The sequence below is a fragment of the Bidens hawaiensis genome, unplaced genomic scaffold, assembly GCF_021521415.1.
Source record: "Bidens hawaiensis isolate Kalapana, Puna unplaced genomic scaffold, B.hawaiensis_p1.1 tig00014356_1, whole genome shotgun sequence".
NCBI classification, from domain to species: Eukaryota; Viridiplantae; Streptophyta; class Magnoliopsida; order Asterales; family Asteraceae; genus Bidens; species Bidens hawaiensis.
The window spans coordinates 311186-383274 of record NW_027492241.1 but is presented as its reverse complement, the minus strand read 5'-3'; the positions used below and the strand labels follow the sequence as shown (position 1 = coordinate 383274).

General features: G+C 35.2%; 1 protein-coding gene and 1 pseudogene across 2 annotated transcripts; one reads left to right on the top strand and one right to left on the bottom strand.

Annotated features, from left to right (window-relative positions):
• Positions 1-35386: 35386 nt before the first annotated feature.
• On the top strand, positions 35387-37670 carry LOC143546505 (trihelix transcription factor DF1-like; annotated as a pseudogene). The gene is made up of 2 exons (XR_013137598.1): positions 35387-35848; positions 36046-37670. The product of XR_013137598.1 is annotated as a trihelix transcription factor DF1-like (transcript).
• A 6458-nt stretch (positions 37671-44128) lies between these two features.
• On the bottom strand, positions 44129-48239 carry LOC143546490 (WAT1-related protein At1g43650-like). The gene is made up of 7 exons (XM_077038153.1): positions 47868-48239; positions 47737-47799; positions 47546-47662; positions 47141-47384; positions 46893-47051; positions 45723-45874; positions 44129-44350 (listed from the first exon to the last, which is right to left on the bottom strand). Exons 1-7 carry the CDS (start codon positions 48068-48070, stop codon positions 44212-44214), a joined length of 1077 nt encoding a protein of 358 aa, XP_076894268.1. The 5' UTR covers positions 48071-48239; the 3' UTR covers positions 44129-44211.
• Positions 48240-72089: the final 23850 nt, after the last annotated feature.

Below are 72089 nucleotides of genomic sequence, written 5' to 3'. Positions count from 1 at the left end.
ATGGGTCTTACCAAACCCAGATATTCCTTAAACGGATTATAACATCTCATTAAATTAAAAAATATTTTCACCAAATTATTGATGTAAAAATCTTATAAAATAGGATATACTAAAAATTAATATCTTTTTTATTTTAAAATTAGATATATATATATATATATATATATATATATATATATTATTTAAATTAAAAAACCAAATTTATAGTCTAAAAAATAAACGTGTCTTGGGTCTCATCAAACCATAAGTATATTATTAACTTTCATAAATTTTATTTATAATTAAAAAAACCAATTTTATAGTAAAAAAAATAAACGTGTCTTGGGTCTCATAAAACCATATAGCTTTTAAATCGGGTTATAACATCTCATTTATATGTGAAACAATTTATCATCAAATCATAAGTATATTATTAACTTTCATACAATAAAAAAATATAAATTCAAAAAATAAATAAATATTAGAACAAACAATATAAAATAACCCCTGTAATACGGGGGATAAAAACTAGTATATATATATATATATATATATATATATATCAATTATCCATAATCCAATCTTATAATTATTGGGTCCAAATATTTATATATATATATACATGTTTTTTAATTATAACGTGAATCGCCGTTTAAAACATTAATATATTTAATTCATATGGTCTAAGGGCCTTTTTCTTCCAGTTCGATCGAGTCATTTAAATCCTTGGGATTGACCCTACACTTGTGCACTTTCAACTCCTTTTTACTTTGTTATTAACTATGATATTTTTACAGTGTCAGTTTAATAACTAACTAGCTGGTGTGATCTATGTAGGGGTGAGCAAAAAACGGTTTGGAACCGTCAGAACCGAGGAACTGGAAACGAACCGGTGCCTCAGATGCGCTAATGTGTATACCGGTACGGTTCTCGGTTCTCAGAATTTGCATTAAACGGTTCCCGGTTCGGTTCCGGGTAAAACCGGCGGTTCTAGACTTGGAACCGAAGAATCGGAATATTCAAAACGTTTTATATAAATTTACCAATCCCCATTTTTTATAGAGTAACTTATTAACCGACATCCATTCAATCATATTTTTTTTCAAATCTTATTTCTTTACGTTCAACAACTAGCAACCATGATCAATTTTGATTTAAGTTATCAAGGTAATATAATATAAAATGATATGATCTTCCATTAATCTGTCGTTGCTAATGATTTATTTAACTTCAACACTTAGGTTTTAATAAAAAATATAATGGATCTTCATGTTGTAATCTAAATTAGTTTTACCGTGAAAGAAGACAAACAATTGTATAAACCTGTTTTGCAATTTGCAAAGTTTGCCTAACTCATTTGATAAATAAATGATCGAAACGTTTCTAGCCAGAACCGATTAGCGAGAACCGGCTTTAGCGGTTCTGGAACCGAACCGGTTTACTATAATAGGTTCCGGTTCCGGTTCTATTTTTCACTCATTTTCGGTTCCGGTTCGGTTCTCGCGGTTCTGAACCGTTGCAGAGCCCTAGATCAATGATCCAAACACAGCTTACATACATGGAAATTCCAATTTTATTATTGTGTGGTCCTCCTAATTTTTTTTGAACCGCGAAGATATTGTTATAAACAAAAGAGAAACCGTACGAGCAAAGTAGCAAGTAGCTACTAGTTAGCAACAAAGAACAAACCCCGCAATGTGAATTATGTTTAATTGATTCCCTAACTTTGATAACTATTTTAGAATTTGTATATGGGTACCATTAAACATGGGCATGTTGCAGCCTAACTAGATTTGTCACTATTTACTCTTATCTTCATTCTTCAATAAGGGTTTGCCTAATAACATGACATTGCCTTCCATATAAGTTTTGTCTATTTTAACTATTTAACCCGGATTCCATTCCCATCGTAGTCCCTCTCCCTTTTATTTCAATGCTTGTAAAGTTTATAGTTTATACCTCACATAGATGCAACCATATATAGAGGGAGAGTTTTATATATTCATTTATAATTTACCATGTTAGAAATATATGTATTACATATTTACGGGTTGACTAACTTTAATATGTTGTATATCATCAGTTTCTGTACAGATTTATAAAGTATATGTAATCAACCATTCATTAGTAGGTTTTAATAAACTAGTAGAATAAATAGTTTTAGATATTGAATTTGTTTATTCAAAATCATTATTATTTAGCATGAGAAAGATATGGAAAATAAATCTAGACATTATAAGGAGTCCATGTGACAACCTTATTTGTTACCAAATTATATTTTGGTTCTTATTCTTAAATTATCTTCCAAATTATGTTTTGGTTCGTTATTTTCCTAATTATACGAATTGCTCATGTACTTAGCGTGGTAGCACGTGGAAGTGTCGTTATTGTGGGACTGACTCACATGATAGAGGTACAAGCCTTTTAGAGAGGAGGTCTTGCGTTCAATCCCAAGCAATGAGAAATTTGATGTAATTATGAGAAAGAGCAGTGATAACATTTTTCGTTTAAAAAAAAGGTGCGTAGAAGTCTAAAAAAATTGACCATTGACAACACATTTTGTAATAGTGTAAATATATACTTTATTCTCATATTTGAATAGTTCATAAAAAATAATATATCTAAGCATTCATGATGTATACAATCTAAAATAAAGGCATGATAACTTCACTTGCAAACCGCATTTTGCAACATGCGTTTGCATGTATCGTATAAAAAGATCGTGAAAACTAATTTGGTAATCTCTTTGTGGGATTAGGATGAGAATGAGCATATATTATACAAATGCACTATTATAATTTGATATTGTCTCTTGCGGGATTAGGCTCATGCGAAGTTCCTACCGGGAAGCTTCCCGGGCTGTTGGGGGGGGGGGGCGCTCAGTTAAAAAATAAATACAAATTAAGTGTTATTTGTATATGAAAATCCCAATCACCTTCATCACATAATATATTAACTATAACATTTTAAATATTGTAAACAAAATAATATTTTAAAATAATAACAATAATAATCTAAAAAACAAGAACTACTACCATGTATGCGTGGCATTATACTTTTACAACTTAATTTTTCTAAAATAAATTGTCAAAAAGAAGACGGTCGCCATCTATCATCTATGTAGGACCAATTCCGTTACGTGGATTCCCAAGCACCACACTCCCCGTTGCCAAGTTGTTACCATGAAATCTATAATAAAGTCATTAATGTCTTTAGACCATCCGTAGCTCGCTCGTGTGGAGGGGTTAGTTTTTGAGAATCGTTAAAAAAATATTTTGGATTTAAGGTGAAATAAAGAGCTTTTTTGGTTAGCTTTAAATGTTGTAATTTTAAATTGTCTTATTTGGTTATGATTTAAATTTTGAAATTTTTTTTTAAAAAAAATATGCTTAAACTGTTGGAAGTAATTTCAGACTTTAAGTCACAAGTCGGTGAACTTGTGGGACTAATATTGATAAGCTGGTCATAATTGGTTGTGTTTTCTAATTACGTTATGTTTTCTAATTGTATTGTAATTATAATAGGTAATGTCTTTGATAACAAGTTAGGTTAGTCCTATATAAACATGTCATGGTTAGACATTATAGATTGTGTTGTGTGAGATGTAACCAAGTAGGGTTCATCTGGAGACACACACGAGATGTAACCGAGTTAGGGTTCATTAAGAGATGTAACCGAGTTAGGGTTCATCTAGTGTGAGTTTGGTGTAACCGTGTTAGGGTTCATCAAGGGTCAAACCGAGTTAGGGTTTGATAGAGTTTGTAATCAGTTTTTTGAGCCATATTTTCTGATTGATATAAACGAGGGTTATTCGTTTAATTTGTGTGTTGATTATCGATACGGGATTTGATAAACATTTCTCAAGTAAGACTATAACTGACAACCTTTTAGTTGAGAGCTATCCGTCTTTGCCACTAGACGTCTAGACCAACTGACCAAGCTAGTGATTATTTAATTGAGTTTAAACATTAAATATACCTATTGTTTTTCATAAAAATATATAATTTTTTTATTTTTTTTAAAAAAATTCCAGGCCTAAGAGGGTGTCGGGTTGAGGGCCGTCGACCACCTTGCCCTCCTTGATGACCCTTGCCTGAATTGCGCATCCTGTGGAAGGGCCAATACAGTTAACCGTTGTGCCCATGGAGGCGTCGTCCTTATGAAGAACCGTGAATCCGTGATCAGATGAGTAGAGTGTAAGAGTGTAACTACACATAAGTTTTTATTAATTGTATATTTGTTTGACAGATATTAATAACGTATACAAATAAAAAAGTGAAATAAATTTCTTATTTAAAATTGGATTTCTTAAAAGTTTCCTCACATATTTTAAGTTTTCTCATATCATTTATTTATTTTAAAATCCCGAATGACTTTTTTTAGTTAGTTTTGTTTTTCATCTTTCACACTACTTTTTCCAATTTCTTTATAGTTTATATATTCTAAATTCTCTACAACCATGAATTCAAAGCAACCCTATTATTTTTTACATAATTGCTAAATGACGACACCCCTAAAGAAAATGTATTTGCATGTGGATTATTCCAGTGCTGATTTATCGGCTTGAACTTACGGTCTCATTGGCACTTAATCAAATGATAGTTTAATATATTAAGTGAACACTACACATGCTTAATAGACACAAAAGAAATGGTTGGTTTGATGACAACATATGACATCGATTCAAGCGTCGTACATCAACAACGATCCCAATATGCTAATGGACTATTTGTGTATGAATACATGCACGTGGAACGTTGTAAAATAATAACTTAAGCGGGAGAGAACAACCCGCATCTACAATACCTAAGAACCTAAGTATCAACCTTCATATACCATTTCGCCCAACATGAAGGAGTAAGATTACTTTAATTGAATGTTTATGTTAAATAGAGTGAACTGGGGTTTTCGCCTTTGTTGTTTGATTAAATATGTGGTTTTAGTCAAGTAGTTTCAAATTTGTAGTTTTCATCCAATAGTATTGTTTTCACTTGCAATTAAACCCGACCTAACTAACCTCGTTAACTCTCGTCATTAAACTCATCAGTGTGCCCCTCACATGAGGGGTAATTCTTCCTTTTTCTCCCCAAATAAACCCCAGCCCTAATTCCCAAATTTCATTTTCATCTTCGTCATTCTTTCTTTCGTGTTCCACAAACCCTATACGAACAAGCGAGGAATACAATTCATCTCTGGTGGCTTTGATCATGACACATTTTGTGGATAAACGGGCCAAATGATTACACAACCAATTATTGACAAAGTTGCCCCTCACGTGAGGGCACACTGATGGATTTAACGACCAGATTTAACGTGGTTAGTTGGTCGGGATTTAATTGCAAGTGAAAACAAAACTATTGAACGAAAACAACAAATTTGAAACCATTGGACTTAAACCGTATATTTGGTCAAACCCCAAGAACGAAAACCGCAGTTCTCTCTATTGAATATATTATATTTAGTGTTTGAAACTTGATTGTTTAGATTAGTCGATTTACTTAATATTTAGGTTAGTCAATTGATTTGGATAATCCTTGGACCTTCCGAACGGAAACCAAAATACGAGTATTTGGAAACCTTTTTTTATTGCGTATAAACTTTGATGAAACCAAAATATGTGCATCTTGCAAACGACGAGATAAGCATCAAGAAAATCAAAATGAGGAATTGTAAGACGCAATTGTCGTATAGCAAATATCACTATATATAGTTTACATCAAGAAATTTTTCTTTCAAGTTTAAGATAAGATAAACACGGTAAAATTTTTACTATGAAACACCCTTAACTCATTTGTTCAGGTTATATTCATTTTTTTGAAGTGCTTGAATATTTTGAAAAATGAGGTAGCATTACTGCTAGTAAAAAAAAAATAAACATGACTTTTTGGGGGATTTGTAAACATTTGATTTTGTGTTTCATATACACTTGATGATGCCTATTATACATAATACACTCCTACCTAATGTCTTCAACTGAAAGATCAAATTTTGTTAAATGTTTTTGGACTGGTTAATTCAACCAAGGTACAACCCAAAATGTTTATACTAGAGTAGAGGGGTTCATTCATTTTATAAGATAGCAACTCCTTTTGTGAATAACATAACATTCAAATGTTCAATACCATCCACAATTACATTGAAACCAGAAAGCACCATGCTGAAATAATCACACTTAAGGGTGGTAAAACAAACCTACATGAGTTGTTTTTGGTCAATATGGATAACTTTTAAAATTGAAATTAGTCACGATGGATCAAAAAATTTTGCAAGAATGTTAAGATGAGTTGGAAAAATGCTAGTGACTTTTGGTTATAGGTTATAATGGGTTTGTTTGTGAGTTAGAATGGACTAAAACAAACTCTATCCAATTTTATTTCAAACAAAACCCACAAAACCGAATAGAAACCGAGAAATCGAAACCGAACATATACCGAAACCGACCGAAATGAAAAAAGCAAAATCGAACCGGAAAAAAAGTCGAAAAAATCAGACCTGGTGCAACACAAAACGGGGGTTTTTTTTAATAAACGAGGATGACGGGGGAAACATTTTATTTATTTTACATTTTGCGTTTTTGATTTATATTTTGAGTAATTATTTTGAATTTTTTTGGAGGATGAAACCCTTTGTACATTAACTTTATTTGGGTCAAGATGAGTTAACTTTACCCATCTTGACCTATATCTATCGTAACCATCTATTTCAAAAATCCATCATGACTCATACCTATCTTAACCTAAACTCATTCTAACTCATCACCCAAATCTAACCCAACCCAACTCGTCCATATTGTGACCTCTAATCACGCTCACAGTACTAATGATATGTCATGTTTGTTAATATGCAAGTCCAAAAATTTGTGAACCATAGAATACTTCTTTGTATGGGCGGCTTGAGTCTGTGTGATAATGTTGGTGAGTTCGATATACCAAAGATATTAAGGTTAGCCGAGATATGTCTAAATAATTTTGATATCGGTGATAAAAGAAGATTTGAGATTGAGGTCCCAACTACATTAATAACCTTAAAGCGGATAAAGGATTTGACAAATAAATATGGAATGATATATCTACTCTTATATGTTTGATAGCAGAAAAAAGAATAGAACTATGTTTTATTTACGTAGGTGTAACATCTATTGAATTATTAGATTGATTACTAGTCACATTGATATGCATTGAAAGAAAATCCTATTAGTGTAAAGGATTGGTGTTGAATATTTCAACAATACTTGTATTTGTTACATCAAAAAACAGTAGTTTAGGCTCCGTCGATTGAACCACCTCATTTTTTCTATTTAGACACTCTTATATTGGTCATATTGATCAATATGAGGCATATCAGCCCATTTAACAGACAAAAGAGTTGGCCATGTCAGTTTTGGTCTGGTTGTTATTCCAGTATGTACAATAAGGGTCAATATGAACCATATGAACCTCAGTGTGAATTTTTTGTGTTTGATTAAGTTGGTTATAAGATGATATGTTCCAATATGTATCATATGGGTAGATATGGACCATATGAACCTTAGTGTGAATATTTTTGTGTCTGATTAAGTTGGTTGTAAGATGATATGTTTCAATATGTATTATATGGGTAGATATGGACCATATGAACCACACTGTTATAATTTTTTGTGATAAGTATCAGTCATTTTGTAGTAAGAAAAAACTAATATTGCAAATTAACGTCTTCGATTCTTCCCTAAGAGGAATATAATGTATCAGGGAAACAAGAATGTGGACAAAAAAGGTAAAAGTAAATGTGAAGCATGTTAGGGGTAAACTTGTCATTAAATTAGATTTTTTTGTAAGAAAAAGAAAATACCCACTGAAATCATCTAAAGAAAAACGCTCGGAAAGCAAAGGTGGTCTACGTGAGTCCCACTTGAACTAATATCATTGTAATTACTAATTTGATGTCCCGCTTTCCATGAATTTATTATACCTCATTTCACCGATTATTTTTTTACCGTTTGTAATCATCCTTAATATTCAAGTGAGTCTTGTTAAATAGAATGTTAACTGTTTATAATGATTAATATTTCAGACATATCTTATCTAAAAACATCATTAAGAAAAAATCTAATACTGTGAAAAAATCTTTTTGAGTCATGAGGTTTCAAACTTGAAATATCAGATCACAAGTTTTAACCATTACTCTTATGTTATTGGACAAGAAAACCAATTGCATTTCACTGATTTCACTTAGTATTATACATAATTTTTATAATTGAAACCTTTTTTATTTCTTTTTACACCAAAAAAATAATAACAATAATAAAACCTTAACACCAAACTAACTTAATCTTAACCACTCTTATAAGCCACTTGATCATGCATTTTACAGAAAATCATGCATTTTACAGAAGTTAAACCATTCACATTTTTTTAAGATATAAGATAGTGTAACTTATCATCACACATGTCTATGAGGCTAAATTTTTTCAATTTTTAAATAATTTTGTTAACTTTTACATTTAATCTAAAGTCAGATAAATCTATAATTTAAAGTGAGGAGTGAGGACATGAACGAACTACTTTCCTTCATGTAACCGTTAACCGTTAAGAATTTCGTTCCATACTTTCCATAACTTTTTACACAATTTTTCTAAACTTTTTCTTAAATAAATAATATAATTAATTTCGTTAGTAATGAATGTATATACCTAATAATTAAAATGTATTTTCAAAAAAATGCATGTCATTAGTGAAGAGGTAGGACTTGAGTTACCCAACCTGACCATATGGACTTGGGTCGAAACCGTGACCCAGGTTCAGTAAAATTGTTATTGTGTCATGTAACACCCCAACCAAATACGGAATATGTCAAGGAGATACGTTAATTGCTCAAAGCATCGTAACACTCTTTAAAGTGACAATGTAACTAATATATATTATTAAAATCAAATCATCACATTACAAAATTCAGATAAACCAAACAACAACAGTTCAACATATTTATAAATTTAAGTATTCTAAAGGTATCACTACGCGATCTTCAATTTTGAGTAAATATTAACCTGCAACATGTATAAAATATAATTTGATCATCACGAATGTTGGTGAGCAATCCTAAGAGTTTGTATATAGTATTAGTATATAAATGAAAAATACGAAGCATGTGTCAAGTGATAATCCAACATAAATGAAATGCATAGACTAACATGAAATAGACTATAGAATGTAGACTATATCCCGTTCTACTTGGAACAAAGCCAAAATGGCAGGGCTTGTGTTTGCGTTAGACTTCCCACCATCAACAACCAAAAGCAGTAAAGAGATAACATGCAACGTATAGCATATAGATCATGACAATTTATGACAAGGTAACACACTTTGACAATAGCATGAATCATAATTAAATTGTAATACATGAAATAATAATGAGTTAGTTTTATAGTGATACATGCCACAACCCCCCCCCCCCCCAACCAAAAAAAAGGTAAAAAGGGGTTATGATATACCCACCTTAAAAGCTAAAGCAAGCGAAAAACAAGAAAAACAAACTTTAAGCGAGCTAACTGATGCAAATCGATTCAACAGGAAAATCCTAGGTAAAATATCTTATCTTAGTATTTGGATTGAAAATAATGAAAAAATAAATAAGATTAAACATGGATTTGGTTCTCTAATCGTGGTGTTAACAAAAATTAGGTTTTAACAACAAAATTGAGTTTAATGATCTGATATGTCTAAAATTCGGTTTTATTAATGAAACTTGGTTTCAATATTTATTAGTCATATTCTAGACAACTTAATTTATTTTCATTAAGCAAAACAAGTTATCTGTACAATTAAAGTTAGCTAAGCGAGTAGTTTAGTTTTATCAGACTCGAACCCAGAACTAGGTCGGCTTCGCTTCCAACAAACTATGAAAGTAAAAATGACAAATAATGAGTTTAGTTTTTTTTATCTAAACTAATTTAACAAACAAATAAGCGAAAGACCCCAAATTAAAGAATATAAACCCAGGTTTTAGAATTTGATTAAATTGACTCTTGAAACACCTCAAATCATAGGATTTGATTGAGGGGTTTTGATTCAAGCATGATAAGGAACTGAAAACAATTACAAATTACCCAAAAATTGAAGTGGAAGATGAAGATTGAAGGTCGGGTTTGACTTTTTGTTAGTGCACGGTTTTGCGTCTAGAGTCTTTGTATTTATCATTAATGTTTATTTGATATTTAAATGTAATATTTAATGTTTATATTTATCTAATTCGTTAAAGTTATGTCTAGTTCGCTAGGAATGTTAGCGAACTAAGACTAGTTCGTTAAGGTTAAGTCTAGTTCGCTAGGAATGTTGGCGAACTAAGACATTATAATGTATTCCCTCCTGATTCGTTAGGGGATGTTAACGAATCAGGGGGGGTTCTTTAAGTTAACTTAGTTAACGAAGGGGATGCTGGTTCGCTAGGGGATGTTAGCGAACCAGGTCGCCTTCTATATATAGTGAACCACTGTTCACTTGTAAAAGGTTGAAGTTTTGAGAGAATTAATATTATTCAGAAAGATTTAAAGTATTTTCTCTCTCTCTCTCAAGCTTCACGTTAAACTTATTGATAATATATACTACATACGAATAGCAATCGAACTAAGGTATTCGAGAGTTAGATCCGTATAATTAATATTAACATATAGATCTGGATTAGATCTAAGTCATTAGATATTGATTAGAACGAGTTCAAAGGGATCAAACAAGTGGTATCAGAGCTTTCGGGGCTCAATTCGCTTGGTTTGATTGTTATTGTTATAGTTTTCGTGTTTATTTTCTGTTTGGATTGATTTTGAATCAATTTGAGCTGATTTGGATTGAATCTGGATGGATTAGAGTGAATCTGTTTTGGTTAAGGTATTATTGGTGTTTAGGTAAGTGGAATTGGATTGTGGATTGGATTTGTAAGGTTTATTGTGTTTTCGGTTTGAGTCCGTAAACAGGGGTTTGGTTTTGGTCGAAATTGGTTAGTGTATTAAGATAATTGACTACGAGATGTGTTCGACTAGATTCGCTTTGCGATTACGAGCATTTTGGTATATAACTTGTTAAGTTTGGTTAAGAAATAAGTGAGTATTACGAATCTGGAATCGATAAGTTTCTGAGTTTGATCTGGGTTTGATCTTCATAATTCTGGAAAAACACGTTGAATGTTTGAAGATATGAAGATGAATACGATTCGTTATAAAGTTCCAGGCGATTCGTTATGTTTTTAACTTGATTCGCTATCAGTTCGCTAACTGATTCGTGTGGGTTAATTAATTCGTGTTATCTAGTTCGTTAAACTAGATAACTGATTCGTTTGATACGTGTCTGTCTTGGGTTTTGTGCTCTAACAACTTTTTGCCACGTGGCAGAAAGGAATCAAGTTTGTTACAAACGGTAGTAACAACCTGATTCGTTATAGTGTTGATTCGTTATCAACTGTAGCTGATTTTTGTTAAGCTTAATTCGCTAAGTTTATCAAATTCGTTGAACTGATTCGTTATCAATTCATTTGGTCAATTCGCTAAGTTGACTTGGTAAATTTATTTGGTCAATTCGTTAAGTTGACTTGTGATTCGTTAAATCTATATTTCATTCGTTATCTGTTTCGCCATTTGGGTGATTCGTTAACTTTATTTGTGATTCGTTAAGTTGACTCGCTAGGTTGACTTTTGATTCGCTAACACACTCACCTCATTCGTTAAGACTTGATTCGTTAAGACTCAATTCGCTACACTATTCACAGTTCGCTCAACCTTGTTCATTGATTCGTTAAACACAGTGTGTAGTTCGCTACAACTGTACACTTGTTTATTTTCAAATATGGCTGGGATGTATGCATTGGCGTCTCAAAATATGTTGATGCAACAAATGTTGCAACTTGATACCGAGATAGGTTCACATTCTAAATGTCCAAGATTGATGAAGTTCAGTGACTTTGCCAAATGGGAACCTCGGTTTCGTGCACATTTGGGTTCGGTTCATCCTGACTGCTCATATTGTCTTGATGAGGTTTATGTTGCACCAATGATTGGTGATGATACTATTGGGTATACTCCTAAAGCTCTCTCTCAATACTCACAAGAAGAGAAGAAAGCTTTAGAAATCGAGATAAAAGCATATTCTACTTTGACTATGGCTTTACCAGAAAATATTTTTCATCAAGTTGGAAGTATCAAGAGATGTGCATCTTTGTTTCAACATCTGCGTATGAGAAGCATGAGAAACACAGCTGAGAGTAAGAAAGTGATGCTCAAGTTTCAATTTCGAAACTTTAATTTATTGAAAGGAGAAACAGTTGAACAGATGACTACAAGATTTAGTCACTTAATTGCTGAAATGGACAAGATGAAAATGGAAATTTCTGAAAGAGATAAAATTGACATTATCAAGAGTGTGCTTCCTAGTTCCTACTCAACATTTCTCATGGTTTTGAAAGAGAATGATTATTTTCTGAATGAAGATTTGACAGCACTTGAATTTCTACAAAAGATCGAAGCTAGAGAATATGATCTTAAGTGTCAAAAATCTTCCAAAGAAAATCAAGATCCAGCTTTCTATGGTGGAAGTATGCCTCTCAGTTCAACAATCTCACCAATCACTGCTTTTCTTACTCATGCCGCAAATGAAAAAGAATCTGCTATATTTAATAATCCAAAAGTTTGTTTCTACTCTGCTGGTAATTCAGGTGGTTCTGGAAGTTCTACTAGTACCAATCCATTTGCTACACCACCTAGTGTGAATATGAAGGAAGCTGAGCAAAACTTTGCTTTTCTGACGGCATTTATGTCTTCATATGAAAACTTGGTGAGTAGTAAAATTGCCACAAGTGAGTTAACTGATGAGGATTATGATCAGATAGATCCGGATGATCTAGAGATCATGGATTTGAAATGGAATATGGCCATGATCGTTCGTAAAGTTAAAAGATTCATGCAGAGAACTGGAAAAGATCTTCCAGCGTTAAACAAGAAGTTGGGTTTTGACAAATTAAAGGTGAAGTGTTATAATTGTCAAGAATTCGGGCATTTCGTGAAGGAATGTGACAAACCAAGAAAAGAATACACTGGACCTCGTGGTCAAAGTCAAAATGCTTCTTCACCACGAGGAAGTGATGCTGAAAAGAAACCTTCTTCTTCTACAACACAAGCAATGTTAGCAGACGGAACTGATTGGTCACAACGACTACTATGCAATGATGTTCAAGCAAATTTAGCTATGTTTGGGTTACATGAAGATTGTCAAGATGCTACTGGTAGTGTGATGTCTTCAGATAATGATTCTGGATCTGATTCTGACAACTCTTTCGACAAGACTTCTGAATCAATGTTTGCTTGCATGGCTAAGATCAATGAGGTTAGTAATTCTATTTCTTCTACTTCATTTGGTAAAGCATCATGTGTTGACTGTGAATCTAACAACTCTAAGTTAGGAGCTTTGAAAAATCAAAATGATAATCTTATAAGAAAAATTGCTTCTCTTAAGGACACTTATCGACAATCTCTTGAGTCTCAAATGAAATCCCGAGAAAAGATTGAAGCATTGTCGACAAGTAATCACGATCTCAAAGCCGAGTTATCTGTGAAAATGACCATTAATGACCAAAAGTTTCAGGAAATCTTGAAACATCGTTCTAAGATAACTGAGCTTGAGAATGAGGTTCTTGAGTTGAAGAACAAATTGGGTAAATTTCAAAATTCTTCATTTTTATTAAATGAAATTATTGAAGTTTCTGGAAAACAAAAGGACTCTAAAAAGGGTATAGGTTTTGTAGAAATTCCTCCACCATTTCACAACGACTATAAAATGAATCCTTTTGCTAGAAAGGAAGAAGAGGCAATTTTGAAAGAATCTGTAATTTCAAAAAATGTTGAATCTGTTAAATCTAAAGATGTTAAAACCCAATCTGTTCCTCAAAAATCTTATGTCCAAAGCAAAAAGGTGTTTGTTGAACACAATGACGAGGTCATTATCGAGGATGTGTTTGAACCAGAGATTATACACAAGAATAGGAACATTCCTAGTTCTAACCATATTCTGTGCGAACCTCACGAATTTGAGGAAACAGTGTATGGTTCACACAAACCTCAATAGAAAAAGGAAAATTCAAAGAAAGTGAACTCTATGAAGGCAAAGAAGTCAGTTAAACCGAAAATTTCTGATGAGGATTTAATGCGTTTCATTAATCCTTCTAGTTCTAAGCCATCTGCTGCTAGAGTATTTAAGTTAAAAGAAATGGACACAATGTTCACTGAAAAAGATATTCCAATTAGTATCATTAAGCCTGAACTAATTGAGAGTGTTTTTGTCAATGAAACTTCAAAAATTCAAGAACTTGAACGTGTGTATGCTCAAACAAAAATATCAGTTCAATCTGATCCATTGACTAAGGCAAAACAATTTTTAAAACAAGCTAAGAAGATTAAATTTGTTAAGTCAACTGGAACAAATACACTAAAAAGTTTTTCAAACAGTTCTAATTTAGATTTTTATTTAAAGAAGAAATCTGAATTATCTGATGAGTTTGCTAAGAGCATGACTAAAAATGTGAGTCATCATCAACCATATATTCCAATTTCTTCTAAACATCATCATATGGACATGCGAACGTGTTTTTTATGCGGTCAACAAGGTCATGTTGTGAAGAATTGTAATCAACAGAACTTTCAAAATCTTCATCCTTTTATCAAGGACAAATCTAAACCAATTCCAGCGGTTAAGGAGATTCTGAAACGACCTGTGTCACATGCTGATGATACTCATACTTTATTCTCTGATGTGAATCCTCGGAAGGTGTTTCATATCAATGAGACACACGGTCAAGTGAAACAAAAATTCATTCCAACTGAACCTATATGTCAAAACAAGAATTCAAACATTGTTCAAGCAACTTATTTAAGACGAAAGTCTAGGAAGCCAGTAACTTATTCACAAGTGGCTGAACAACAATTGAAAACTGTTAAAGTTAATGATCAAAGAGAAAACCAAAAGGTGCCCAAGACTGAGGCCTGGGCTGCCTTTTTGAACTAATCACTTTTGTTTATGTGTAGGGTCCATCCAAGACCATTTCTGGTGAAAACTGGATCATGGATAGCGGATGTTCTCGTCATATCACCGGAAATCTCGACCTATTAACCAACGTAAGAAATATTCAAGGGGGTTATGTAGCGTTTGCTGGGAATTCTGGGGGCATGATCACACAAGAGGGTGATGTTTCAAATGGTCATATTACATTTGAAAAAGTATATTATTGTGACAAGGTTGATCATAACTTATTGAGTGTATCGCAGATTTGTGATAAAAAGTACACTACAATATTTACTGACAAAGAGTGTCTTATCTTGAAACCGGGTTTTATTATTCCCGAGGACATGGTTGTCATGCGATCACCACGATCAAATGATATTTATGTCTTAAACATGAGTTCTAAAATATCAACATCGATCGAAACATGTTTTGTCTCGAAAGCAACTGAGAAAGACTCGATTCTATGGCATCGAAGAATGGGTCACATTCATGTTAGAAAGATGAATTATTTAATGGCAAATAATTTAGTGGAGGGTGTCTCGTTAAAGAACTTTAAGTTATCTGATCACTGTGTTGCATGCAAAAAGGGCAAGCAGAAGAAGAAGACACATCCTTCTAAGTTATTGAATTCCATTAATACTCCTCTTGAACGACTTCATATGGATTTGTTTGGTCCAGTGAATCATGCGAGTATTTCTGGAGACTGGTACTGTCTGGTAGTGACAGATGATTATTCAAGATATTCATGGGTGTTATTTATGAGTTCAAAAGATCAATCACCTGTTTTGGTACAAAACCTTATTTCTAAGATAGAATCATTGTACAAACAAAAGGTGAGGAGAATCCGAAGTGATAATGGTACTGAATTCAAAAACACTATTTTGGATTTCTTTTGTATTCAAAAGCGCATTCACCGAGAATATAGTGCACCTTATGTACCACAACAGAACGGTGTTGCTGAAAGGAAAAATAGAACTCTGATTGAAGCTGCACGTACAATGCTTGCTGATTCAAAGCTTCCTATTCAATTTTGGAATGAAGCAGTGAACACAGCTTGTTATACACTTAATCGGGTTCTAACAGTAAAACGACTCAAGAAGACAAGCTATGAAATATTAAATAACAGAAAACCTAATTTAAAGTACCTGGAACCATTTGGGTTTCCGTGTACAATGTTGAAGAAGGAATCGGGTAAATTTGATGAAAAGGCTATCGAAGGATATTTCTTGGGATATGCGTCTCCAAAGAAAAGAGTATTTAATTTTACATCTGGCTGTGTTGAAGAATGGTACCATGTGGACTGTCAAAAGTACACAACTCCTCCTCAAGGGAAAGGTCCAGACTGGATGTTTGACTATGATAGTTTATTTAATTCTTTTACTCCTTCAGCTGAACACATCGATGAAGATCTAGTTAGAGCATATTTTGAAGAACATTTGAACATTCCAAGCTCTTCAAGTTCTAATGCAGTTGAAGTTCAACCAGATACTACAACTGAAGAATCTCAAGTTGTTCCTCCAGTTGTTATTGACTGTGCTTCTACTTCTTCCGATGATGATCAAGCTGAGATTCAAGTTATTGATCTTGATAGTGATAATGCTTCATCTCCCGAATTGGGTGAACATTACACTAATTTATTTGATAATGTTGTTGTTCCTGAAAATCCTACTCTTCGGATTCATGGATATCATCCACAGGACAATATCATTGGAGAACTTGATGTGGGCGTTCGTACACGTCATCAAGTTGCTTCGTCAAGCGACAATAACGTATTGTGTGCTTACACTAATTTACACTCTTCGGGAATTGTGAATATTGCTAAATTCAATTGCTTTCTATCTCAAGTTGAGCCAACGACAGCTCGTAAGGCACTTGATGATCCTTCTTGGGTAGAGGCTATGCATGATGAATTACAGCAATTTGCACGATTGGGTGTTTGGAATTTAGTAGACAAACCTGCTAGAGTCAAGAAAGCTATTCCGACTAAGTGGGTATTTAAATGTAAAAAGGACGATCGAGGGGTGATTGTCAGAAACAAAGCACGTCTAGTGGTGAAAGGTTTTCATCAGCAAGAGGGTATTGATTATACTGAGGTATATGCTCCAGTTGCAAGATTATAGTCGATTCGAATCTTCCTGGCTTATGCTGCTTACAAGAATATCAAAGTCTATCAAATGGATGTTAAAAGTGCTTTTCTCAATGGTGAACTACATGAGGAAGTGTTTGTTCAACAACCACCTGGTTTTGAAGATCCTGATTATCCAGACCGTGTTTACCGTTTAAACAAGGCCCTGTATGGTCTACATCAAGCCCCGAGAGCTTGGTATGGCACGCTCTCCGACCATCTGACTGACAATGGATTCAAACGAGGAACTGTTGACTGCATTTTATTTCATAAAACTGTTGGTGATGATCTTCTTCTAGTCCAGATTTATGTTGATGATATTATTTTTGGGTCTACAAACGACACTTTATGTAAGGAGTTCGAGAAGTCCATGCAAACCAAGTTCGAAATGAACTTGATGGGAGAGATGAATTTCTTTTTAGGGCTGCAGGTTCATCAGTCCGATAAGGGAATCTTCATTCATCAGACTAAATATGTGAACGACGTCTTGAGCCGATTCAAGATAACTGCCGGAAAAATCCCTTCAACTCCTCTTCCAGTGGGTCACAATTTATCACCGGATGAATTGGAGGATACCGTTGATCCGACCCTTTATCGTGCTATGATTGGTTCTCTAATGTATTTAACTGCTTCTCGACCCGACATAATGTTTGCTGTTTGTGTGTGTGCTAGGTACCAAGCTAGTCCCCGAGTGACTCACCTGGCAGTGGTCAAGCGTATTTTGCAATATATACGGGGAAATCCTGACATCGGGTTATGGTACCCCAAAGATAATATTTTCGATTTTACCGCCTACTCAGACTCAGATTATGGAGGATGCAAGATCAACTTCAAATCAACGACTGCAGGATGTCAATTCTTAGGAAACTAGCTTGTTTCCTGGCAGTGTAAGAAGCAGACAACGGTCTCTACTTCAACCGCCGAAGCTGAATATGTTGCAGCCTCGAGTTGCTATTCCCATGTTCTGTGGATACAACAACATCTTTGCGACTACGGTTTGAAGTTTCTTACTACTCCCATCTTGATTGATAATTCTGCTGCTATTTGTATCACCAAAAATCCCGTACAACATTCTAAAACGAAACATATCGAGATTCGATATCATTTTATACGGGATTGTTATGAAAAGAAATTAATTAATCTTGAGAAAGTACACACAAATTTTCAAAAAGCCGATCTATTTACCAAAGCGTTTGATAAAACACGTTTTAATTTTTTGCTTGGTTTAAATGGATTGAAGACCCTTGCTGAGATCCTAAACTTAGGATAATTATCTTTTAATTGCTTTATAGATTTAGTCTTATTTTTAATGTTTTAGGTTTTAGGGGGTGAAAGTTCTAGAAAATCCAAAAAGAATGTGTTTTCGTTTGTATAGATAAAATCCAAAAACATTAAAAAAAATTTTTAAGAAAAATTCAAAATATTGTGATTTCTGTTCTTTAATGATTTTCCTTTAAAATTTAGAAAAATCAAAAACATTTGAAAAACCAAAAAGAATGTGATTTATGTTTTGTACAGAAAAATCCGAATCCGAAAATCCAAAAAGATTGTGAAGTTTATTTTGTTTATAAGAAAATTGAAAAAGACAAAAATATTGTGTTTTTAAAGTTTGTACAGAGTAAAACCAAAAAGATTTTTGCAGGCGATTTTAGATTATTTTCTCGCTGAAAATTACGTCGGTTACTTAAGTTTATTAAGCATGCTTGCATGTCTTGGTCCTATGATTCACTCGTGAATTGATGGTTAGCCATTTATTTATTAACTTAAGTTAACTGGGGCGATTAAATTTATCTTTTCTTTATTTTTATGCTCCTCAAAATTTTGAGTTTTTTTTTGAAGCAAAAAGGGAACATGATAGTAAATTGATTATCTTGACCCCAAATTCAGTAAAAAGTAAGCTTAAAAGACTGCGTGCTTAATTGCATTGGTGCATTGGTAGGTCTTAAAACAACCCAGTAGAGTAAAGTATGTGATATAAACATAAAGAAATGCCAAATTGAAAGGGGTGTTAGTCTCTAGCAAAAGTCTTGGTGAGGATGGCAGAAATGTAATAACCAGTCATACTCAAGCCTTATATTTGTTGATCACCCAAAAATCAAATAAAGCAAATAACAAGCGTTAAGATTCTGGACACTGTGAGTCTTTATGCGGCTTAACCATCTGGGTATTCATATGCATGAATATTTCACTCGCTTTCTAGAGCAAACCCAAAGTCATTAAACTTGATCACCGCTGTACTTCGTACAATTTTAATTACTGACTTGATCAAAATCCGCTGTTAGTCATACAATTGTTCCTCCCTTGCGTGCGTCTTAATACCATTAAGAAACGGACCCCAGGGGATACAATGTATGTAAGCCGACAGATGGACTCGTGCATACTCACTCACAGTAAAGGAAACTTGATGCATTGCTCAAAATTTCTAAATTGGTATCAAAATTTTGATCAACAATATAATGGTTTAAGTCAAGTTGGGGTGATTTGGCAAAAATCAAATTAAGCTTGAACCGAGATTAGAGGCTGATAATTTCTGATATTCTGTGCTCTAATTGAACTATTTAATCATATCACAAAAATACTTGAATGTGTGTTATTAGACTTATATGGACAACAATACCAATGACCGACTTATCGCCAGTCATAATATCGCTGAAATATAAAATTGTGATGGAAGGGCAATTTGGTCAATATGATTCTCTGCTCAAACTCAACAAAAATACAAAAATATGTACTGCTTTTGATAAAATCATTGAAAAACACAAAAAGATGATCTATTTTAAAGGATTGGATATTCTTCTATAAATACATTCTTTAATTATCTAAATTTTTACAAAATACCAAAAATATTTTCGTATTTATACAAAATATTTAAATAAATTTTTAAGTTAAGTTTCGGAAATCTGAAACAAGCTTAACGTATTTGGTTGTCGGGATAAAAGGGTTTTTCCATAACCTAATTTATTTATTTATTTAATTTATTTATTTAATTCTTTAATTTATTCATTTAATTATTTAATTTTAAACTTAAATAAAAGAGTTTAATTCGCTAAACTCCCATTCGTTATGTATGGTTAACGAACTAGGTGATTCTTTAGCGAACTAGCTTCTGGTTCGCTAACCTAATTCGCTTCCGCACTCTGTAACGAATCATTCCTTCGTTATGCATATTTAACGAATCATGACACGAATCATGTCTTGATTCGCTATCTTTAATTTAACGAATAACATTGTGATTCGCTAACATAAGGTAACGAATTGAATTAGCGAAAGGGCTAATTCGCTAACTTTAAGTTAAACGAATCGTCTGATTCGTACAAGTTGTGCCTAGGGTTTTGTGCACTGCTATATAAGACAAAGAAACGAATAGTATTCCACTGGTCGTCTTCTTTCTTCATCTTTAAGAAACTATTCAAATTCTCTCTGATATTTTCGATCTTTAAGTTTGAATAATTCAAAGATTATTTTGAGTTTCTAAGGTATAACTGATCTTGGCGATATCAATTTCGTCAAAAATGGTCATGTATTGACTGGTAAATTATGAAATTTTAGGGGTTTAAGGGTTTTGAACCTGTGAATTTTTTTTTTTGTATAATTTATGTGATTAACTGTATGATTTTGATATCATTTTGATCGGAATCACTTTCCGATACCCTTGGTGGACTCTAATCAATATTTGATTATTGTTTGCTGGGTTAATTATTGTTGTGTGTTCTTGATGTTCACTGTTGGTTCGTTTGATTATTAGCACATTTGGGTATTGAGTCTCAATCTCATTCACCTACATTCACTAGTGTGTTTCCGAGCTCAACGAGCTGATTATATTGTTGATTCGACGATAGTTATGGTCTAATTGAATCTGGGTTTAAAATGTTGACTATTGTTGTTCATGTTAATTTTGACCTTGACTTTGTGAAGTCAAAGAACAAGTCTTAATTATGACCATTCGTTAGTCTTAGCGAATTGGAATTGTTTCGTGTCCAATTCGTTAAGATTTTACACGAACTAGCTTAGCGAATAAGACGTCACACGAATCAGAGTTTGATTCGTTTAAAATATAACGAACTAGAGCTTAGTTCGTTAAAATTAATTAGTGATTCGCTAAGTCCAGTTCGTTAAGATATTTACTTGATAGCGAATCGCCTGATTCGTTATCTTTGTATAACGAATCAGTGTGATTCTTAACGAATGACATTAAATATATATATATATATATATATATATATATATATATATATATATATTTTAAAAAAAAGATAAGCACTAGATTAATTACTTAACTAATTTTAATATTCAGTTAATTTAATTAAAGGATTTAAATCATTTAATACGCGTAACTAGATTAATTACACATATCTTTTGATTATACATTGTGATATCTATTCTCATATTCGTTTTCTTTATACAGTAAACATGGCTGATCAAGAACAACAAAATCAACCACAACAGGAACAACCTATTCAAGTACAACCACAAGAACAAGATCAACATGCTGACATGATTTTATTACCATCTGATAAGAAGCACAACATCTGTGCTTATGTTGAACACGATGTGAGTGATTTGAGAACGTTCGGAGCTATGCTGACTTTCCTACGCCGTTCAAAGATACATTATGCAATCACTGCTAAACCTAAGGTGTATCTTAGTATAATCAGGCAGTTTTGGAACACGGCGATTTATGTTGAGGAAAATAATTGGGTTCAAGCTACAATTAATCAGATCCCTATTACGATTGACGTTAAGGTCATTCGTCGAGTACTTCAATTTGACGATATTGATGATTACGCGAGTGAATTTGACAGGATGTTGGTTAGGGGTCTATTCACAAGATTAAATTATGGGGGTGATATTCGTCGGTCAATGTTGAACAAAAATGGTTTGTGTCCACCTTACAAGTATTTGCTGCATGTCTTGCTTCATCATATGAGTGGACGTCGCGGTGGTTTTGATGAATGCAGATTAAGTTTGTAATCAGCTTTTGTTGCACTAATCCTGAACAAGCCCTTCAACTATTCAGAACTCATCTTTGATCATCTGAAAGAGCAAGTTCAGCAAAATCTACCGTCAAAGAAGTTCTTAATGTATCCTCGGTTTCTACAACTAATCATTCAGGATTTGATACCGAATTTGGTAATTGATCGATCATTAGTGAACGATGTTCTTGATATGGAACATATGAAAGCTGAAACGGTGCATCAGATGTTGATTTATCGAAAGGATAAGCCACAGGACAAACGGATGATTGATCATATAATTAAACCGGATTATGTATGTCCTCCTAAGGTGTAACATCCTAAAATTTTAATGATGAATAAAGAAAGCTATGTTTAGTGATTTCGCGTTATTAATTAATATCGGGTAAGGAAGAGATCATGGACTTAGATTAATTGAGATGGGTTAAATGAGAATGGGATCTAAGGGATATAAATATCCCCTAAACCCAAGATATCTTTCATTCCATTCATTTTCTAATACTCCAAAAAGAAAAACACACACACCACACACCACACTTCGCCGGCCAGACCAAGGGAAGAACCGGGCAGATCCAAGAGAAAGAGAGAGAGCGATTAGTGTGTTAACAAGTTAAACGAGATCCTAACAAGCTCAAAAAGGTATGATTCTTGATATTTGAAGTTTAAGGATCCAAGCTTTTTAGTGTATAAGCGACCGAAAATGGTCGGGAAGCGTAGTGGGTGATGTTGAACCATAGCAAGGGTGTTAAAATCGCTCGAAATGCTGGTCAGAAACCGAACATCGGCTGATCTGGACAACTTCGCCTGCAACTGGGCAACTTCGCCTTCAAAGCGATGAACTTCGCCTGCAAGCTAAGTTCGCCTGATGAACTTCGCCTGCAAGCTAAGTTCGCCTGATGGCAACTTCGCTGTAAAGTTAAGTTCGCCTAACTGGTAACTTCGCCTGAGGCCAAGTTCGCTTGATGACAACTTCGCCTGAAGCCAAGTTCGCCTGATGGAAACTTCGCTGTAAAGCTAAGTTCGCCTAGCTGGTAACTTCGCCTAAAGCTAAGTTCGCCTAAGGTTAACTTCGCCTAGAGCTAAGTTCGCCCGAGGGTTAACTTCGCCTAAAGTCAAGTTCGATTAGAAAATAAATTAAAAATCTAATGAAAAATGTGTTAAGACAGTTAATGGAAATAAATTTTTTCCAAGCTGACCTGGCAGCTCGACCCCAGCCAGGGGCTCTGCCCCTTGGACCCTGTTAGGGGCTGCCGCCCCTAGACCCCGCTGCCAGGGGCGCTGCCCCCGGACCCCGTTCGTTGTGGGTCATATAAAGATAGAAATACATTATGAGAAGAGATAGTTAATTGATACGTATACTTGTTATACAGTCAGCCGTGCACAACTGAAGAAAGGGATTACGATTAACGGTGAACGTAACCGTGTTCAGGTGAGTTTCTAGCCCCATTTATGTGTTACGTTTTCGGGGCTGTGTGCATACTCGATATGTCTGTTAATACGCTTATCCTAACAGATAAGTGTATGCCTTATGTGAATGATGTGATATGTATGAATGATTGCTTGATGGTACGTGAACGATCTTCGGATATTGCACGTACTGTCAGGTTGTAACGCCAAGTATAAGTTAAGTATGATATGTATGCTTATGTGTATGAATGTGATAAAGTTAATAAAAGAAGGAAATGATGGTTGTATGGTTGTATGGTTACGAAAAGGGTACCGAGCCCTAATAATACTCGAGGTATGATGTATGGTTGTATGGTAACGAAGAGGAAATCGAACCCTACTAATATTCGAGAACTACGGAACCGAACCCTACTAATATTCGAGGAAAGAGGGAAACCGAGCCCTAATAATACTCGTGGAAAGAGGGAAACCGAGCCCTAATAATACTCGTGGAAAGAGGGTACCGAGCCCTAATAATACTCGAGGAAGGAGGGTACCGAGCCCTAATAATACTCGAGGAAGGAGGGTACCGAGCCCTAATAATACTCGAGGAAGGAGGGTACCGAGCCCTAATAATACTCGAGGAATGTAGGGCGTAATGCTCTTTATAACGTAAGATATGAAGGTAAGTTAATACAAAAGAAAGAATGAAAGTATGAAAGAATGAAAGTAGGAAAGTACGAAAGTATGAAAGTATGAATGAAAGAATATAAGTTTATGTGTATTGTATAGTGTATGATTAACTAGAACTCACTCAGCGTAGCTGACTTTTAGTATGCACGCAGGTGAGTAGGATGAGGCAGCTCGCTTGAGGAGACACGTGGCACTGAACAAGAGTCTGGCATCTGAAGACTTATGATGTTTTAATTTTAATGCTTTAATGTTGAAAGACAATGGATGTTTTGAGACAAGTTATGAATTATGTAATGTTTTATGAAAGTTTTATATTCCGCGTAAATGTTTTAATTAACTCTGATATTTAGAACTGTGTTTATGAGTAAATCCAACACGAAAGTAGGGCTACCGGTAACGGGGCCTTACATAATGAGCGCTGGATCCATGATGATTCGGATTCCGAGCGTGAAGGGGGAGAAGGTGGGAACAATGATGGTGGAGATGATGATGGTAACAATGGTGATGGTGATGATGGAGCTGGTGAGCGAGCTCTGAAAGAACAACAAGATGCAGTCGATGCTGCTCTAGCTGCCACCATGAAAGCTCAGCAAGAAAGAAAACGAAAGGGTAAGGCTGTAGCTACTGGTGAGCCACCTAAGAAGCCCCGTGTGTCGGCTGGGGCTGGAGTGATTATTGGAACACCACCACCACGTCAAACAACTACTCAAAGCTCGGCAGTGCCGCTAACTACTAGCACTCCGATGCTTACTTTGACCACGACGATGGTGTCACATGCGAGGCTCGGCTTAATTCCTCAAATGGCGTTGACCGAGATACCGAGGCCTCCTGCTGTGTTGTCTACAGTATCTTCCACCATTTCAATGAGACCTCCTCCTCTGCCAACAACTACTCTTCCTCCACCTCCGCCTAGTGATGTCTCATTCATGAGAATCACTCGGCCTCAAGGACCTGTTCAACCTGTTCATCCATCTGTATACAACTTGCCACCAGGTCGACAAACGGAAATGCTGCTTAATCTGCTACATTTATATGAAAATAAAATGGCAGCTGACCGACAAACTCAAGAACGACTCATGGAGAATCAACGAAAGTGAGTTATATTTCTTTCTGTCAAAAGGAGACCAAGGCGTTATGTACGATTGTTGAGTCTCAAGGGGTGAAATTAAAAGAACAAGATGAGTTAATTTTACAATTAACTTGTAAAGAAGATTCCCTCAAGAAACTCAAAAATGATGATGATGATCCTGACGAGTCTGATGCAGGAGGTGAGCCTAAACAATCGCACGGTTCATCCTCTGGTGCTGGTGTTAGTGGCGCTGATGATTCGAACAAGCAGATAATTTCATATCAAAATCCAACAGCTGCCAAGCCAATAGAAATGATTGAGGCTAACACGGTGATATTTATTGATGAATTGGGGATGGTTAGAAGTATGGTGAATAGAGATGAGATACAGATCGGTGAGTTTGTGGTTAGATCTTTGACACGGGAGCAGATTTCGATTCTGCTTGGGCTAAATGACGATCAGCTGACTGCATTAGAGACTGAGCCCGATGTCGAAGTGATCAATGAGGAAGAAATGGATGTTGATCCATTATTTATGAATACAGATTTTATTTATGAGAACGAGGAGATTGAGATGGAGGATATTACAGCTGAAGAGTACCCGGACTTGTATCAACACGCAAATGCTGATCAAGGTGCTCCGGTATTTCATGAAGACGTAATTAAAGAGACTGAGGATGATTTGGAGAAGATTGTGCAGCGAACTGTTCCTTCACTCAAAGAAGTGACTGATGATGACATTGAAAGATGGTTCAAACGCCAGAAAGTGGGTAAGATCATCAGTGCTTATTGGTATGTAGATAAAGAAAGAAAGGATACCGCTGCTGCTTGGATTGAGGCAAATCAGATGACTACCTTCAAGACTGTTTCTAAGGTACATGGTGATATTGTCTCCCTGCTCTATGATTCAGACCTTAAGGTATGTATTGTGAAATGGGAAAAAGGTGTCTAGTATTACGAGAGGATAATGGATGTGTTAACACTACCGCGTTGGGATGTACGCACCCTCGCGAGACGTCCATTTATCAATCGTGGGGGTAACCGAACTGCTGAGTGGTTTCATCAACACTTACTGTTCAAGGTCAATCATGGCTTCAAGTTCATCAAGCCCCATGTCCCAAGACGTAAACGTACTGATGAGATTGATCCAAGGACCGGCTGGAAGAAATTTGTCTTGAAAGTGAAGCCACCAAAGACAATGAAAAGAGTTCCTGTGAAGACAATGCCTCAAGATATTTATCTGTCTTTCAACCGTTGGTACTATGACAATCGTACTGGCGAGGCCGTTATTGTTCGTGGTCAAGGACTACAGACTGAGCTCATCAAGATAATCGATCCGATGTGGTTGGTTAATTTATCAGAGACAGACAATGACGTGCTACACAGGAAGCAGATTTTGTTTGAACGCCAAGAAGATTACGACCTGGCTATGCAATTCCAACGTGTCGTTCGTGTATGCCATGAACATGGGATTCATAGTTGCAGAGATTGGCAGACAAAGCGTTTCAAATAAGTTAAAGACAAAGAGCTCAAGACGAGGGGGTGTCTGTTAGTGCACGGTTTTGCGTCTAGAGTCTTTGTATTTATCATTAATGTTTATTTGATATTTAAATGTAATATTTAATGTTTATATTTATCTAATTCGTTAAAGTTATGTCTAGTTCGCTAGGAATATTAGCGAACTAAGACTAGTTCGTTAAGGTTAAGTCTAGTTCGCTAGAAATGTTGGCGAACTAAGACATTATAATGTATTCCCTCCTGATTCGTTTGGGGATGTTAACGAATCAGGGGGAGGTTCGTTAAGTTAACTTAGTTAACGAAGGGGATGCTGGTTCGCTAGGGGATGTTAGCGAACCAGGTCGCCTTCTATATATAGTGAACCACTGTTCACTTGTAAAAGGTTGAAGTTTTGAGAGAATTAATATTATTCAGAAAGATTTAAAGTATTTTCTCTCTCTCTCTCTCAAGCTTCACGTTAAACTTATTGATAATATATACTACATACGAATAGCAATCGAACTAAGGTATTCGAGAGTTAGATCCGTATAATTAATATTAACATATAGATCTGGATTAGATCTAAGTCATTAGATATTGATTAGAACAAGCTCAAAGGGATCAAACACTTTTCTTGGTCAACGCTTGAAGAACATCCAAAAGAGGATGAATTCTTGAAATCGAAAGTGTTTTGAAAGTTATGAACATAGAACAGAGGCTAGTGACATTGATATTTATAGGGATTGTTTTCACTTGTTAGTTAGATTAAGAACCCTAGTTTAAAGAGAAAGTTCAGGTATTTTGAATGATTTATGGTAAAAACTTTGAAAATAAGTTTGAGTATAATAAGAATAATAATAATAATAATAATAATAATAATAATAATAGTATGTGGTAAGGAAAAAAATGTCTATTTTTCTTAAAATAATAATAATATAGTTAAATAAATAAAATAACTATGTTAAATTGTAGAAGCACCATATAGTCACGTAAATGAAATAAATTAATCTCTCATGATAATCCATAAATTTTAAACAGGTCGGGTTTCGGGTTCAAAATTTGACTAATGTACATGTCACGTTCACATGGTGTAAGGTTAATACCTAGAAAGGAGCATTGTTACGAAAAGAGATTAAGAGAACATATAGGCTCACCAAAGACAAAGATAGTCGTACAACAGACAACCACTGGAAAATGACAATTCTATTGTGCTCAACCATTAGAGACATTCTATCGTGCACAACCATGAGAAACGATAGTACAATTGTAGATGCCATATTGATACATACATACATACCTTAAATGTATGTAACAATGCATACGATACATGAATAAGAGAATACACATTTAACTATGTGTTTCCACAATCTCTCATGTCTTAAATATTACTCATGTTACTTGTAATCCGAGTCCGTCTTGATTCGCAATCCTAGAGGGTCAATATTTGCTTTAATACATAGCAATACCAATTAAGGCATAGAAATATGAATGTTCTCACTAGCCAATAGGAATAGACTCGTTGTTGTCAAGAAGGTTATATTTAAAAGAAGGAGCGCATGATGTAAGAATGACAAGAAACCCAAATTTCACTAGCACAAAATGATCACCATAAGGTAAGTAGTGGCATTCTCTATTATTAGGGGTTGTTTAAAGTCGGATATCCGGACCTTTCGGGTAGTGTATTTCACTATCCAAATTTGAATCCGAATCCGAATCCTAAATTCCGGATATCCGAAGTTCAGATATCCGATCAGATAGTGACGAATATGCGAAATATGCGTAAAAATAATAATTATAAAGAATTTAAAGAACTACTTTTAACAGTATATTAGATATCTGAAATATAAAAAAAATCCGAAAATTATCTAAAATATCTGAAAAACTATCCGAAATATCCAAATATTATCTGAAATTTACAACTAATATTTGTTATTTAACAATTAAAAAATATCCGAACTATCCGACATTTTCAAAATCATTATTCGAATCCGATAATTCGGATATCCAGAATTTCGTATATCTGAATTTTCGGATAATTCGGATTCTGATTTTCGAATATTTTGAATACGGATTTTTTTAATACCCCTAATATTACCATGAAAAACTCTCTCCCTCCCTTACACACACTCACACAAGCTTGTACGTTACACTTATAGCTAACTCGCCGGAAAACCAATACTTACTCTCACGTCGAAGTGCAGTCAAAAGAAGATTTTCTTCCTATGGCTAGGCTGACGACGATTCTCTTTTGCAAGAATCATTAGTCTTCCGACGATTATAAGGAGGACTTCACTGACACATGTTTTTATAGGTACATATTTGTTTCAATGAATTCCTTTTCGTTTAATTACAAAAATTAAAATAGACAACATGAAAGTACAATAGTGAAAAAAACACATGATAAAAGAAGAACACAGTGAAACTACTCCCACTCTCAACATCTTGCGTTTTCCACCTTCAAATGTAGTATATCTTCATTAGATGGTGGATCGCACGATCTCTTGCTTCACTTGGTTGCATTAACAATTTGGACACTTGTTTCCAAAAACCATTTGATCCTTGTTGGTTTTCAGCGTCCTTGTCTTTGAAAATATGGACCCAAGCCTTTACCGACGTCACCTATTGGTTGTTGCCCTCTTCATATTTCTAAACTTGGGAAAGAGATTTGTTAATTCCATGCTCTTGTGTTTGTAATGAAAAATGTGTGTGAACTCTGTGTAAAAATGGTTTAAACGATTAGTATTTTACAGCGGTTTAAATTTTAACTTAGAACAGTTTTTTTTTCTTCTAAATATTAGCCGTTACGAAAGGGTTAATCGGCTTAACTTCCCCGCACTTATCCATCCTTTCCCTGTTCTTGAAGTGGTGGGGCGATGTTCACTGCTGGGAAATGATCACATCTCCTTCCCTTTCCCGATCCCATGTCCACACTGTTCACTCCAAAGTGATTAATGGCTTCACTTGTTCAACCATTAATTGTATTGTGTTTTTTCTCTTTTGAAAATTAACAATGTTGCAAAATCAAGGAAAAAAAATAACAAAACGTTAGCAAAGTTAATATGATTTATAAAACGAAAAGTAAAAAAACGTGAAACGACACCATTCTAACGACTTCAAGCTAATAGTTTTAGAACTTTTTTTGTTATCTAATATATATATTAAGATTTCAAACTTTATTATCATGTAACAAAATGTCCTAAACCTACATCTTAAATATATATAAACGAAACACCATATTTTCTCTCAATCTCCCAGATTGTTTTATTTGTAAATGATGATTTCTCATGCTTTGGACCCGAATTCACGGGTATGAGTCTCACCAAACCCAAATAGCCATTATACGGGTTCTAACATCTCATTATGTTACAACATCACCAAATATTTTTTGATATGAAAATCCTATAAAAAGTGAGATACTAAAAATTAATATCTGATTTTAAAAAATATATTATTTATAATGAAACAATATTATAGTAAAAAAAATAAACAGGTCATGGGTATCATCAAACTCAGATATTTTTTTAACGTGTTATAACATCTCATTCATTTGTGAAACTCTTTCATCATCAAACCCTAAGTATATTATTAATTTCATTAAATAAATGAAACTAAAATACAAAAATATATATAGATATTATAAACGTAAAATGTAAAACAAACCTCGTAATCAAACCTTAATTTAATTTCTCAATATGGATTTAGTTACATTAGCAATTTAACAAAATAATATCCAAATTATAACAAATGAACATAAATGAATAAATATAAAAATTAACTAGATAATTCATTCAATGTTTCATAAAAAAATTAGCATAACCCAACATAAAATAATCAAAACAGGTTCAAGTATATGATTAACTTCTTACAATAAATAAACTAAAATTCAAAAAAAAAATACATTCACAATATTATAAACGAAAAATTTAAACAATATCTTATATAAATATACGAAAGGACACGTAATCAAATTTCAATATATCAAAATTTATAAACTTCTTTAAAATACACATTTTTAAAAAACTTTTATAGAACAATTATTTAACCCCTTCAAATTTGATAAAGTAAAACTCAATAGTTTCTACATATAAATACTATAAATCATATTATTTTTTATATCACTTTAAGGTCAGAAGTTATAACTATACATTTTCAAAAGACCATGTGTAATGAGAGAGTTATGGGTAAAGTTATGGCTCATAAGGGTCGTTCAGGAGAAGGGGTGGGTCACGAAGACCGGCGCTCAAGGGTTTTTTTAGGGTCCTATACTTTTTGCTCTCTCTCTCACTCTCTCTCTCTCTCTCTCTCTCTCTCTCACTCACTCACACACACACACACACACATATATATATATATATTGTAAGGCCCCGATCCCGGTGTCTTACTTTGGACGTTGGATTTACTCATAAACACAATTTCAAATATCCGAGTTAATTAAAACTTTACGCGGAATATGAAACTTTCATAAACATTACATAATAATTCATAACTTGTCTTAAAACATTTTTGTCTTTCATCGTTAAAAAATTAAACATAAAACAACTTGCCTCTTCAGATGCCAGACTCTTATCTTCCGTCATGTGTCCACGCTCAAGCCAGCTGTCTCATCCTACTCACCTGCGTGCATACTAAAAGTCAGCTACGCTGAGTGAGTTATAGTTAATCACATATTATACAATACATACACGTACCTTCAACGATGCATCCGAAGACGCATATAATTACTTACTAATTTACTTTCATTTCATAACTTCGTACATACATTCATACTTTATTACTTCCATACTATATAATTACTGTCCTTTCTATCTTAGATATTATTAAGGTATGATCCTTTCCTTTTCTATCTCAGATATTATTAGGGTCTGATCCCTCTTTCCCATTGTCTATCTCAGACTTTATTAGGGTCTGATCCCTCTCTTGTCTACCTCAGATATTAGTAGGGTCTGATCCCTCTTTACTTCTCTATCTCAGATATTATTAGGGTCTGATCCCTTTTTACTTCTTTATCTCAGATATTATTAGGGTCTGATCCATTTCTTCTCTATCTCAAATATTATTATTGTCTGATCTCTTACTTCTTCGTCTTCTTACATTCTGTCTTTACATACCCATAACATACATATACATTCTTTACTCATTCATACATATTCATATGTTGTACATATATCTATCATACACATTCATCTATTATTTACATACCTCCTTTGACAACACGTGCAACATCCGAAGATCGTTCACGTACCGACAAACTTTCGTTCATATTCAAGATATACATAATTAACATATAAATCATACATGGCATACACTTACCATTTAAGGTAAGTCTATTAACTATCACATCGAGTATGCACACAGACCTAAAACATAACAAGTAAATGGGGCTAGAAACACACCTGAACTCGGTTACGTTCACCGTTAATGGTTATTCCTTTCCTTAGCTGTGCGCGACTAACTGTATAACAATTACGCGTATTAATTACTATCACTAATAATATCGTATTTCTAGTTTAATTATAACCCTCAACGAACAGGGGTTCGAGGGCAGCGGGGTTCTAGGGGCAGCAGCCCCTAGCGGGGTCCAAGGGGCAGAGCCTCTGGCTAGGGTTAAGCTGCCAGGTCAGCTTGGAAAAATTTTATTTTCGTTAACTGTCTTAACACATTTTCCATTAGGATTTTAAATTGTTATTTAATTCGCTAACTCGTTTTCTATAACGAATTAAGCCTAATTTGTTAACTAATTCGTTATCTTTCATGATCTGGTTCGTTAGCTGATTCGTTACTCTGGTTCGTTATCCTAGTTCGTCATCTTGTCATCACCTGGTTCGTCATTCCAATTCGTTACCTGAACATGACTTGATTCGTTACTTGAGCATAGCAAATGAGCATATAACGAATTACCAGATTCGTTATCTTATTTAACGAATGAATATATAACGAATTAATGGCTCATTCGTTATCAAGTCACACGAATGTGTACCATTCATTATGAATGCGTAACGAATGATCAACAATAACGAACTATCAACAGTTCTTATCCAGATCTTTGACTCAAGGGTCAAAGTCAAAATCGTTAAGAACATACGCAGTCAACGTCAACGGATTTAGCAATCTGATCTCAAATCTCAACCAAATGACACGAATTTGGTACATACGGACTCGTAATACCAGCGCCAACAAACCCTAACCGTTTTTTCATCCAAATATTCGTGTTTATATGGTGCGATTACTCAATACACGAACCTGGTTGTTTATGTTAACAATTAACCCATCTATTGTTAACGAATTCCAGTAAGATTTGATGCATCGGGTTCGTTTTTACCGTTTAAACATAGATCTAAGATTCCTAGATGTAAACCGAACCTAGACGAACAAGTTCTTGGTATAAACGTACCTTAAACGAGTTGGTCTACGAACACGGTCTAGTCTTGATGTTGTTTTGGTTCGTCACCACGATCTAGCACCAACGAGTTCGGGTTCTCACCTTCGGATCTTGGCTCGGGTTATAGGATTGTGTTTGTGTGTGTTTTTGATGGTGTAGGCTATGGTGTAGAGATGGATAAAAATGGAAAGGATTAGAGTTTAAGGGGTATTTATACTCCCTTAAGCCCATGTACCTAAGACCATTTCATATTTCATTCCCCTTTTAAAGTCCAAGCACACTGTCTTATAGTTTATTTATCTAAACTGATACACGACACACTATAAAATAAACGAAATTTAATTCTTATCGAAAGTAGGATGCTACATATATATATAATGGGGCGATAAATGGGCTTTAAACTAGGACTGTCCAAACTGTTCACCGCTCGCTCGAATACTGCTCGAAAAATGCTCGTTCAATTTAGGCTCGGTCCGGTTTGAAAACAAACCAAGCACGAGCAAAGCTTTGCTCGGTTCGGTTATGTTCGTTTTTGCTTTAATTATTTTTTATTATATATTATATATATATATATATATATTATGTATATGTATAAAAATAAAATATTTTTAAAGTTTTTGAAATCTCCATATTTTGTGTTGGCTTTAAAGTTCAATTCTAAACTCTAGTTGCTCCTTTTATATATTTTTTCTTGTTAACTTTGAGTTTTAAACATTTTAGTGTTGAAAGTCTAGGCATTTTGAAGTTTAAAGTCTTGAATTAATGATAATTTTTTACTTTTAGAAATTTAAAACTAAAAACTTTGTACGAAACCAAGCCAAACCAAGCTACTCGGTTTCAAACAAAACCAAGTTCAAGCATAAAAACATCGCTCGTTTCTTTAAATTCAATCTGCTCGGTTCGGCTCGCTTTCAAACCAAACCAAGTATGAGCAAGCCTGCGTTCGTTTCGGCTCGGTTCGTGAATAGTCCTACTTAAACCACAACGAGACGTTATGGAGAAGGGCTTCGAAGCCCCGTTTTCTTACGTGGCGATGACGTGGAGGGGCTTTTAAGCGCCTCCATAGTGAACAACCTTAAACAAATAATTAGAGTAATTGTGTTTCATAAGTAGAACAATTGTGTTTCAATAAGACTCTTCGTAGTGGAGCAAGATTGGAGAAAGATTGAAGAAGTGGATGGAGATTAGGAAAGCCGAGAAACATTTCTCGGTGCATTATGTGGGGCCCACCATATTTTTATTAATTTTTTATTCTTAGACCCACTAAACTGTGACACCTCACCCCCAATCTCTCACACACCACTACACCCTTAAAATGCAATAAATCTGTTTGCTAACTGAGTGTCATATGACACACTTCTTTCCCCATTCTCCCTTACCACTACGCATAGTCTAAATGCTCTAGTTATGCGTCATAATTACTTAGAGAACAACATGAGAATTTACTCTACCTGTAAAACAACTTATAACCAGATAATTATTTTTATAACAAAAGTAATTATTTTATAAGTAAACAAGTTGAAACATTTATCATATTGCCATCATAATCTTTTTGTTTGTTTATTTGATTAGTATAATTCAAAGGCTTAAATCTATTTGTAATTTTGTATAATAACTGTCAAATAGATAACATAAAAATACAGAAGTAAAGAGTAACTTTCAAATATAAGGCAACACAATACCTAAACTAGTTAAGAGTAAAGTTTTGGATTTTATATTATGTCTGTCTTAAAATAACAAAGTGTAGTAAATTAACAAAAGTATACAGAAACCATTTGTTTTAAACCAAGTATACGGAAACCATTTGTTTTGAATAACAAAGTATACGGAAACCATTTGTTTTAGTTTACAGAAATAGTAAAATAGATAAAAGGCAAGAAACCAACGATTTTTATCTTTATATTCTTTTCAGCCATAACTAATTTACGGTTTATTACGAAATTCACCTCTACTCATATTAGCAAATTAATTAATTAGAATCAAAATTCAATATTCTACATACAAAATTTTAATAAATAATGAAAAGTTATCTATAAATAGTAGTATTCGTATATCTAAAGAGAAAAAGTAAAGAATTATCTGTCTGTGCCATTTACTGACAGATAAACCAAAGTGACCCTTGTGGTGGTGTCTGAAACTTTTTCTTAAATAAGTAGATAAAGAAAAGAAAATAATAATATTACAAAAAAAAAAAAAAAAGATTCCCCAGCTATTAATAATAAATATATTTACTGCCTCCACCACCTGTTTTAATTTCTTCAACAATTTATTTTCTTTAAATTAATTAAATTTGTTTTGGGTGTGCAACATTGACAGCAGATCAGATCCCCACCGAAATAAATTAATAAATTCACCCCCAATACTTTCTTACATAAATAAAACCCTCAACATTTCACCATCATTTTATTATTTTCTTTTCTTTTTTATTTAATATTTCATCACCTCACCATTCACCAACAGTATCTGTCTTCTTCTTCTTCTTAATTATCATGCTGCCCGGAATTCCAAACTCCGGCGACGGCGACCCTGCTTCATCCGCCGCCACCGCCACCGCAGCTGCCGGTTCTGACCTGGGTTTTAGTGAAGATGAAAAGGGTAGACCGGAAGACGGTGGCCGGAGCTCCGGCAACCGGTGGCCGCGGCAGGAAACACTGTATCTTCTTCAAATCCGGTCCGATATGGATGCTGCGTTCCGTGATTCGAGTCTTAAAGGCCCCTTATGGGATGAAGTTTCCAGGTACTAATTATTAATATTAATATTAATATTAATAATTTCCCCCCTTTTTGGTTCGCCGGAACCCTAATTTTTCAATTTCAATTGGGTTTAACGAATTAGATCTATTCCTTTCTGGGTTTTGGTTATTAACTTAATTCCTTTCTGGGTTTTGATTATTAACTTAATATCTATCTGGGTTTTGATTATTGTGTTATCAGGAAACTAGCTTCGTTGGGTTTTCATCGGAGTGCAAAGAAATGCAAAGAGAAATTTGAAAATGTTTACAAATACCATAAAAGAATCAAAGAAGGCCGGAGTTCAAAATCCGACGGCAAAACCTACAAGTTTTTCGAACAATTACAAGCTCTGGAAGCTAGTCCGGCCGCCGGAACCGTCACCCAGCCACCGCTAACTCTTCCACCACCGCCGCCGGTGGATCCGATCTCGGTGGCGGCGCCGGCGGTGGCGGTGACAATGCCGGCGGGGAATGTAAATCCAAATCCGGTGTCTGGTGGGTTTTCGTTCTCGCAATTGAATATGTCGGTGTCGAATTCGAGTTCTTCTTCGACGTCTTCGGACGATGAGCTGCCGGAGAGGCGGAGGAGTCGGAAGCGGAAATGGAAGGAGTTTTTTGGGAGGTTGATGACGGAGGTGATTAGTAAGCAGGAGGAGTTGCAGTCCAAGTTTCTTGACACGTTGGATAGACGTGAACGCGATCGATTGGCCCGAGAGGAGGCGTGGCGAATGCAGGAAATGGCGAAAATGAAACAGGAACACGAATTGCTGGTGCAGGAAAGGTCGATGGTGGCCGCGAAGGACGCGGCGGTCATCACTTTGTTGCAGAAAATCACTGAACAGAATCCGAATCCGAATCCGAATCCGAAAGCTGGAATTCCACAAATTCCAGCAATGCAATTGCTTCAGCAACAACAACAAAACCACCCGACACCGCCGCCACCACCACCACCACAACCGACACCACAACCACAACCACAAACACCAGCTCAACAACCACCACCACCACCACCACCGCCTGTAGCGGTTAATCCAGTACCGTTACCAGTACCCGTACCTGTACCAGTACCAGCTTCTGCTCCACCACCGCAGGCGGTAAAGAATCTAGGTAACGCCAGTGGAGGCGGAGCAGATAACATGATGCAACCGAGTCCATCACGATGGCCGAAGGCGGAAATTGACGCGCTTATCAATCTTCGAACGACTCTCGACAACAAATATCAAGAAAACGGGCCGAAAGGGCCGCTATGGGAAGAGGTGTCAGCAGCAATGAGGAACCTCGGGTACAACCGGAATGCGAAGCGGTGCAAAGAGAAATGGGAGAACATTAACAAATACTACAAGAAGGTTAAAGAAAGCAGCAAGAAACGGCCCGAGGACTCGAAAACGTGCCCGTATTTCCACCAACTCGACGAGATTTACCGTGAAAAAGCTAGTAATAGTACTAACCCGGGGCTCACAGTAAAACCCGAAAGCCAGATGGCCCCAATAATGGCCCGACCCGAGCAGCAATGGCCGCTTTTGGCAGCCGTTCAAGAACACCAGCAACAGCAGTACCAGCAGCAGCAGCAACAATTGAAACCGAATGACCCTAGAGGTATCGAAGATCACCCGAATGCGGATTTAAACGATGACGAATATGATGACGATGACGAGGACGATGAAGGGGGGTGATTACGAGGTTGTTCCAAACAAGACAGCATCAATGGCTTAATAAGTTGAATTGAATGATTGAGATATATATGAAATGGAATCGAAGACACTGCATATGTGGGTCATGAGTTGCAGAAGTTGTTCGATGGTAGTCGGGTCGGGTATGTGGTGGGGGTGGGGTTGGGGGTGTGATTGTAACATTATAAGTTTTTGTTTACAGTGAGTGGTATACTGTTGTTTATTTTATGATTTATTTATTATTTGCATGAATAATTTTAAGATGAAGATATACAATCAAATCATATAATTTAATAAAAATTAATTTGTAATTTTATGTTTCTTTTTATTTATTTATCAACATTTATGATTGCACTGTTACATGTTACAATGATAATGTTCATTTTCTTTATTTTATACTTCCTCCGTTCCATTATAGGTGTTCTAGTTTGATTTTTTAAGTCTTTCTTGTTTAACATTGATCGACAATATTTTTGTTTGTGTTATATAATACTTGATGTAAAATATATGAATGGATTGGATTTTAAAAGTATTTTACATTGATATAATTTTCATCAAGTATTATATAACACGAACAAAAATATTGTTGGTCAAAGTTACAAAAGAAAAACTTGAAAAGTCAAATTAGGACACTTATAATGGGACGGAGAGAGTATTTTGTCACATTTAGCTGATGAAACACGATTCGACATTGCTTGCAACTGGCCTGGTTATCGAATTAATCAGTCAGTCAGTCAAGTCGAAAAATGTCAATTAATTACATTGATTGTTGGGGGTGTTCGTAGTATCCGATCTAACCCGGTGCAGCTTGTAAAGATATTTAACAATAAAATGTATAAATTATTATTAGTGAACAAATTAAAGGAATATTGCCGTATTGTGTACGACGAAAATACATTATCAAACGAATGGTGATAAATTATTTGAAGTAAAACAACACAATAGTTGACCTGAAAATGTCACTGTTGTGTGTATTTAGTCCAATAAAAATCAACCACACATTGTTTGAATTACCGTTAGCAGATATTATATATCATATCTATACTATATAATAAATAATACTTACTAGGTGTCACATGTCATCATCAAATTCATTCTTACAAAACATTTTCCTTCTCTCTCTCATATTAAATACCTTTACAATTCCTTTTCTTATTAATAATCTTATATTTCATTTTTTTTCTACTTTTTAATCTTTCATTTTCTCATTTTAATAATTATTTGCCATTAATAGTTTTGTATTTTAATTTTTTTACTTTTTACTTTTTCATTTTCTCTTTTTAATAATAATTTCCTGATTTAAACAATTAAATACCAACATAAATATGTTTTTTTGTTTTATATAAATATATTATATTAGTTATTAATATTATGTTTTTTTAAGTGATCAATTTTCATGTTGATATTGAATAATAATTCCAAAAATTAAGGTTTTAAATATATTATATTAATTAAGGTTTTATAAGAAATGATATTATTAGATGAAGAGGCAAGATTAATTTTAAAATCAAATTTTAATAAACTTTAAATTATTAAATATATATGTTTATTTACTAAATTACAAGTCTTTTTCTTTCAAACACTGAAAAGACAAATTCACTATTGATGTTTTCTTAGTGTTTGTGTTAACTTAAACGAGCGGGTTTCCTTAGCCGGTTAAAATATCAAACATGGTTTAAGTCAAAACAGTTTATGATTAAAATGAGTTTCGGTCCACGGGTTGGTTTAAAAAAGTAGCCATTTACAACTTCTTTTTAGTTAACTATTTAATCAACCAATCATTTATGTTAAGTTCATAATCTTAAAAATCTATAAAAATATAAACACTAGACTATATGTTTTGGTTTTTCAGATGAATAAAATCACTTATCTTTGGAATACACATGTTAGACATTAGCACACTATTAATCATATGATAAATTAACTTTGTATATTCTTCTATTATTGAAGATTTTAAAAATATAGTTTTCTTTAGTGAGTGAGTTATACTTGCACCGAAAAATGTGGTCGCTCAAGAAACTAGCAAGCGTTCACTATCCATGTTCTATCAGTCATAAAATGATACGTTACAAGAAAGTATTAGTTCATGATGTTTTAAATGACCTTAAATCTAAGGTTGTCAAGTTATAGATTAGTCCTAAAAGTCGACGTTGAAGTAATGTTGCTAAAAATATTAACTAGAAAATTGGTATATGCAATGAAACTAAACTATATGTGAAATTACAATAAGATAACCGTGTTATAGAAGCCGAAATCATATCCAAAAGTAATATTGGAACTCACATTTTTATTCTTAAAAAAATTTTATACCTTTAGATAAAATGATTAATTTCAAAGTATAAATTTTCACTTTATTTTTATTTTGCATTAAAGGTTAATAAAAGCTAAGGTCAATTATTATAGATGGTTAGTTTGTTTTTGAGACAATTTATTTTAACTCATGATAGTTATGTGTTGCATTATTTAGAGTTATAAACAGAAACAATGTGAAACTACTATGTTTTTTTTATAGAAAATAAAGTTACAAATAAAATTATAAGTATTGTGTACAAAGAAATATTTAGAGAATTATGAATTTCTAACATTTTATTTCTATGTTGTGTAATGTGTAATTTATTCTACCATATAATATATCATTATATTTTTTGAATATATTTTTTGTATTTTACATTGTGTTATTATTTAAATAAATTTAGTTATACGGGTAACTAACCTATAATTAAGTAAATATTATATAATTACATTACACACCTAAACCAAAATGTGTACATATGCAGTTTTAATTAAAAGCACCTATGACAAACCGCAAAAACAGAACACTCATTACTAATTTAGATGGTTCACTAATTAAATGATATGATAAATATTAAGAAACTTTTTTTCACGCTTTTCGACCGAGTCTCTTTGATTGAACTTAGTAGTTTTTTTGGTTAAACCATTTTCAACTATATGTAGGGGTGATTAACGAGTCAAGATCAAACAGGCCCGTACCAAACTGACCTAGGCTAGGACATGAAATCGACATCAAATCTTGAACCTGATGACTGGACAGGGAGAGAGTGGGTTGGCCTCGGGTTTAAGGGACTAGGCCGTGGGTTTGGGTTGGACTGTTTAACAAGTTTAGTTCTTGCTTTCGAATCCAGTGGGATGATAATGTGTACCTATTTTGGGCTTTGTTAATATCTTTTGTATGGTTTTAAGTTTGAATCCATTGTATGTTGGGCTTTAGGAATCAGATTGTATTACAGGCTTTGAAAGTTAAGGTGTCTAAAGTTTGTATGTTTGAATCTCAGAGATAGATAGAGAGGCAGGAATTTATCGAACGAACCGTACTCCTTCGTATACGTCAAGAGTTCATTGATGAGAAAGGGCTGGGGAAAGCTTGAACCCAATTCCTACAGTAATGAATATGAGCGCAACTGAAATTCCTGGGGAGTTATACATTTGTGTATTGATAAGACCATTCACTATTTCTTGAAGCTCGATCTCTCCCCCGGATGAACCATATAGCCAAGAGTAACCATGAACCAGAATAGAAGAGCTTGCCCCGCCCATGAGTAAATATTTCATAGTAGAGTAAAGTGTCATTTACATTCGTAAGGTTTCATCAATTACGTAACTTTAATAAAAAAAAATATTTTTATTGCAGCTGGACCTTTGAGGTTTATGAATCGTGTCATTTTCGTCCATTTCACTAACCCTGTTAATTTTTTAACGTTAAATCAAGGGCATTTATGTTTTTTAAAGTATTTGGATGAAAATGACAATTATGACATACAAACCACAGTGACAAAAATAACACTTTATTAAATAACAAACATTTTATATTTTATATTGTGTATAACCAAATTATAGAATCATAACTGATTCAATCAAAATCAAATGATACCCAACTCAAACAATCTTTCAAAAAAACTTACAACTAAATTATTCTTTAATTTAATCTTCCAAAACATATACTAGACCAATGCCTGTTTGCCTTCATGTTCATTTAATTGTCATCAACTAAAATTTCTTGTAAACTTCTAAAAACACTAATGATTAGTAATTCAAAAGGTTCGACCCAATGTAAAACAAATTAGGAGTAATCAATTGAAAAACACATTTTGCAAGATTATTAAGTTACTCTAAATTCTCACTTTCATCGTATGAAACCCAATATTGTGTACAAATTAACATCTTAATAATAAGAGGCAATACTGAACTTCTATACGAAGGGCTGCCTCTGAAAATACCAAAAAAATTAGGGCCCAGGACATGAAAATCAAAGACCCTAAAATACACACTTAAAAACTCTCATACAACAACAACAATAATAATAATAAACAAAACAAAAGTTCTTTTTAGCAAACTGATCTAATTAAAATACTTAAACGAATTGTAATGCTCTTTTAACATTTTTGGAAGCAAAACCCTCAACTAACTCTTTGTAATTCGTGATCTTCATAAACATGTACATCTATTTCTTTAATATTAAAACTTTAAGGTTAGTTCTGAAAAAAATAGGAGGAAACTGATTGGTTTGAATTGGGAGGCATGGTGTAATATTTCATTTTAAATTACTGTTAGGAAATTAGGTGTGGATGGCAACAGGCCGAGTATTGGTAATCTCATGCTCATACCCGTTTGTAAAATCGTGTCCCATACCCGGCCCATTACCCGTCGGGTATATGTCGGGTAATTTCCCGTCAGGTATCGGGCATACCCGCAGGTATACCTGATGGGATTTTCAAGAACATTTTATATCATTATAATTCTTTTATACATTTTATTGATATAACAATTGTTACAAATAAAAATATAATGCACTCAATACATATAAACGTTACAATAAATAAATAATATCATTATAATTTTTATATAGTTTCTTATACATATACTTCACAACCTACAAAATACAAAGAATAATTTGGGTTTATAATTCGGGTAAACGGGTATGCGTTTTCGGGTAATCGGACCGGGTATCATCTAATCCCATACCCGGCCCATACCCCCGAAAATTTTTAAACCAAATCGCATGCCCGGACCATACCCATTGGGTTTTGGGTATCCCCGTCCCATTTATTTCGGGTTTCGGGTATACCCGTCGGGCTCAGACTTTTTTGCTATCCCTATGTGCATGTTGTAATCTGGCGTAATAATAGTGTTTTGTTGAGTCTAGTCACTCGCTGGCCACATATTATTATATATAATAACTACAAAGCTTGGTGCCGCTAAGTGCCAACAGGGTCACTTGGTGGCACCGTTTTGGTCCTTAAATATTGTTTTTTTAGTTCCGGTATGGTGATGAATATAACGAAAACCAAACGAATTCGCGTAAACGCACAACCTCAATGCCCAGAACCGACAACACTCTGGTTTTAGCAACATCGATTTTACCAATCAACGCCACCCCATTGTTCCACCTCAGTTTTAATATTTTTTTTCATTTTTAGCTCATGTACCATATCGAAAGTAACCGAAACCGACAAAACTCGTATCGAGTTACCGCTTCAAAGCCCGATATTGACAACACTTGGACTTTACCACCGCCTTGGTTTACCGACCAAAAAAACGTCGATTATTTAACTTTTATATGTTAATTTGACGAATTTATATTTTGTGTTTTAACGCTCAAGTTTTTCCAACGGTTTCTATACCGTAACGAGCGTAACTGATAATGTCGAAATCGCGTCGACTCACTATCGTAACGCTCGGGTTTTACCAAAACCCGAGTTTCACAGCATTTTGTTTTTTAAATAAAACCCAGGTTTCAACGTCGGGATTCACAACATTTTGTTTTTTTTTTTTTACTTCTGGTACCATATGAAAATCGGCTGAATGCTAATGTTTTTTTTGTTTTAAGTTGGGTATCGTAACAAACGTGACGAAAACCTACCAAATTCAAGTAGACTCACTGTCTCTTTTTTAATTCTAGTACCATAACGTACATAACGAAAACCTACTGAATGACAATTTTGTTTTTATTTTAGTTCCAGTACCCTAACCTATGTGACGGAAATCGACCAAATTTGCGTAGACTCGTGCCTTAACTTCCAGGATTGACAATGCTCGGATCTTCCAAACGCCCAAGTTTTACCGGCTGACGCCACTCAATTGATCCACCTCAAATTTAATATGTTTTTATTTCATTTTTGGTTTTTAGTTTCGGTATCATAACACACTTAACCGAAATTGACTGAATTTGCATCGACTTACCGCCTCAACGTCTGTCGACTTGCCAACTTGCCCGACGTAACACGCCGAGTAAAACCCTAATTTCTAATATAATCGAACTTGGGTTTTTTCAATTAAAAAATGAGAAAATTATGGGTCACTTGACCATTATACACATGCTATAATTGGTAGCTCCATCAAAGTATCGTTTTCATTAAGACTCTTTTCTTTACATAAGTACATGCTTTCAATGTTTTGTCTACTATTTTGTCCTTGACTCCAATCATGGATTATTACTTTATTTTATACACGTCGCAGTTGACAATATTAAGTTGGGCATTTAAGCCATACTTTTATTATTGTGCAACTAAGTGGTCACATAACTCACGCTAAATACATGATGCATATTGCTGTGTAGGGTATATAAATATATGTGCTTAACTGTGTAATCATATCATAGGGTGCCTTATCTTCGATGATGGCCACTATCAACACAATCAGCAGCTGGCCACCACTTGATGTATCGTCTATAGCGACCATGATCATGCTTGTGTAATTTTAATGGAATCCAACGTGGTTTCCTCTACAAGTTTTGGGTCGCTTATTTTACCGTCGATTTCTTTGCTCTTTCCCCATAAAACACAGTACAAACCCCCTGATAGTAGCACAGCCCCACAAACACTGCAACACAAACCAGTACTTTGTTATTGTTAGCTACTTAAAGTTGTCTCTATTCATTTTGAAAAGAAAATGCTTTATGTAAACATGTGATCAACAGGTTGGATTTAGTATACAAATAGTATTTATAGGCGTGCTTTCAGATATTCTTGTACTTGTAGCTAGCTTGTTATCACTACAAGTGAATTACATAGAATTTGGTGAAAGTATAAGCAACAAGTTAAGTTTTGTGAAAAACTCAAAAGAGTTCGTTTGTTAAACAAGGGAACTTGCCACACAAGCAAACTCCAAAAAAACTTGTTCGAACTTTTGTTAGTTCGCTTGCAGCGGTCACTAGCCAACTACAAGTATAAGAACTTTCAAATAAATATCTAAAATATACTTTAGCTGAATCCTAAACCACCTACTAATTATCCAAATAATTCAATTCAACAAAGCTCTCAATATCACGATCTAAGAAAAACGATCGATAGTTTTGGGTTTAAAAACTTTTATTGTTGTTCTAGGAGCATTTTAGATATGAGAATCGATCGAATTGTATATATTTTGCCCTTTCATTGGGTGTCTAATTCTGGTTAGATGATATGGATGACTTGAGACGTTAATAATATGTTGAAAATGACTCCCAAAACTGAAGCAAACAAGTCAAGTTATGCCCGTTTGAGATTTATGTACATCATAGTTTATGCCTTTATGGTTTAAAAAAGTAGGTTTAAGCGGTTCGTTTGATAGTCTGAAACTTATAACCTATCGAACTTGAAAACAAAACCAATGTTTAACTTTATTTTTCAACTTTAGAATAAGCGTGGCCCGTATTATATTGAAGATCCATTTTTATCTTTTTTTTTAAGTTTATTATATATATAACGATTTTGGAAAAAAAAAAAGACGAACTGAATGGTGTTGGCTGGTCATGCCGACTATTTGCCCTTCCTCAACCCGGCCATAGTTAGAGTTTAACTAAAAAGTTTAATCAAAACCATCATAATCGAACCATAAACACCTTTACATTACATCATCATGCCACTATCACTATCACTGGTAAGATTATAACGTTTTAAATTACTGAAATTGGCTTTTGCATGTGTACATGGGATCTGAATATATGCTATAAATTATGACTACACGAGACACTTTTTTAAACGGCGTTTTCAAAGTTTGAACCCTCACCAATTTGGTAGTCTTTACTACTACTTCACAACAATTGGTACACCCCCCATGAGGGAAAATAATATGTTCTTTCGGTACAAGATGAATTAGGATTTAACAAAGAAAAACTATCGGTTTATTAGCGTCTAATTCTTTACAAAATATTCATTTACTTATATATTTTATTGACTGTGAGACGATTGCAGTAATGAAAACGAAGACGAACCTTCCTAAGTAAAGGGTTTCCTTCCACAAAAATGTTGAGACAATTGCAGTGATGATGAGGGCTAAAGGAGTGAACATCGCGGTAAATACAGGCCCTCTCTTCTCTATTGACCAAAGTTGTAACCAATATGTAAATGCTGTCACAATTATTCCCTGTAATTTCCAGACAACATGAAATCAGTATGTTAGTACGTAGTAAAAAATAAAAATGTAAAGCTTTTATTTGTGGGAACAAATTAAAACAAAAAACAAACTAGAGTGGTGTCAATGTGCGCGCATGCATGAGTGAAACTTTCATGTATATATGACCACTTTATTTAATTTAGCTTTTGTGAGACCCCAAAGCTTAAAGTTATGGACTTTGGGTCTGGTCCGGTCATCATATACTGAAGTGGGAAACATTTTGATTAATCAAGCCATATGTAGGTGTTTTTATTTTTCTTTTATGTATATGTATAATCAACTTGGGTTTGTGGGTACATAAAATCAATGTGAGAATGACTATTCACATTAAATCCAAGAGTTGTTTTGTACTAGGATAAGAAACAACTCTACATCCGAAACAATCGGCACGATAGCAATGGCGTCGAAAATACACAGCGCCTACAAAAATCTTATCTGTCTTTTCTTGTTGCATGCGGAATTAGCACGTGACGCTTTTTTATTATTTAGCAACACGTGGAAAATTGTCACTAAGTAATAAACACCGAAATGTGGGTAAAAATATGGTTGATACGCTCGACACAAAAACGTGGGCAAATTTTTTCTTTATAGATGAAAATAAAAAACAAAAATAAACAATAAAAAATTACTACCTGTTTTTAAAAGATCATTGAACACTCAAGTAAAGTGATACTTGCCATCATTACATATGTGACTGAACCAGACTCATAATAACCACCAAAAAGATTTGATCAATATCCCTTAATTTGCTATAATTTTGACTTAGGGGTTATTTGAAGCCTATCTAAAGTGATCAGCATAATCATACTTGAAGTTAAAGAAAGAAATATGGTGATCAAGTGTTAACCGTATGTGAATTGATCTCTGAAAACAAATTAAACACCTTTTAGAGAGATAGAAAAGAAACAGATTTGAAACCTAAAGAAATTAATTAATAGCTAGCATATGATAGAATATATAAGAGTTGAAGAGAATATTGTTTAATTACACAGTAAGCAACCGAAAGGAGATGAACATCCCATCCAAGCTTCCATGAAGATAGGTTTCTTTCCATAAATATGGCTGCAACCATTGATTGTATCAAGCTAAAAAAACATTGGAGAGTAATTAGTGATAGCTTTGCAGGGTATTCCTTCATAATACCTGCCTGCAAGAATATAAAGAAGCTAATTAATTAACACCTAAATAAGCTAACTAAAGAATAATTTGAATGTGTTAATTGACCGAGAATTTAACCTGCATAATGCTCCAACAAGACCAAAGAATGTTGGCACAAAGAATGCTAAGGGGGCCTTTACTAAACTCCAATATTGAACTAGAATTTGTTGTTGAACCAACATCACTGCCTGATATGTACCGACTCATGAAGTTCAAACTTGGTCCTCTAACAAAAGCAAACACAAGAGCTCCAGATACAGAAACTATTGTTCCAATCAATTTAGCCCAACCATGCAATTCTTTTATGTATACACTCTCAATCCTGAAAGTTTTCAATCAAAGAATCAAATCAAACTCATATATTCACAACATTATATTCATCATCTATAGTCACTGACAGACCCAAGATTTCTTTGCATGGGGGGGGATCGGGATTTTTGCGTATAGTTAATACTAAAAAGACTTTTCAGGTCAACTTCATACCTTAGAATAAGAGCTATCACAAAGGTAATAGCCGGAATCAGGTTAGTGGACGCAGCAGCAAACGTTGCAGATGTATGATCGAGTGCATGGTAATACATATTTAAACATATCGTTATCCTGAAGAAATGGACACATGTTTGAATAAAAAGCCAAAAAATAATTGAGCTAAATTGGGGATTGTGTTTAAGTACCCTATCAAAGAACTGAAGAAAATCTTCCATATCAAAGTGTAGGATAATTGAGCTACATTCTTCCTGCACAAAGTAAAAAATATTAACTTTTTGATCACAATAACTAAGAAATAATGGAAAAAGGTTTGAACCTCTCAAAGAAGTATGCGAGCGGGCATAGTGAAAGTGTTGCGAAAGCTTGACGGTATACAACGAAAATGAAAGGATTCATTCCTGATGAAATTGAGGCTTTGGATAATAAAGCCATGCCTGCATATATTGCTTGGACAATAAACATGGCTATGTATGTTTTGTTGCTCTCATAAGCCATGACAATGTTTAGTGAATTCATCATGGTTTTGTTTCAACTTTGTTTGGCCTGAGTTGATGTCTTCTGGACCTGGCTAGCTATGCTAATTATAAAGAAAGAAACATAACCCAAACATGCTTTTGTCACTTCTTAAGATATCTACTAAAATGTTGGAGCAAGATAATATAATTCATACGTGTAGATTGAAATGCTTTACGATATTTTATTATGTATAGCTAAATTCACGTCATTCACCTGGTAAATGCATCTTCCTTGTTATTATTATTATTATTATTATTATTATTATTATTTTATTGGTCACTTAAAACTCTATATACTGGGCCTTGGTAGTGTCAAATTAGGACACACTAGAAATGATAAAATTCTTTCATTTGAATCATTTCTCTTATTCTTAACGCTACTAAACAAATGATTATCACCGAAAGCGCTTTACTGATCATTGTTTGCACATGGCTTGTGAAAGAGTTATTATCGGGCATAGATCTTTTTGTTGAAAACTTGAAATTGCTATGTCTTGTTTTAGTTCATACCAAATAGACATGTCGTTACAAAGAGTTGAATTTCTATGTGTGCATGTGTTGGTCCCTCGGATCAATTGAGACATGCATGGGGTTATACGTCTTTACTGTGATTATAATATTCTCCGCTTCTTACATAAAACCGTACATTATTTAACAAGGGGATTGAAAATAAATGTAATTTATTTGAAAGATTTGTCTTGTTTGAGAATGTTATGGCCTAATATCACTTTGTGTAATTTGTCATATTTTAAAATGTAATGTACATTATTTGTAAGATTTGTAATTAATAGTTGAAAATAGGGGTGAGCACGGTTTGGTTTGGTTCGGTTCGGTTATTGGGTGAAACTCAAACCTAAACCCAGTTTTCTGCTACAACACCGCCATTAGCGTCATCGTGAAAGGTATATAAAACAAAATATTTTAATTGTTTAAGAATTAATTTATTCGTTGATTTTAATTGTTAGGATTTAGTTGATATACTTTTTTACGATTTGTGTATGTATATATGTAGATAATTATATATGATATGTGTATTTATTTATTTGTTTGTTTGTATGTATGATTTATGTGTTTGTGTATGCATGTAGGGGAGGGCATACAATGTGCTACCCCTCAACTTTCCGGCTAAGTGGAATTTTTTATTTTTTACATTTTATATATTTCGTTATCCATGAAAGTTTATTACACTACTGTTTAAAAAGTTTTTAAAGATCAACTTCACACTTCAAAGTTTTATTAAAAGTTTAGCATGGTTAAAATTATATTGTTAAAATATCCTCTATTTGTGGCCTAGTGGTAGGAGGCTTGGATTCTTCAGTGAAGACCCAAGTTTGAATCCCACTTGTGTCATATTTGGGTGAATATTGACAATGAAATATTTGAGTTAGGCATTGTGGAAAGGTTGTCAGTTCGAACCCGGAGCCTACCCGAGTTTTTGTCCCACCGTGTGTTACGCTAGAGAGATCTGCTCTTATAGCTGTGCAACGACTATCAAGTCGCAATCTGCGGTATGGTTTCCCGTGAGAACGCCCAAGCCATACTCTAAAGTCAACGTGAGCCTGGTTAAGACGACATAGTCTGGCCATAGTGAGGGCATCGAGGCTCTCCAATTTCGAAGAGTGCGGTAGCCTAAATACAAGAAAATTGTCGTTCTAAAAAAATATTAAAACTTATATGCCCAACTTAAATAAAAATCTAAGTCCAATTTTAATTCTTGATGAGGGTTTTGAAAATTAAACCAGGGAAAAAAGAAAAAAAGACATAACACAACATTGACCAACGACATATGATGTTTCCCTCCTCGCTGAGACATTTGTTATCGTCGCGTTGTCAGTCGTCTTATGCCGGACCACCTTCTGTCGCCGCTCGACGTCTACCACCGATGAGTTATATATTCTTATAAATCTTAATTGATTTGTATCTTGTAGAATTAGATAACTTGAAACTTGGAATATAAAATTAGGAACGAAATTGGAGTTTAAGATAGGGCTTAGCTTACAGTTTTAGTTTTTATTGTATATTTGAATATGGTTTACATTTTGTTTGTCCAAATAGGGGCCTTGAAGCTTGGAAGATGAAAACAACATTCTAAACAAATTCTTATTAGAGAAGGAAATATATGGTAATCAAAGAAACCGGAAGAATGTCATTACCAACCGACATTATTTTGAAGTTGAATTTGGATATGCAAATTTAATAACTTGGAAGTCGATTCGATGAGGTGTCAACTAATTTAATAGAAAATTTGTTTGCTTTAAATCCATGCGATTGGTTTTATAAGTTTGACATATTTAAGATAGTGGTATTTTTTTTATATGCATCCCAATGTTTATAGTATGAATGAAAGATGGTGTCTTTTAGGTGATTTTAAGGTCTTTTGTCAGACTATAAAGAAAGATGATAGATTGTAAGAGTGGATGGTATATATGACCTTACTTGTCTAATAGTGGAAACCAGAAAAGAACATTATTTTTCTTTGGTTTATCAGATATTGAAGCTAGCATTGGTTTTACCGGTTGCAATCGGAACCACTGCAAGATGTTTTTTTTTTCTAAATTGAAGCTTATATAGACGGATTTACGCAATCGAATGGGTGAAGAGTATTTAAACAATGCTCTAGTTTGTGTGGTCGAAAAAGAAACATTTTATAAATTAACAAAAGATGATGTAATGGCTCGATTCAAGCTTTCAGATGTCGGAGAGAAGGAATCAATCGGATACATGTTTAACTTTATGTGTTATCGTGTTTTTCAATGTACGTTTAATAAAACTTATTGTATTGCCTCTGAAATTATATTCTAGATCCGTCAGCGTTTTATCTTTTGACTGAAGGGTGAGAATAATCTTGGGTGTCATCTTGCGTTTTCTTAAAAGAAAAAACAAATATAAAATGAGCTTGATTTTATGTAGCAGATTTTGAATAACATTATTTTGAAGCATTTTAAATTTGTAAGAATGTTTATCATGTTAATCATCACCAATCACCATCAACCACAATCTTAACCGCCACTAATCAACAACTTCCACGATCCCGTCACAATCACCCCCAAAAACCTTAAATAATTATAACTATTTTATTCTTTTACCTTTAAAAATTAAACTCGGTAAGAATTCACTAATAATAATTAAGCTTCATACTTAATCAACTTATGTCAAGTTATAAAGAACTCATCACTATATATGCTTTATTTGTCTAACGTGATTTTATATAAAAAACGAATATTTAACATTTATGAAAAGATTATTCAATATTAGAATACCAAGAAAAGTTAAGTGTCACCATATGGGAAAAAAAAGAAAAAATTTACGATTCATTAAAACAACAAATATTACTCTATAAAACTATCCCTTTATTAATTATATTTTCATTCTATAAATTTGGAAATTTTGATTTATAAATTTTTATTTTCTATTCATTTGAAAAAGAATATCTATCCATACACTCCATTTCAGTCACGTGTTGGTACTATTTGAAGAGATTCTTACTCAAATGTCACCAAATAACACTCAAGTTTACCTGCCATGTAGGTCAACATTATTCATGAATAATTCATGAATAGTTCAACCATTTAGGTATTTCGGCACGTGCTTATATATTATTTTAGGTAATTAGAATGGAGCCATTTCTAAGTTATTTGAGCTTATTAGAAAAGACTTGATACATACCGAACTTAAGTGAGACCTAGAGTCACTCCATACCTCACATAAAACTCATTTATAAACCCAAGTCTGAATTCAAGCCTCGCAGAAAGCTTGGTAATAAGCTTGGGCCATAGCTATGTACAACTTAGGGGCTGTTTGGTAACCTTTTAATAATTTCATTAAGAGACCAACTTTGAATCAATGAGCATTAAGTGTGTTTGGTTCACCAGAACGACGCATCTGAGTCGGTGAGCAAACCTCTTACTCATTACCAATCACCACCATATCGGCGTACTCGAAACTTACAAGCTCAGAGTCTCTTTATCATTCAAACATTTTAGTGATTCAGCACTTCCTGATGCATTGGTTATCAAAACAGCCTATTTAACATATGCATAAAATGTAAGCAAGCATGGCCTAGACATATGTATGAAGGATAAGTGGTACCACAATCTAATACCCACTACCCACACATGTTCCTTTAAGTTTACAACTAGATTGGTGACATTTTACCCCATTCAAAGTTATTTTTCGTTTTTCAGCTTCCTTGTACTCACGAGCCATGGCCAGTGCCATTCTCACCAACGTTTTTTTTCTCTTTAAAGCCTATTAGGCCACCACCCATAGACCATTGATGCCACAATGGCAGTTGGCCGTCGTCTTTCATCGTTCTTCACCCACTCATTGCTTATGTAACAAGGAAGCCTCACATTCGTTTTGTAAACTTTTATTATGTAAACCCGACTCAACATTTTTAGAACCTTATTTAATTATTATATAATATTATTATAGACCTCGATCATAAATAAGTCGATGTTTGCCATATTATAGTGTCGTTAAGAAAAACATAAGGGGTTCAAACTTATTTTCGTAAAGTCGTTATAAGTTTTAAGAACCTTTAAACTCATTTTAAACTTTGATTGAAACTTAAGGGGTTGTTTTGAAAATATGTAATATATATATAAAAAACCCAAACCCTAACCAATTTAAGCCAGCCACCCCATCTATCTTTCTCTCGGCACTTCTGGCGCCGTTTTCCGGCGACCGACGACTCCGGCCACCCCTCATCCCTGTTTTCGTCTCCGACCGTCTCCCTCTCCCCCTGGTCCGTAATACCGACGCCGGCCACCCTCTCCATCCCTCCATCGGCTTCTCCGACTATCGGAGCGGCGGCCCGGTAACCCCTCACCCAAAACCGCCCCTTCCCTCTCCTGGTCGTTTTTCCAGTGACCGGAAAACCGGTGCTCCGTCACACACTCTCTCTCGCTCTCTCTCGTGGCAACAGGGTCTCCGATAACCCTTGCTCGGATCCGACAATTGTTCTCGTCCAAATGAGATTTAGAGTTTTATTTGTCTTTGTATCTAACTCATAATCGGCAATCGAAGTTGATAACCATAACCGTTTGTAATGAAAATGGATTTGGGTATAAGGTTTGGATTTATATGTTTTGGGAAAGATGATAGTTTTGGGTTAATTGTTTTAAATTCCATTTTGGGTTTCCTAATGAATAGATGGCTAGTGAAGTTGGTTGTGGTTGTGACTCGGGTTTGGGAGGTCACAAGTTCGATTCCCCCTTGAAATGACTTTGGAGAGTATTTTTGGGATCATTATTATTAATATCATAACTTATTATAAAACTCTTTATTATTATTATTATTATTAACAAGATAGTTTTATTATTATTCTTATTATTGTTGTTATTATTATCAATAACAAAACAATTATTATTATTATCATTATTTTCATAATTAATAGATTATTATTATTACAATTATTATTATTATCATTTTTATTATGATTATTAAGTAATATTATTAAATTCTATTATTGTTAATATTATCCACTTGTTTTATTGAACCGAAACCCATGTCGAGCCTAGTTGCCATTTAACGTTTAACGCCATTTAACGTCATCGTTACTCGAGTTATATTTTTATCACTAATACTATTATTATTAAAAAGTTATAAGTATTAGTCATTATCATTAATATGGCACATATGATTATTATAATAATAATTATTATTAGTAAAATTCATAAATTTATTAATAATGTATTCAACAACAAAAGTAATTATTATTATATTTATCATTATTAGTACTATTATTTGTTTTAACAACAATTCTCGATTGGTAGTATATTTATATATTATTATCATCATTATCTTTTATATATATATATATATATATATATATATATATATATATATAGGGGATGGTTCAAGAGATAAATGATATTATTGTAAGAAATATAATAAATGAATATGGACCACTAAGTTTTAAATGCTTAAAGTTAAATAAAGAAATTATTAATTATTCTCTTTCTTCAATTAATATAACTAATAAACCATAATACTTATTTATTTAATTAATATAACTAATTAAATAATTATAATTAGAAAATATTAAGAACTCATTTATTTTTATAATTTACTTTTTGTTTCTTGATTTTTTATCCTACACAAGTATAATTTATTCATACATTAAAATTTCTTTCTATCTAAAACTAATTTCTTCCAACTCAATATATTAATATCCATACACATATACTTACATTATGATGAATAATACCAAAAAACAATTTTACATGTTTTGCATTAGATATCAACAAAAAACATACAACCTACACAAAAGCTTATAATCTACACTTATTCTAAAATTAAGACAACATATAAGCTACACACGAAAAACATTTAACCTACACACAAAATTCATCATCAATAAAATACACACGCACACGAAAACATATAACCTACACACAAAAAACATATAACCTACACACGAAAATTTTATCTTACACAAATACAATTTATTCATACGTTAATTTCTTTTTAAAACCAATTTCTTCAAATTCAACATATCAATATCCATCAACACGTAGTTACATTGTGATGAATAATACAAAAAACTATTTTACACATGGTTGCATTAAATGTCAATAAAAATTATACAACCTACACAAAAACATAAAACCTACACTTGTTCTAAGAATAAGAAAACATATAGTTTACATATGACCTACGCATGTGTAGTGTATGTGTATATTTGTGTAGTTTATATAATTGTTGATGTCGAATTACATATGCAAGTTATATGCTTTTTGTATGTTGTACGTTTTTATTGCTCAAAGCAAGTGTATGTTATATAACTTTGTGTAGGTTGTATATTTATTGAACTTAAATACGTTGATATATGCTAATATATTGAGTGAAAATTATTTTTTTAATATAAATAAATAGTATTATATGAATAAATTGTATTTATGTTGAATAAAATGAAGAATGTATAAATAAAAAATAAAACTAAAGTAGTGTTTTTATCTTTTTATTTATTATAGTTAAATTAGTTAGATATATTAATTAGAGATATTTATTATTATTATATTAGTTGTATTAATTGGAGAGAGAGAGTGCATTTATTGTTGCATTTACATCTTTTTTATTTATTTTTAAATATTTAAAACCTAAAATAAAACTAGTGGCTCATATTTATTTCTCTCATTTCTTGCAATAATTTGATTTCTTTCTTGAACTTAAACATATATATATATATATATATATATATATATATATATATATATATATATATATATATATAAAACATATTTTTAAAGTTATTATTATCATTACTATCTTTATCATTCATAATATTATTATAAGCTTTATTATCAATTCATTTTTATAAAACCGAACTCTTGATTTAAACCCGTCTTATTTCTATTTAATATTGGGATAGTTATTTAAAAGCCTAATAAAATAATATGTAACATCCCGTTTTCTAGTTTCGGTTAATAAATGAAAATACGAGTTATAATGAGTCGGGCTAGTGTTAGGTTAAATAGATATAGGTTATGGACTTGGGTTATAAAGGAAGGAATGTAAGACCATGGGCTTAAGCCCATGATCCATAAGTATATAAGCATTTATTTCCCATTTAATCATTCATTTCGCACATATTTTATACACCACCAAAACACACACTTAAGCTCTCTCTTTAGCCGAAACATAGAAGAAGAACCGATCCCGACCCCAGGTAATGATAGTATGATGTTGTATGAGCTTAAACCCATTAGATATGATCACGGAACGACGAACCGACACCGTTAAACCGTTTAAGTCACGAGATCAGGGTGGAATCGGGAATAAACCGAACCTAAGATGAGCTTAGGGATCACCCTAGCTCAGATCTGGATCGAACGGGGTTAAAAACGGAGAAAAACGAGCCAAAACTCGTTTTTCCGGCGACGGCGCCGGAAATGGTACGAGTTTAAGAGGAATGTCAGAGAATGTTCTGACATTCTCTGACCTAACCCTAATTCGTTAATGGGGAGTTAACGAACTAGGGGTGATTCGCTAAGTGGTTCGTTAAGGGAAGTCTAGCGAACTAGACCTAGTTCGTGTTCAAATTCGTTAAGGATGAGATAATGAACTAGCTCCCAATTCGCATTGATCATTCGCTAAAAGAGATAACGAATTAGAAGATCCAATTCATTACTTGGACTAGTTCGCTATATGGACTGATTCATCAAGGGTCCAGTTCGTTAAAAGGTTCAAATCGTTATAAGGACCAGTTCGTTAGAGGGACCAGTTCGTTATGACAAACCAATTCGTTAAAGAGTCAATTAACGAACTAGAAGTTTAATAGAATTACAAAACAGTCCCTGTACTTAAAGAAGAATGAGATAATTACAAAATAGCCCTTATACTTTGTTAATTTATAGAAGATACCTTAAAGGATTAAGAGGTTAACCATGAAATATTATTATGAAATCCTAATGAAAAATGTGTTAATACAGTTAATGAAAATAAATTTTTTCCAAGCCAGGGGCTCTGCCCCTTGGACCCCGCTAGGGGCTGCCGCCCCTAGAACCCCGCTGCCAGGGGCGCTGCCCCCAGACCCCCGTTCGTTGAGGGTAATAATTAAACTAAAAAAGCGATATGGGTAGCGATAGATAATTAACACGTGTAATTGTTATACAGTTAGTCGCGCACAACTAAAGAAAGGAAAAACCATAAACGGTGAACGTAATCGTATTCAGATGAGTTTCTAGCCCCATTCCTTGTTATGTTTTCGGGGCTGTGTGCATACTCGATGTGATTAGTTAATACACTTATCCTAAGTGATAAGTGTATGCCGTATGTGTATTATGTGAAATGTATGAATGACTGCTTGTCGGTACGTTAACGATCTTCGGATATTATATGTACTGCCAGGTAAAGGTTGATGATAAAATTGTTGTATATGAAGAATGAATGATGTATGTATGTATGAAACTTACAATTATGTATATAGAAAGGTATGGTATGAAGGTATGGAGGAAGGGGTGACCGGACCCTAATAATATCCGAGGATGGAGGGTACCGGACCCTAATAATATCCGAGGATGAAGGGAGACTGGACCCTAATAATATCCGAGGATGAAGGGAGACCGGACCCTAATAATATCCGAGGATGAAGGGAGACCGGACCCTAATAATATCCGAGGATGGAGGGTACCGGACCCTAATAATATCCGAGGTATGTAGGGTGAAATGCCCTTTATAATGTAAGGTTAGCTATAAATGTGTATGGATGAATGAAGTACAGGTTATGTATGTAATGCATACCTTCGGGCACGTATATTTGTATGTAAAGTAAGTTGTGTGATTAACTAGAACTCACTCAGCCTAGCTGACTTTTAGTATGCACGCAGGTTAATAGATTGAGACAGCTGGTTTGAGATGGACACATGGCAGGATTGAAGAGGCTGGCATTTGAAGATTGTCACGATGTTTTGAATGTTATATTTTATGTTATGTTTTAAAAGACAGATTATGGATATTTGTAACGAATGGTTGATGTTTTCTATTATTCCGCGAAGTTTTTAATTAACTTTGATATTTAGAACTGCGTTTATGAGTAAATCCAACGTCAAAAGTGAGGCACCGGTAACGGGCCTTACATGATATTATTTTATTTTAAATTATCAATTAAGTACGAGTCCCTAATCTTTACCAAATTAACCGGTAACCTGATTAACAACCGAACATAATTGTTCAATGTTTCAAATGTAGTTTCAACTAAAGTTCAAGTTCATTAATATATTACTTATTCGTTTTCAGATAGCTTTCAAGCCGGATTCGTTCGTTTCGTTCGCAAGCTTCCTATATATCGATCATTTATTATTTCCCGATTTGTCAATCGAGGTGAGTACTTTCATACCCCATTTTCAATCTTTTGTTTTGGGGGTGACATTTCATACTTATTTAACTAAATGCTTTATACTTGAATCTAAACCCACAAACGTTGTTGTATACTTTACTTAAATAAATGCTCGATTTGGTGTTCTATGCTTACATGCATATATGCTTATGTGTTTACCGTTTTTGGAAGGTTGATTCATAAATCTGTGAACTATCTGGTATTCTCTTATAGCACGGTGCCGTTAATGTATTCTTATTAACGACCTCATGAAATCCGAATATATTTGGTATTCTCTTATAGACGGTGCCGCTAATGTATTCTTATTAGCGACCTCATTTTATTCAAGTTATTGCTTTTATTTATTGTTTCACATACAAGTTTTGTGGCCTTTTGTAGGTTCCTTGACGGATCGTACACGGGATATCGCTAACAACGCAGGTGCGGAATCCCTGCGCAGGTAGTTACGAGTGTAGAGATAGAATCACACGAGCAATAAATCAAACACGTTATATTAATAACCGAACACGTGACTCACGGTCACTATTACAGAAGATGACACGTAACAATACGAAACACACTGAAACAAACCCTAAAACGACCAACACAAACTGTTTCGTCTGAAACAGTTTATATACACGACAACTTCGCCATAGGCGAAGTTGTCAATAACTTCGCTGATTCAACAAGTTCGCCATAGCGAACTTGTTGACAACTTCGCGCATTACAAAACAAACATAAACAAAACATAATTACATTACAGACTCGATTACAAATGCTAGACTATGAACTACTGACACACATGTACCAACAGACTCCCCCTTGGCAGTAGCTTCATATCTTGATCTTTAAATCTTGAGTCTTGTAATCTTCACCTCTACGCGTGCGCCCCTTCTCTCACACATACCGACACTACCCTTTGATATTTCCTAGCTTGATCCTTCCAAGCAGGAATGTAGAAGATCTTCTTCTCGTTGAGCACTTTCAAATCAGCCTTCGATAGATTAACAAGATGCATCGGGTCGTACACCCGAAGTACTTCTTGTTCATCCTCATCTTCCATTACCGCCTCAGCTGTCTCACAATCCACGTACCACCATTTTAAATCTTTTAGGACGTTCTTGGGCATAACTTTCATCGGTACTTCTTTCAAATGACGGACTGGTTTATACTTCATTACCATCCAAGGTTTGCCGTCAGCCCTCATTCCACGATCTTTGTCTTCTATCAACTTTCCTTTTTGAGGCTTTAGCAGTTCAAACTTTTTGTCTTTAATGGCTTCTTTCCAGACGATCTTCCCAATGATTCTTGCCATATCATCATTACTTCTATTGATCAGCCCCAATCTCGCTAAACCTCTCACCTCACATTCTGGTAAGGAATTCAGAGATCTCAACAATCTCTTAAAGTACTGAATGCCGTCGTACCGTTTGATCACAAATAGTTTCAGCTCTTTGTCGTACAACCAGCATATGATTCCTTTCTTTGACTCTGCATAGCCCTTTATATTATAAGTCTTTCTGAACATCGTTGGCACTGCAGGCTTCTTGGTTTTAACAAACCACTGAGCACAGCCTTCTTTCCAGTTCGGCTGCTCCTCCCATACTGTATCTTCTATCACGCTCTCATCCCCCAATTCTGATCTCTCAACAGCTGGAATCTCATGTTCCACTGAATCATCCACAATCTCACCTTCTTCTAATACATCTTCCACATTAATCTGTTCTCCAATCCTCTCAATCTCATCCATAGGCAACACGTCATCATCATCCATCAACTCATCGTCCTCCTCCTCATCCAACTCCTTCAATGCATCAATAACGTCTTCCACATCAGCGTCGTCATCCACAACTACAACATCATCACCAGCTGCATTTGTAGACTCCCCCTCAGTTGTGGAGGCTCCAAGAGCCTGAGAGGTTCTTGGCAGCTCATCACCTGCACCTGAAGGTGCATTGGGATCATCGTCATGATCTTCTCGTCTTTTCGTTCTCAACTCATCGCCCCTACACGTCTTCTCCCCCTGAGATGCCAAGTAATCCTTGAAGGCATCTATTATTCGTCCATGTTCAACCAGGAGGGCAGCTTGTAGTCGATTGGATTCCACTAGGCGGTCAATAGTCTTTGACTGTTCAGCAACAATCCGCTCTAGCGAAAGAATCCTCTCGGTATCTGAAGTAGGCAATGGAGTTGGAGGAATATTAGCAGAAGTGACCGCAGGTGGTACACTTGGTAACCCTGCAGTAGAAGTGATTGTCGACTCCACAAACCGTGCAACTACCACTGGTGGATTAAGCGGTTGAGGTGGTAGGGACACAATTGTTGGTGCCGACGTCTCGATCGCTGTGACCTGTGCAGTAGTAGGAATAAGAGACATACCAGATAAGGCAGGCGGAGCAAAACGTACTAGTCTTGACGATTCTCCAGCTCCCGAACCTATCCCTCTCTGTTCTCTTCTTGAACGTCTTAGCACAATCTGTACTGCCTCCTCTTCATCCACTTCATCCTCATCCCCCTCCACGGTTCTCGGCCTCTTTCCCGTAGTCCGTTCCCGAGACACCATAAGTCTTCTTGCCTCAACAAACGTCTCGTCTAGATCAGAGTCAGCTACCGAAGTAGCTGCTCTGGTAACATCCATAAACCGAGGACCCGAGACATCCATATCAAACAAACCATGTCCACTAAAAGCAGCATCTAGATCAACATGTTCAGCAGTGGACATAGCCTGAGATATAGTAGCTGGCACAGCAGCAGAAGATACAACAGGCGCAGCTGATACAGCATGAGGTGCTGCCGCCTGATGTGGTTGCGGATCCCTGAACTCGTCCCCTCCTGCAGGAACATACTCCGGGTTAATGAGATACCCGAAAAGTGGAGTATGCCTGGGACGCCGCTCAGGGTTGCTACGAGTGCTCGACGTTCTGCACTGAGCAAAGATACGTTTTGTTACGCACTCAACGTATCTGATAGGGCGTCTTTGCGGTATAGACGGAGCGACATGATTAATAATCATTTGTAGAAACCGAGGATACATAATAAAACGCTCGCGCGCCGTCGCCCGTCTCTGACGATCAATCTCGTAAAAGATTAGCTGACTAAAAGAATATCTGCGGTTGTAAGTCAGCGCAATCATAGCCGATTGCATCGTCGCACCCATCCCGTCTGTTCCTGCCTTTCTGCCGGACATGCATACTATCAACACATGCATCAAAAAGCGCCATTGATCCAGCAGAAAGCCTTTCCTCCTCTGCGAGTCCCCCAGCGGACCCGAATAACCCATCCTTAAGTAAGCTCCGTCACGGAAAGGAGCTACGAATTCCGTTGGGTCGTCTCTCGTTTCATCACCGAACTGCAGAGCCAACCGTATGTCTTCCGAGGAAAACTGTATGTCTTGACCATTGACAGTTGCTCGCATCACTGGAGGCTCAGGTCTGCAATCATAATACACCGTCTGCCAGAAATCTTGAATGTTGGGCAGAGATATGGGTAGTGTATTAGTGATCGCGTGAAAAACTCGTGATCGTTGGAGAAATGTGATAATCTCCCTATAGTCTTCAACGCCTCGTGCGTCTGGATCCAAAGTGATGTATTGGTTATGGGCTGGGAAGAATTGTCGTTGCTCATCACCATCATCACCTCCAGTACCTCCAACAGCAGCCATATCTGCACAAAACAAATCAAGTTAGAGACCATATAATCATCTCACAAGTTCGCTGTGTACCATATGCGAAGTTGTGATGTACAGGCGAATTTAAAGGTGAGGCGAAGTTGGGAACAACTTCGCTTCATCTGTAAGTTCGTCTAAAAACTTATAAAAATTTGAAATAGGCGAAGTTGTGTTCAAGGCGAAGTTATGGATAACTTCGCCATAGGCGAAATTAAGCTTCAAGCGAAGTTGTGGATAACTTCGCTGAAGGCGAAATTAAGCCACTGGCGAAGTTGAGAATAACTTCGCGTAAACCTTAACTTCGCCTGAATCTGAAACGGCGACTGTTCAGATTCAAACAAGGTTTATCCGATGTTTCGGACCGATTTAACGATCTAACAATGAAGTCCAACATATTTCAATGGTGTTAGGATGAAAGGTCGTCCATGAATACGTAACGTGAGGTCGGAAAACTTGGTTTCTAAGGTTCGACGACCCGAGGTCTCGAACCGGGTAAAACTATAACGAGAAAGATAGGATGATATTGACTACACATACCACGAGTATAGTAGAAACTAGGAACACAAGATCGAAATCGAAAGCGAAGAATAAGATCCGGATGTATTGGTTATTCGAACAAGTTCGCCGGTAATTCGAAAAAAGTGATATAGTTACTGTTTACAATCCCTTATATAGGGCAGAGTTGGTTCAGGCGAAGTTACTCTTAACTTCGCCAAGGCGAAGTTAAGCACAACTTCGCCGAATTCAACAACTTCGCCCGTAATTTTCAAAATCAGCCCTTTAAGTTTGAATAATCTTGAATTTAACCTTATCAATTACCAAAAAGAGTTAAACAAATATGATCAAGACCTATTAACCAACAATAAAATAATATAACTACAAAAACAAAACAAAACAAAAAAAAACTTAGAAAAATTTTAACGAAATAAGGGATCAAATTTCAGTCTAGTCAGGGACCACTACGTTTTAGAAAAGATCCTAACAGGAATCATACTAACGATGTGACTGTCACTTAGATCCGTGTTTGGCTGTATTATGACATAGAGACACAGGTTGTAAGCATGTAAATAACGTAAATGGTTTTCATCGTTTCTGTGATACGGATTAAGGTTCAGTTAAGCTCAAAAATTTAAGTTGGCAACATCTCAGAGATAATGATGTCTTCTATCTATTCTCAAAGCGTATTTGGCTATACCCAAGTCACCCCGAATTGACTTCGACCCATAATGTCTGATTATCTTGTAGATACACTATGTCTGCCTCCCGTTTTCTTCTAACTCCAGACTTGAGAAATTTTGATTGTTACTATGTCTCATAAGTATTTAAAAATATACACGTATATATATATATATATATATATATATATATATTTTTTTTTTTAAATTAAACATTTTTATCGACTTCGGAGTACTAAATCACTGCAAGTCCCGAATCTGGATCACTGCAGTATCTTGAAATGCTTTCTTCACGGGAATCAGAACACTCACGGGCTCGTGTATGACTGGGTAGTCGCTTTTCTGCCTATCCTTCGAAAAGATATGTATGAAGACATACAAAACTCTTAAGGAGTTTCCACGTAAATTCGAGTAAATTTAAGTGAGTATCACATACACTTTTACGCACCATAAAAATTACCATGACATACAATGACTGTTCTAAAGCCTTTTAAGCCTAATAACTTCACTAGTTAAGCACACACAATCAATATATATATCATTTTCCAAGGTTGGATCAATTTTCTGTTAAACACAGCATAGAACTTCATACGAAGTAACAGACTTGAAATTTAATTTCATTTCCCACAAAAAAAACTTTAAATTCAATCGCCCCAATCACGTCAAAGTCGTCAGGTAAACGGCTATCCTGAAGATCCAATGGATCAACTGGACCGACCACATACAAGTATGTGTCCTTCTTACTAAGTATGACCGACTAATTTTCAGCAACTGAAAGAACACACGTCATAGCTGCCCCGGTCACTTTCAGTCTTCCAGTTAATGGCTATCCTCATTCTCTACGTTGAAACGAGGACCAAAACATATCCTAGGATATGTCCATCAAACTGAGGTAACCGACTAATTTTAAGCAAAAATGACCCATGTTTTTTTTTTTTTTTTTTTTTTTTTTTTTTTTTTTTTTTAAATCTAAGACATGGTTACTCGGGATTGATCATCCCGTTTAGCTCAATTAGGTTTTGAAATCTGGATTTATCAAACGCTTTTGTAAACAAGTCAGCAAAATTTTCAAGTGAATCAACTTTTTCGATCTTTATCAGTTTCTTCTCAGCACAATCCCGTATGAAGTGATGACGAATGTCAATATGCTTAGTTTTACTGTGCTTCACGGGATTGTTAATTACTGAGATGGCGGCAGTGTTATCAATTAAAATAGGAGTAAGTAAGAAATTCAGACCATAGTCGCGCAATTGTTGCTGAATCCACAAAACCTGAGAGCAGCAGTTGGATGCTGCCATGTATTCAGCTTCGCATGTTGAAATTGCAACTGATGTCTGTTTCTTGCACTGCCAGGAAACTAATCTTCCTCCAAGAAACTGACAGCCTCCTGTTGTTGACTTCCGACTCTGATTACAGCCACCATAATCAGAATCTGTATACGCCACCAGTTCAACGTCTCCTCCCTTTGGGTACCACAACCCTAGTTTCGGCTTGCCCTTAAGATACCGCAAAATCCTCTTCACACCTTTCATGTGAGATTCCTTTGGGTTTGCCTGAAAACGAGCACAAAGACAAACAGAAAACATTATATCGGGCCTAGAAGCAGTTAAATACATTAATGAACCTATTATCGCCCGATACAGAGTAGGGTCCACATCTGCGTCACCATCTGATTCAGCGCCCAATTTGTGATTGACGCAGATTGGGGTGTCATATGGAGAACTGTCCTCCATCTTGAATCTCTTCAGCACATCATGAACATACTTTGTTTGATGAATGAACATCCCATCCTTCTTCTGATCAACCTGCAATCCTAGAAAGAAGGTTAGTTCACCCATAGCACTCATCTCGAATCGTTTCTTCATGACAGCCTCAAAATCCTGACACATGGATACTCTTGATGCAGCAAAAATGATATCATCCACGTAGACTTGAACCAGTAAGAAGTCACATCCTTCTCTCTTCACAAACAGCGTACTGTCAATCAATCCTCTTTCAAAACCATTTTCCAGCAAGTAGTCCGATAACGTTGAATACCAGGCACGAGGTGCCTGATGTAACCCATATAACGCCTTGCTCAACCTGTATACGTGATCCGGAAAGTCTGGGTCAGGAAAACCCGGAGGTTGCTCAACAAACACAACCTCATCAACTTTCCCGTTAAGAAACGCGCTCTTCACATCTAACTGAAACACCTTCATCTTTTTAGATGCAGCAAACGCCAAAAACAATCTAATCGCTTCTAACCGGGCAACAGGAGCGAAAACCTCATTGTAGTCAATACCCTCTTGTTGATTAAAACCTTTAACAACCAGCCTCGCCTTATTTCTCACGATAATCCCCTTTTCATCTCTCTTGCACTTGAACACCCATTTCGTGCCTATAGCATGCACATTCTTTGGTTTTTCAACCAAAGTCCAAACTTCCATTTTTTCGAACTGAGCCAACTCTTCTTGCATGGCTTCGACCCACGAGCTGTCCTTTAAAGCCATTTGATAATTCTTCGGTTCGACTTGGCTTATGAAGCAAGAGTACAAACATTCGTTCATGATACCTGTATCTTTAATGCTTGTATAAACACAGGTGTGCTCATTCAAGCTACTTCTGGTTTGTACACTAGAGGACACGTCACCTATAACATTCTCCAATGGGTGATCTTTGTGAATTCTCGTGGTCGGAACAGCATCGACATGCAAATTGTCTTCCAAGTTTGAAGAGATCTCATCTATGGTAGTTTCAGGCTGAGAGTGAAAAGGATTAATAAACTCATCTTCAGTTGAGGCCGCAGGGGTATCGATAGGGTTTGATGTGGAAGGCTGAGATTTTTCTGTCATCTGATGTTGCACTACCTCCTCTTCCTCATCAAAAATCATCTTCGTCACTGCTCTTTCGTCTTCTTCAGAAATTTCCAAAGTAGGTACGTTAAACGACTTAAAAAGTTTAACATAGTCAAACAGCTCAGCAGGTCCATTGCTTGGTTTTGGCGGTTGGTAACTAGTAATGTCGGTGTTACAAACCACCTCCACCTTGCAAGTTATCGTATTGAAGACCCGTCTGTTGGGAGTCCCAACAACATAACCGACTAGGATTCCCTCATCAGCTACTTCACCAAATTTCGAATTAGTCTTCAAAATCGAACAAGGAGACCCAAAAGGTTCAAGACCGCACAAGTTGGGCTTCCTTCCGTGCATAAGCTCATAACAGGTTTTTCCAAGTCTCTTAACGGTTAACACCCGATTCAGAACATAGCAGGCTGTAGCAACTGCTTCAGCCCAGAACATCACAGGAAGCTTTGAGTCTGCCAGCATAGTTCTGGCTCCTTCAATCAACGTTCGGTTCTTCCTTTCAGCTACTCCGTTCTGTTGTGGAGTATACGGAGCGCTGTATTGATGCTCAATACCCTTCTGAAGACAAAAGATTTCCATCTCAAAGTTCTTGAACTCTGTCCCATTGTCGCTTCTGATGAATTTAACTGATTTACTCATGACGTTCTCGACTTTTGTAATTAGATTCTTCACCATCTGAGTCGTCTCGTCTTTCGTTTTCAGAAAATATACCCACGAGTATCGCGAGTAATCATCAGTTATCACCAAGCAGTAAGAAGTACCACCTAGACTTTGTACATTCACCGGACCGAAGAGATCCATATGAAGTAGTTCTAGAGTACCAGCAATTGAGTTGATCGTCTTGGTGAGATGGCTTTTCTTGTGTTGTTTTCCCTTCTTGCACGCTATGCATTTATCTTCAAAGTTAAAACTCTTTAAGGGAACGCCCATCACAAGCCCATTTTTGACAATGAAGTTCATCTTACGAAGATGAATATGTCCCATTCTCCTGTGCCACAATTCTGATTCTGATTCGCTTGCTTTTGTCATTAAACAAGATTCTCCGGTGGCCATTTCAGTAGACCTCATGTCCATCACATATGTATTCGTTTCACGTGGAGCTTTCATTACTATCCATTCTTCTGGTATATGAAAACCAGGCTTCAATACAATCGCTTCATTTTTAGTGAAATGGACAGTGTATTCTTTATCACAGATCTGCGACACACTCAGCAGATTGTGCTTTAATTCCTCCACAAAATTTACGTTTTCAAGTGTCATTCTCCCATTCGACACAGTACCTCTACCGGTAATCCTTCCACCGCTTTCACCAGCAAAACTAACTTTTGCTCCCTGAACAGGTTTTAAATCTTGCAACAAGTGTTTGTTGCCTGTCATGTGCCTGGAACATCCGCTATCTACAATCCAAAGATTGTTTGCAGCCCTGTTCAACTGTTCCTGCACAATAAAACAAAGAGTTAGAATCTTGGGACCCAAGACCAATTGGTCTTGGATCGATACGTCCCGTACCCTGGCTTTCTCAAGTTAGAGACTCGATAATTTCTGTAAGTCCTGTTAGGGTATCTCCTTGCAGATTGGGTGTAATGCCTTCCAAACCTTTGAGAATTGAAAGTGTTATATCTTGAGGTTTGGTTGTAAAAATGAGGTTGGTTTTTATGAAAACTTGAATTCGTTATATTTTGGCATTTTTTAAAGTTTTCATTTTTAGCAGGAACAAAATGACGCTTATTCTCATTTTTATTTGTCTTTACATCTCTAAATCTCGGTTTCAAAGGGCAATCTGCAACTAGATGTCCTAACTTGTTACATCTAAAGCAACATCGACTCTCCATTTTCTTGTCAAATGTTGGTTTGGATGTAGAGGCAGTGTTACCAGCCGTTCGTCTCACATAAGGTGGGACGTACGGATTGAGTGGAGAACTCTTTTTAGAAACTTCATTTTTATCTCCATCGGTGGGTAAACCTACCTTCTCTTTTGTCTGACCAGATTCGGACAACTTATCCGAATCTGATGAGACTGGACTTGAAACAGAAATATTCACACTAGAAACAGGCGAACTTGTTTCGCCACAGTTAACACTTGGTTCAACACTTGTAATCTTGATAGGAGTTGTCTGAGAAACCTCGAAATCAACAGATTTCTGAACACTTGGATTATAAGTATAGTTGTGGTTAAAGGGTGGTGGAACTTCGTGATATCCGATTCCTCCCCTCTTTGCAGAGGTACCTGGATCACTCACGAGGTGATCAAGGATGGCCGAGGAATTCCTGAACTGCTCAAGTTTGCGGTTCAGTTCCACCACCTTTACCTGGTGGTCAGCAATCTGTTTATCCCGATCAGCAATCACTTTAGTTTTTTTCTCCAAAACTTCATAACTAAGATCAATTATTTCAATTTTCTCAGCAAGTTTAATTTTTAAGCTTTGAACGTCTTTTTCACATGCTTTTATTTTAATTTTATAACTCGTTTCTCTTGCTTTCGTAAAATGGTGATCTTCTTTAATAGTTTTAAAGTCAGCATCTAAATGGACATACTGATCAGTTATTATTTTAAGTTGCTCAGACAAATTCTCACAACTAGTACAAATAGTTTTAGGACTTACCTCGGAGCGATTATCTTTGTCATTTGCCATGAAAGCGGTTTCTTCTTCATTTGCTTTCTCAATTTCTTCAACCTTCTCACATTCTTCAGCTTCAGACTCAGCCATGTTTGCTTGCTCACCAGAACCACTTGAGCGTTGATTCCAGTTGTACTCTCCTGCCTCTCTGGTCAACATGGCATTTATCTCTCTGTTAACTCCTGAGTGTTGTGTAGGTCGACCTTGTCCTCGTTCAACCCTCTCATTTCTGCATTCCTTGGCAAAGTGCCCGTACTGTTGACAATTATAGCACCTTACTTTGGACTTGTCGAACCCGGGCCGACCACCAACAAACTTTCTCCCCGTCTTATTCATGAAACGCTTGACTCGCCTCACTATCATGGCCATTTGCCATTGCAAATCCATCTCCTCCAGATCATCAGCATCGATCTGGTCATAATCCTCATCCAGAACAGCAGGGTCCACAATCTTCCCCTGGATGTAGTTTTCATAGGAAGCAATAAATGATGCATAGACTGCAAACTGCTCTTCAGCAGATTTTACACTCATAGGCATCTTGGAATAACTATTGCTTGATGCATTTGCAGAAAAACTACTTGTGGATGCTTGAGGCTTTGAAGTACTAGATCCTCCAGCAACGAAACATACATCACCATTCGTGTTTACAGAAACGTTTCCTTCATGAGACGAGTCAGAGCCTGACTCCCCTTTAGAGTAATAAGCAGCAGATTCAGGCCTTGAACTTGAGCCTGAGTTAACCTTTGCACCATACATACCAGGGTCTTGTATCTGATCTGTAGGTGTTTCTTTTCGAACCATATTAAGCTCATAAGTTCTGAGCTTGTTCACTGCCGTTTCAAGATCATAATTAGGAAAGTCTCTGTCTTCCCTCATAAGAACGGTGTACATTTCCCACTTCGGTGGGAGAGCATCGAGAAGTTTTTCAACGATCTCTTCTTCTCGGTAAGCAATCGAATAATTGCTAAGCTCTGTCATTAGATGATAGTATCTGGTGATAATATCATCCAGCGATTCGTTCTTCAAAAATTTGAAGACGGAGAACTGGGTCTTCAAAAGTTTTACCTTCGATGCACGGATACCCACATTCCCCTCGAATCTATTTTCAAGAGCATCCCAAAGCTCTCTTGCAGAAGTGTATTTTCGGAACGTATGGAGAACTTCTTGAGGAAGTGCCATTGTTATCGCAGCATGGGCCTTGCTTTCGGCCTCGTACATTTTCTTTTCTTCGTCCTCCATTTTGCTGTACTTCTTAACTACGTCACGGCCTTCGTATTGCATAGTAGGAGGGATATATCCATCCTGGATGCACACCCACATTTTGGCATCCTGGTATTTGATGTATTGGATGAATCTATCCTTCCATGCCACGAAGTCAGTTCCTTTCATAAGCCTCGGGGCCTTAGTGGCAGACCCCGCTTCTACCTCCATCTTGACCAAATCGGAGATATTGATCGACGACATCCTTGCAAAAACCTGAAAAACCTGGAAAAACAAAAAAATATTAAAACAGCTCAGTTGGCGAAGTTAAGAATAACTTCGCTTGAAGGTTAACTTCGCTGAGATCTTAAATTCGCTTGATTTGGGCGAAGTTAAGAATAACTTCGCTTAGCTCTGGCGAACTTATGAGTTGAGCGAACTTGGGTTTGAAGCGAAGTTGCGGATAACTTCGCTAAGGCGAACTTATGAAGTGAGCGAAGTTGTAGTTAACTTCGCTAATCCTTATATCTTCGCCAAAAACCCTAATTCCAGCGACGGCAACTTCGCCTGAAGAATGGTAACTTCGCCCGATGAACGGTAACTTCGCCCGATGAACAGGGAAGTTTGTTCAGATCTGTTTTCGTCAATCCAGCAGCTCCCGATCAATGCAAAGGCTTGAAAATGACTGTCAAGCACTAGCAAAACTCAATCCCAACAAAAACACGTCCCGCGAATAGGTCAAACGAGACGTTTTCTACACCCGCGTGAAATCCCGAACCTCACAATCGAGCCGATTGGCTCTGATACCAATTGTAGGTTCCTTGACGGATCGTACACGGGATATCGCTAACAACGCAGGTGCGGAATCCCTGCGCAGGTAGTTACGAGTGTAGAGATAGAATCACACGAGCAATAAATCAAACACGTTATATTAATAACCGAACACGTGACTCACGGTCACTATTACAGAAGATGACACGTAACAATACGAAACACACTGAAACAAACCCTAAAACGACCAACACAAACTGTTTCGTCTGAAACAGTTTATATACACGACAACTTCGCCATAGGCGAAGTTGTCAATAACTTCGCTGATTCAACAAGTTCGCCATAGCGAACTTGTTGACAACTTCGCGCATTACAAAACAAACATAAACAAAACATAATTACATTACAGACTCGATTACAAATGCTAGACTATGAACTACTGACACACATGTACCAACACCTTTTCTTAGTATATACTTATATGCTCAAACTTATGAATTGCTCACCAACCTTTGTGTTGACAAACTTTATTTTATAAAATGTTACAGGTTTGACTTTTGTTGACTCGAGGATTTGACGAAAAACGTTACCAAGACTATTAGGATATTAGTAAAACGAACAATATAATTGTTACTTGTATTCAGTTTGTTTGTGTGAACGAGATGTGTTGATTATTGATATATGAAATAAAATGAGTTGAATAAATATTGTCATTTTAAATAGTGTCTTGTGTATTTGTCCAATCACGTTACACCCCGGCATGTTCTACCGCGTTTGGTCGGGGTGTGACACAATGCACCAGTTATATAAATTACAAATACACTACATCTATTTGATGATAAAACAAAGTTGGTATGTATTCGCTTAATGTATCATCACACGTGCCTTGAGTTATTCTTTTTCATCGCTGGCATTCTTATTGATATCCTCACCGACTTCGATGTCCTTGCTTGTGACAAGAAAATGGGTTCGAAATGTTCATTCGTTTCTCTAGACTTTGAATGGTATTATACCATTTTCGTTTATTTGAAAGAACTATTTTTTTATCTATATCATCATCAAAGAAGACTTCATAGTTCAATGGCATATATTATATACCCCTTAGCTCAGTCTCGAAAACAACTCCGTAATGGGCCAAACTATTAATTGAGGATAAAGTGTGTAATACACTTATTCTGCTTATGTATCTAGAATGAACGAGTCTTTAGTCTTTAACCTTGATTTGAATTTGATGTCCATCTAAACATGTTTTGGATTCACTTCAACTACGTGGCTACTTTCAAAACTATGTACATTTGAATGGCACAATGTAAAAGCCAACTCCGCAATATCCAACCTCTAACAATTCATCGAGCAATACACAATAATCGGCTCCGTTTCAATGCAACAAGCCCCTCACACATGCTATAAAGCTATTAGTGACCCACCTATCATCATGGTCTTAGGTATAAAACTTGTATTCATTAACAAAATATCTTTTATGCAAGGAAACAAGGTGAGTGAGGCCTTTTGGTAGAGTTTTCAAATGATTAGTTACATGCAAATTCATATGTTATGTGTATTAGAAGCACATCAAACAAAATATTGATATACGCCACTACCACCATCACCACTACCACCGTCACAGTCACCACCTAACCAATATTTCGTTTGATGTGCTTCTAATACACCTATGAGATAAATGAATTATTATTTTATGTTGTTTGGTTTAAAAAAACTGGATGAATGAAATAACTCTAATTGTCGACCACTTGGTGTTTTTGCCTGATTTTCTAAAGTTCTAGCAAGATTGTTTACCAATTGACTTTTCAAGACTTAGCCTTTATCTTTGACTTCTTGATTTCTCATCCTTCCCTTCATCTCCATGGTAAGTTGTCTTTTGCAATATTTTAGATTTTTATCTCATAAAAAAAATCCCTTAATAAA

What these genes read in the sequence shown, in the direction of transcription:
- LOC143546490 (XM_077038153.1), bottom strand. Translation starts at nt 48,070, where the DNA reads ATGATGAATTCACTAAACATTGTCATGGCTTATGAGAGCAACAAAACA. An exon ending in TTCTTCAGTTCTTTGATAGG is followed by an intron (nt 47,663 to 47,736) that starts GTACTTAAACAC and finishes CCATTTCTTCAG; the next exon opens with GATAACGATATGTTTAAATA. An exon ending in GAAACCCTTTACTTAGGAAG is followed by an intron (nt 44,351 to 45,722) that starts GTTCGTCTTCGT and finishes TTTGTGTTGCAG; the next exon opens with TGTTTGTGGGGCTGTGCTAC.